General features: G+C 40.1%; 1 protein-coding gene across 1 annotated transcript; it reads right to left on the reverse strand.

Moving 5' to 3' along the window:
• Positions 1–1,449: 1,449 nt before the first annotated feature.
• On the reverse strand, positions 1,450–51,344 carry CDH20 (cadherin 20). Its single transcript, XM_045790208.2, has 11 exons — positions 50,948–51,344; positions 42,328–42,622; positions 41,682–41,801; positions 38,917–39,084; positions 34,629–34,816; positions 25,166–25,419; positions 18,287–18,423; positions 15,608–15,729; positions 11,562–11,679; positions 7,011–7,262; positions 1,450–3,026 (listed from the first exon to the last, which is right to left on the reverse strand). The coding sequence occupies exons 1-11, from the start codon at positions 51,191–51,193 to the stop codon at positions 2,521–2,523; spliced, it is 2,406 nt and encodes an 801-aa protein (XP_045646164.1). The 5' UTR covers positions 51,194–51,344; the 3' UTR covers positions 1,450–2,520.
• Between the last annotated feature and the right edge of the window lie 20,745 nt (positions 51,345–72,089).

Raw genomic sequence — 72,089 nt, forward strand, 5'->3', positions numbered from 1 at the left:
TTGGAGGAAGGGTCTCTTTCAGCGTAGTAGAGTGTGAGCTGAAATGGATATCTTTCTCTATGCTTCTCTCACACTTCCTGTATCACACCATTAAATATCCTCCCAGGGACCAGAAGCTCCAGGAGGTTGTTTAATCTCTTCATGCCCAGTATCATGGGTACTGAATTTGCAGGATGTGGGGCATGATAACCTCCTGTAGTTAGGATAACAGCTGTTCCTAGTTCTTAATACATGCAATATAAAGTGAGATAGTCACAAAATTATCCTCAGGGCTAGTGACAGAAAGGAAAAATGTTATAGGGGTTAATTTGCTCACATTCAAATAACTGGTATGTTGTAGAGGCTGGTTTGGACTCAAGTTCATGCTTTCTTCCTTTCTTTGCTAAGTTTATTTATTTTGATATCACACCTTACTCTCATACAGGATGTGTGAGAGTTGCCTTCCACGGGAAGAAAGGGTTAGTCTACTTAAGTTTGATGATAAGAATTTGATTGGCTATTAGTGTACCATGTAGTAGGCCATAAGACAGATCCTTCTGGCTCCTGGACCCTCATCAGCCTTCTCACACACTTCTGCCAAACTGTCCTTTATACTGGGGAAAAAAAAAAAAAAACCAAAAACCCAACACACCATTTTATGGATGGAATGGGCCCCAGTGCAAGTAGGTTGATAATCTAATCTTCCTGTGTGTGAGAGAGACTGGCCATACAACAGAGGTTCTCAAAGTGTGATCCCTGGACCAGTGGCATCAGCACCACCTAGAAACCTGTTAGAAATGCAAATTGCCCCAGATTAACTGAATTGGAAACTCCAGGGGCAGTTGGGCCCAACAAGCTATTATTTAACAAATGTTCCAGGAGATTCTGACACCCATTAAAATTTGAGAATCATTTTTATAAACAAGACCCACAGAAAACTATTTTGTTCACAACCAATTGTGAGGCAAGGAAAGATGAGTAAGATATGGCCCCAGTCTTCTGTGAACTCATCCAGTGTTGGTGAGCTGTACAGATTTGGTATATACATATTTGTACACATGTTTGTATATATTTGATTTGCCAATAGAACAGAGATAAAAGTAGCATAGTGGCCTGTCTTCTTGGTGGCTACGTGGAAAACCCTCTCACAAAATGAAAAATATGGGGGCAATTCACCCTTATATCATTGATATTATCAAACCATCCTTTACTCTTTTCAGAGATGGGGGTATGAGGGCGTTCATGGAAAGCTTAACAGTTGGAACCATAACGTTCATGTGTTCAGTGACTGAAAAAGAAAGCACAGCATCGTGCTTCTCTGCTGCTGCCTTTGCCTTACGAATCAGCTCCAGACCCAGCAACCTGAGGCCAGGTTAAGATCACAAGGCCATCTTTGTGCTCTGCAATTAAACAAATGTGCAATAGACTTTCCCTTCTATTTAACTTTTATTAAAAGAAGTGCTAGGGTACTGAGATGCAGTACATCATATTTATTACCAAAATTATTAACAAATATACAAAACTTATACATGTAATTTTCTTACATCCATTTATTCTCTATAATACCGATTTTTGTTCAAGTAGGTTATCTACAGTATGTAAACATCCCTTGGATTGACCTCACACAGATTAGGAAAGCCCTCTAACCCATGCTTTTATCAGATACTTCTTTTTATTTGGCTTTCATTTGTAGCATCTAATCTTCACATTTGGCACATGGAAGAGACATCTACAGTGCAAAAGAGGCAGATTTTCTGGTTTCGATCTGAACAATTTTGCAGGGGCACAGTTAAAGAGCCGAGAGAACAGAGCACTCTAACTTGATGGAGTTGGATTCGTTGTAATGCCAACAACTCTTGGTTCAGCCATTAAACTTGAGCACAAAGTCAATGCCTCTTCCTTCTCCCATCCCCCACCCACCCGTCATGCAAGGCCGAGTCGCCTTAACCTTGTCTCAAAAGGGTTAAAAGAAATCCCATCCGTCCCAAGACAAGTAGGTTAATTTCACCGAGTAACAATTTTTCAGTGTTCTTTTGTGTGGGTTGATTTGTGCGGTTTGATGAGCCAGCAAAACTCTTAAGTGGAGAATAAAGTAAGATTAAAAAAAAAAAAAGGGAGGAAAAAAGAAAAAAAGAATATGAGAGTCAAACTTCCCTTCAGTTGCCACCTATGTATGTTAAGACCAGAAAGTCTTCGGTGGTGGCAAAGTGACAAAGTGACAAAGGCCTTGGCGAATGGGAGAGAAAAGCCAAGCTCACCATAACTTAACCTTGGACTCCAAGCCCTTGAATACAGTGTCACAAAAATTAAAAAGAAAAAAGGAAAGAAAGGTAATTGGAGTTTCTGCCCCCCTCTTCCTGCGTTTCCTTTTGATTACTTAACTTAATGTAACCAAGTAAAGCTGATCCAGAGAGAACTCTCTTCGCCGCTCACCCCCTACTCGCTCTCCAGCACAGTATTGCTCATGTGGTTGGCTGCACCTTCGGCGAGCGTCCGCCGAGACCGTCTTGGTTTGGACGCGCGCCTGCCTCCCGGCTTCCGTCACCACAGGGGCGCGGGCCCCTCCGACGCCCCGTAGAGCTCCGCCAGCTTCCGGAAGCGGGGCCCCCAGTCCGTCAAGAAGTCGAAGCTTTGCTCCGAGTCCGACGTGGCCGACTGCAGGGAGCTCAGCGACCCGGCCACGGAGCCGTCCCCCTCGAACATGTACGTCTGGAGGGAGTCGAAGGGCGGGGCCCACAGGTCCATGTCGGCCTCGTAGAGCTTGGCCAGCACGTAGCTGTGGACCGTGCTGTTCACGGCGCACGTCTGAGGCACGTAGCGGGAGAGGCTCTCAATCTCGGGCAGCATGTCCTGCCGCGTCTTGGGGGCGCCTCCCCCCTGCGCCTCCCGGGGGTTCCACATGGCCGCGATGTCAAAGGCCTCGGTGTCCTCCTCGCCGCCGCCCTCGTCATCGTAGCGGACTATGTTCTCATGGATGTTCTCCTCGTCATCGATGATGTACGGCTGTTTCCGGTGCCTCCTCATGGACAGAATGAGCAGCACCAGCACTGCCGGGAACAAAGAGACAGGATCTTTACCCAAGAGACCTGGAGGTGTGTGCCATGATTTGAAGTAGCCATGATTAACCACAGGTATGGGAAGAGTTCTTTGAGTGCTGAGCTCAGAGACAGCATTTGGATATTTTAAACCACAGGGTCTACCTCGTTCTCACTCACTCTGCGAGGTCAGATTGAAAATTTGTAGGCAAACGAAGCCCTATATTTTTTCCAGGTGGTTCAGTTAGAGGTTGCATATGAAGTTTCTTTGCATCAGCTTGCTGCTTTGAAATTGTGTGGGTGTGTGTGTACACTGAGCCACCCCAAAATTAAATCCCATTAAGCAGAAAGCACTAGGGCGTGCTGTGGAGTCTATGCTAAGGATCAGACAATGTCCTCTGGCCATATAAGGATGAGTATATATTTCTGATAACGTGGAAATCTTACTATGTAGGTGGAATCCTGCTTTTTTACATAGTATCTTAGTAGGATTCTACTCTGTAAATGTAATCACATATTAATACATATGCATAGAGACATATAGATTAAGTATGAATCAAAGTCTTAGTCTTTTTATGCCTCTTTCAAAAAAGAAGAGAGCATAAGTGATCACTCTTTTCCAATAAACTCCGATTCCTCAGAAAGCCTTCTGTTAGCTGGTTGTGACTCTGGATCCAGTGATGTTCATGGAAGGGAGGGAATGAGCAGTGACATTTTATATAATTCATCACGTTATCAAAGAAGCTCCACACTGTTAGATGTGCCCTTGCAGGTTTGGATAAAATTTTATCCCAACAAATGTATTTTTTTTCCAGGATGTGTTCACTGGGGTTTAAAGGAGAGATAGAGATAATTCCATTGAACTGTTTATCTCCTGTGACTGAAAATGTTTTCCAGGAAGTGTGTTGAGGTTTTAGCTGTAGAACTGCTATTGATTTTTTTTTTTTTTTTCTGATGTGCTTTGTTACAGCTGGTGAATGGTAACAACTTGACAACACTGCAAAATAAAACTGCAGTTTACCAAGGGGGAGAAAAATGGAGTTCAGTCATATGCCTAGTAAAATTATGAACTGACTTAAAAAATTCACCGTAATGATTTAAAAAAATTGGATATAGAGTGTGCTTTTTGTAAATTGCAGTTGATGATGTTAATACCTAATAATTCCCCAAATAGCTTCGGTGACAAAATGCATGCACAGGAAACAGTTATATACTCTTTAGTATATTTTCTCTGTGTGCCAAAATATGACTCATGGACTCTACCCAATTGTGAGATTTCAGAGAAGTGGACTAATAGGGCTTTAAGGAAGTGGGGGCTTAAACTGGGTGTGGGAGGCTGGGGTGTGATCTGGGTGGATGCAGGCTGGATAAATGGGATTCTAAATGAACATGCTGTGTTTGTGGGGCTGAGTAACAGTTACTAAACTCAAATATTTTTTAGACACTATGGAAAGCAACAGAGAAACAACATTGAATATGACATGATTTTCGGATTTATAAACTTGTAATCTAAGGAGATTATAGACCCTGATGATTAATACAAATCAGGCAGTGATAAGGGCTATCGTAGGGTTATAAGTGTTGCAAAGAGAATACAGAAGCAGGGCTGGGCAGTTCTTCCTAGGGGACTGAAAAACCTTCACACAGATGATATTGGAATGGTAGGGGTGGTATTTAAGAAAATGCTAGGAAGCAAAATTAGAAAAGTCTTTGGATACCGGCCAGAAAGACTTCTGATGATAGAGAATTAGGCAGTTTATAGAATTGGTCCATCTTACATTTATCTTATAAATATCTTACATATATCTTATTTTTTTGATACTCTGATTTAAAGAACAGGTATTGGATAATGCCCTGAAAATCAGATTCTGGGAAACATGGTGCTATTCAACTGAAAGGCTTCCCTGACAGAAGAGAATCAGTTCTAGGGATGTTTATTCTTTAGCTATTATAGGCACAGTGCGTAGGGCCTATGAGATTTTCCAGGAACTAGATATATACTAGAGACATGGAAAAAAACCTTTAAAGTCGAGATTAGTATGTTTATTTAATTGTCCACAAAATGTAGCATTTTGTTGGCAAATCCATTACAATTCAATCTTACTCAGTTTTATGAATTATATTTTATTTAGGATGTGCATTCTTAGAAATAAGAGTGCTTAAAATTATGAACATTTTATATAAAGTTGCATATAAAGCTCTGCTCAGTTTAGCTCCTGAAAACTATTCCGTACAATTCAAAAGCTAAGACATGATGGGTTTGGGAGGCACAGTATAAATCGCCCCTTGCACACCATTTCTGGCTTGAGAGCCTCTCTGTGCCAGTCTTTTTAAATCAATCTTTCTGTAATGATGGCTTTTTCTACTCTTTGTGGGCAAGGATGAACTTATAATGCAGACATTTTCCAAAGACAGAAGTAGGAACAGTCAGGTTGGAAATTTCTCCTAGGAGCAAGTTTCTTCAAAGGCATCTTGTACCTTATTCTGTTCTGCACTCAAGGACTCCCAATGCCATCTTATGGACACTCAGGGAATTGCAGGAGGGTGTTTGTCAATGCAGACCGGGACCAGAAACTGTAACAATTCTCTGATCCAGGGATCTGAGGATTTAGAAAAGTTACTTATTTATATTACTTCCCTTTTCATATAGCACTGAACTAAAACAACCAAATCAAATCATATGTGGTATTTGTAAATGTTTTTTGAGAAGCATATTCCACAGACCTACCTAGAAATTCAATCAAGTGCTGACATTTTGCAGTCGGGACCTTCTGTCTTTGGTCTGACTCAGTCTCTTGGTGCAGAGGTAAACCTGGGGTCAAGGGGTTACATGGATATCTGCATGCCTATTCTAATTTGAATCCCCAGGGCTCTATTCTTTTCCCTCATAGAATGGTAGGATTTCTCTCATATTGAGTGATATTTACTAAGTCTGCTTTTTTCTAAACAAAATATGTGTGCAATGAATTAATTCAATCAGAAGAGTTGGGATATATGTACAGATATTTTTGTGGTTTTCAGAGTTAGTTGAGGTGTTTTATTGTTTGTTTTTGAGTGTTGAGTTCAAAAACAATTGCTCAGATGGCCTTATGTGCAAGGGAGATGGGTGGCTGTCTTGCTGTATGATTTGAGCAGAGAAATAAAGGATCCTCTCCCTCACTAGTGCGCTCTCACTAGCCTGTCGTCGCATCTTTTATGTTACCGTCAGTGGCACATCAGCCCTGTGTAGTCACTGTTCCTCGTTAGATGGTCACAGTGCTTCGGACGGGTGCTAACGCCCCCAATAGCTTATTCTCCCAGTTAGCCATGGGGTTCACTCTGTCACTTCTCTCAGGTCTTTGCTCAAAGGTCTCCTTATCAGGGAGGCCTTCCCTGACCACCTTGTTTAAAATGGCATCTACCCTTGTCTCCCGTCCCTTCAGGATACCCTGTCCTTCTCTGTAACACCTACCACCTCCAGAATTTGGGGGATGAACATTTAGGACAAGAGCCTTACCACTCGAATACAGGGATGGACAGTGTAGGGTCTGCTGCATTTCAGTTCTGGCTCTGCCTCTGACATTTGGCCTTGGGCCTGTCACTCTCTCTTTGTGATTTAGCTACTACTTATCCGAAATGAAGGTGTTAGAAGAGGTGTATATCGTATCCTGCCCAAAATTGTCATGTTGATTCTGTGGTGTCAAAATGAACTCGCTTAGCTCTGAAGTAAGCTTTGTGAAGGCTGGAATGTGTCTGCTTTATTAATCCCAGCACCTAGAATGGTACCCCAGCCCATAGTAGATGCTTGACAAATATATTTGCTTTGGTCTGGTCAAAGAGGCCATGAGTTCCTTGAAGGAAGGGACTATCTTCAGTTTCTTTATTCTTTCCCAGCCTTACTCTGGCACCTTTTTAATAAGCGTGGCATAGAAAACCGGTTCTGAGCACCTGTGTTAGAATGGTAGCTAAGTAAGTACTTGCAGGACCCCACAGAAGAGAAGGGAGCCACTTGCTCACCTAAGAGGACAAAGATGCAGGCCAGGATGGCGATGAGGGCACCCCGGCTCAAACTGACAGGGAGCATGTAGGCCTCGGGGCTGCAGGACAGGACGTGGCCGTCGTCGTCACAGCTGCACACCTGGATGGTCAGCGTGCCCGTGCTGCTCAGCACCGGCTGCCCGCTGTCTGCTATCAGGATAGGCAGGTAGAAGACACTCTGCTCCTGTTGCCGGAAGCCAGACCTCCTGGTGAGAATCCGGGCAGTGTTATCTGAAGAAAACAGGGATTCCAGGGTTGAAAAAAGGGAGAGGAAAAGTGGGAGGGAAGAAGGAACTGGAAGAACCAACAAGTGCATTAATTTCTTGGATTGAGGAAAGCAAGAGGGCCGGGGTGGGATGTGGGAAGGCTGGAGAGGGAGCGTCAAACAGTCCTTGGAGGCGGTTAGCTATGGCCACCTCTGGTTTGTCGGGATCAGCATTTGAATTCAGAAACCATGGATTTGTGTACGCTTCCAGGCAAAATCCTGAGGCCTAAGACAGAAACGCTTTTTGAGAGTCTGTCTTACCCTTTGTGACATGAAGTGCCCAGGGCGAACCGTTAGACTTCAGATCTAACTGAAATGTTCCGATGAAAGCTTGATAGGAATGAACAATCACTGGCCACTTGTGGGCCCTGTTTGTTCCCACTCAGCAGCTGTCCAAGGCCCTGGGGCTGCTTTGTGCCTCCAGAAAAAGAATGCTGAGGAGCCCGCTTGACTGTGGCAGGTTGCTTATTTTTGCCACTTTGACTGGAATTCATGTCTTTCGCTATTTTCTTTTAATGCCTCTGAAATGCAGTCACCAGCTCCTCCTGTGCTTTCTGAAGAACCTGCTCATTTAGCAGAAGCTTATTTGAAATCCCCTAATCACGTGATACACCCTGTTATTTCCCCCTACTTGTGGTCTAAGGTGACACAGTTAATAAGAACTTGGTGAAAAGTCATTCCTGATCAGCAATACTAGTTTTTTTTCCCCTCTAGTTTTAAAGGGGAGTAGCAGAATTATTTGATGTGTTTCCACAAAGGTGGGGTGTATGTGTGTATTTATATTTATATTTGCCTAATGTAGTGTTCTGGGATCTTTTATTTTTTTAATCTGTGTTTTCAAGTTTCTTTGAGTGGGTTTGAATTATAAGTCATATATTTTTTGCAAAGTTCAGATCATTTTCAGGAGAGGAAAAAAGTTGAGAGATGTGATAGGACATGGAAGCAGTGACTCTCAAAGCTAGCATCAACATGGAAGGTCCTTCGAATGTGTTTTACATTTCACAAGGAAGAGTCTAGAACTTCACAAAAACTTCTGACAGCCTAACCAAAGTAAACATTGTTAATTTTCAATATTTCTGGTTCTCCTTTCTTTTCTTGGGCATAATAAAGGATTATACTTTTCTACCTTCTTAAATTTTGGCATGTCTATTATGATTTGCTTTTGATAATGAAAAATAAGCAAAAGCGATTTGTGTCACTTCCAGGCAGAAGCATGTAATAATAGCTGGTATGTGTTTCTCTGTGTTCTGTTGCCTTGGTGTGATACCATACAAGAACGTTTAAGATGGAGAGCCACGCAACTTGGGACACTGAGCTACATGGACAGCTGTCCTTGTTGCTCAGACCCACAATTGGTTTTATGTGAGCAAGGAATGAATTTTAGTTGTGTTAAGCCACTGGAATTTTGGAGTTATTTGTTCCGCAGCATAGGGTAGCCTATTCTGATGAATACATTATCCCTTCATTAGCTTTTCCACTTCCTTCTTGCCCTGCCTTTTCACAATAGCAGTGATTAATTTTCACATTTGATGAGATAGCGATAATCTGACGCTTTTACAGGGGGTGAGTTAAGGCCTAGAGAAATGATATAATTTGTTGAAAGTTACTAACTTAGTAGCAGAGCTGAGGTTTGAGCTCTGATCTCTCTGACTCCAAGTATACATTTCTTACATTTTGCTGTGTAACTGCTTATTTGGTGTAGTGATTTTAACTCTTGAAAATTACCCAGCCAATGGAAATCCTTTCTTGCTTTGGTACAGGCCCTTTTCCTCTTTTATTTGCTTCTCCGTGGAGGAAGATAGCAACCGGTTGCCAACCTGAGGATTATATTAATATTTCTACCTACTGTACAACCCATCTGTTTTTCTGTTTTTCCAGATTTAGTAGCTAAGTACTATTAATTCTGTTTGACAGTGTTAATTGTTTTTCCAGAAACCATGTTTTTCTCAAACAGAAATCTGTTTTATTTTTATTTTTCAGTTTAATCAAGGCCGTGTTGTAAGACTTTTAGAATGCTTGACCAGAGTTGAGTTTCATAAAAGTATTACATCATCATTTAATCAAGTACTGTACATGATGTTTCTTGATCTTAGAATTATTTAAGGTTAAAGAAAAAGAAAAAAGACCAGAGCACTGCCTTGCTGGATTTAGTCTTAGAAGGGTTCTGGCCACTTGCAGAGTAGCCACTTGCAGAGTTTTTGTTGAATATGATGAGTCGGGCTTTAGTAACCCATTTGGAAACAATATTAGTTTCCAAGGTGACGCAAAGTCTTTTTCCTTTTTTCTTTCTTTCCTTTTTCCTTTTTTTCCCCCATCTTCCGGTCCCAGCCTTAATGCTTACTCACTTTCTGATTGTGGGCCATTTGCTTTCTTTCCTTATCTATCAAATGAGACAGTGAGAATCAGAGGGATTAGTGACTTCCTTGTAACCTTAGAGGGTTATTGTAAATATTAAATAAAGCAAAGTATGGGAAAATGTATTTGAAACTGCAGAATGCTATATACACACAATCTTTTTAATAATGTTTTGGGGATAAAAAAGAAAAAGTAAGAAAGGCTCTCCTTGAGATAGTGCCTTGTTTTGTTCATAAAAGGATATCATGTTTTGGGCACGGAAGTTGGGGTCCTGACAGTAGATCACCAAATCAGATGTTGGTCAATTTTTTAATGAGCCTCAGTAGAAAATACTCATGGGATAAATTGACACGAGGAGATTAAGAGTTCATTCTTTCTATTTAAAATGTGCTGACTTTTGTTTTGGAAAACCTTCCAAGAAATGAGTCATTTCTTTTTATAGTCATCGTGTTCCAGTGGCCCATCTTTTTAAAGCGTTGGCTCTATGAATTGGTGTCCAAACTCATTTAATAAATTTGCAACATTTTGCTGCATATTGTTTCTGTGTTGATTCTGACAAATATCAGAGTGAAGGAATAGAATGACGCTTCACTGAAAAGTTGAAGAAACAGTATAATGTATTATCACCCCCCCACCCCGTTTCCGCTGTAAAACCAGCCCTGAGGGGGCTGAAACCACTTTTTGTAGGAAGGATTTCCCTATGAAGCAGATGAATGAATAGTTCAAAATTTGACCCAATAAAAAGATCTGGATGTTTAATTGTAGTACTTCTGTTGTTATGATTTAGATTATATATTACCCTCCCTTCTAGAATTATCATAGTGATTTTACGATAACATGTAGGTTAAAGGAAAGACTTGGAGGAATGTTTTCCATTTAAAAGAAAACAGGTTTAATAGTCTCAAGTGTTAATGGCAGAATATCACATGGGGTGGAATTAATACTTTAAAGTTTCAAATAATTGATGTTTGAGACTAAGACCAGGCAGGCCTAATCATGACTTTTTGTTACCCTTTGTTTAGATTGTTACACAGTGGCAATTAGTATTTTAGAATTGGAATAAGAATGAGGCTAGTAAAGCCCGGAGAAGTGATGACCTCTTTCCCCAAGGTCAGACAGCAAGTAGCAGAGTTAGTAACAGAAGGGGTTCCCTTGACAGATTTAAATGATTTTTTCTGATCTTTCTTTGAAAATCATTTGACAAGAGAACAGAAGTCTTTCCTTTCCCCATCTGTGCCCAGTGAAGAGTGTGCTAGGTCTGTACATTTCTTAGCCGATCAGAATGCTTACTGCAAAAAGAGAGGTCTAGAATTCCATTCCAGCTAAGTTGTAGTGGGGAGTGGTTTCTGGAATAGGGAACCCCACCTGGCTCTGTCTTTTTAAAGTCATTCTAAAGTGATAAAGTTATTTCAGTGCCAGAGCTACACTCTGTGATCCTGTGTTTGTCCTTTGTCATTTTAGCCTTTCTTTCCCTTTTATTCTGGGAGCTTTTCACTGTTGTCCCCTTTGATGCTTGCTCAGAAATGTTCCCTCAGGTTTTTCTCTTTATCTAGTTCAATTTCTATCGTTTTTCTCAGATTCTTCCGACAGTTATAGAGCATACAGACATGGCTGTTACCTGGGGGAATGAAGGAGGGCTTTTGCCTGCGTGCCTGGCACACTGTCTCACGCAGAGCCAACTCTAAAACATTTGTGAACTGATTAACTGAAAGTTTCAGAATCAGCAGAGGACATTCTTTGTCTTTCATCTGTTAAAACAAAGCTTTTAAAGACATTACAAATTAGCATTAATGTCTTCACTGCTACTAAAGGGCAGGTGACCTTTGACGGCTGTTTGCATGGTATAGTAACCGAAAGTATCCAGCCCAGTCTATAGAAAAGCATTGACAGTCGCCTATCCACCTGATTACCTTGGTTGTCCCTAACAGTGAAGTTGGGGTTGTTAGCAGCCTCCGGAGCCAAGCTGTAGTAGAAGTGCTGACCATTGTGTGGGTCATCTTGGTCCACTGCACTCACTGTCTGGATCAGCTGTGGGAGTGACATGAAATCATGTGAATCAGAGTTGAAAGAAAAATCTGCAGGGTCTGGTGGGATCCTAAACCCTGAAATCCAATAGTGGATTGTTTTCCCTGATGAGCAGGACATCCTGAAACTTAGTGGAAAGTACCGTGCCATCACACAACTCAGGACTGAATTTTGGTTTTTATTGTTGGGCCTGAATACATTCACAGGCACATGGTGAATGCTATTTGAATACCTCAGGCGTTAAGCCTGAGAACATAACAAGTTCTCACACCAAAACTAGTCATTTTTAAGCAATCTAACTAGAAGATTGGCTAAAAAAACCTGTGAGTTGCCACAAGGTCCTGCTGGTCTCCCAGTTTTTCATTCTCCCACCTCACCTACTTAACCTTAACATTTGGGTTAATATTTCAGGGTCAATTTGCTATCTTTGAGAAGCCTCTATTTAAAAATGACTAATACCTAGAAGAGAAATAGACACATCAACATCTACTGCATCAGGTTAATGAACTCAGATGGGAGGGGTTGGGTCACAGGGCTGTTGCTTTTTGTTGGCTGGAAGGGGAGCTAGGAAAGGTGTAGAGCCCAAGACCTACAGTGGGATGTATGGAACAGACTAGAGTCAGAAGCAGAGCTTGGGGTTGAAGAGAACAAAAGAAGGGATGGCTTTCTCTTGAGCTCTTTGGCCCAAACTTTGCCTTTTCCACAGTGCTTTTCAAAGTAGTAGTTTGCCATGAGAGTTATGAAGGCCATGATAAAAAAAAAAAAAAAACAACCACAAAACTGCTCCTCACTCAGCAGGGAGCCCGATGCAGGGCTCAATCCCTGGACTCTATGATCATGACCAGAGCCGAAGGCAGACACTTAACTGACCGAGCCACCCAGGCACCCTGACAAAACATATTTCTTGATGAATGTTATAAATAGGTGATTATGTATGAGGCAAACATAGTTGTGGAAGTCATTTCAGAATATCTGACCTGTGAAATTATATACGTAGTGGTGAGATGGGGGCTTGAGGCATAGGACTGGTTGGTTACAGGGCTTTTAAAGAATAAGTGAGTGAAGACACTGCCTTGCTGGGTTAGTTTCTGGGGTCTGAGTTTTTTTGATGGCAAATTTGGTTGCAACAGTTGGGAACACAATGGGCTACTCTCCTGCTCTCCACTCTCCTGGCAGGTCAGACTTCATTCTCAGTCCCACTTGCCGTGCAATATTCTGCTCAGCCAGTTTCATTCTGCTTTTAGCCATCGCCAAGTATGCCATCTGATTTCTTTATGGGCCTCCTTGGCTGCTTGCTAGGAGGAAAGCACATACCCCGACTTGGCAGACACACAGCTGACAACAGTACCTGACACGTCTAACGCAAGGAGACCTGATGCGTTATAAACCACACATGCCTACTGAGCTGTGTGCTTTTGAAAATCTTTAAAACATATCCCAGAGCCAAAATCAAGGGGTAGGATTTTTAGTATTGTGGGCTAAAGATGATAAATGTGACAGACTTGTGGCTCATGACCTGAACTTCAAGTCACAAATAAACTGTGCTTCAAAGGGCTGCCTGATAGGCCATTACAAGGTATATTTAAAGGGGTGCCTGGGGGGCTCAGTCCGTTAAGCATCTGACTCAATCTTGGAGTCTTGGGATTGCTCCCCATGTTGGGCTCTGCTGGAAGTGCAGAGTCTTCATATCCCTTCCCCTCCCCCAAAGCTCCCCCCCCCCCCAGTGCCTGCTCATGCTCTGTTTCTCTCAAATGAATGAATACAATCTAAAAAAAAAAAAGGTGTATTTAGAAATGTAGAAATGGGAGATGTGTGTGTGTGTGCTCCAAAAACAAGAGAGGTAGTTAGGGGTGCCTGGGTGGCTCAGTTGGTTGAGTGTCTGACTCCTGGTTCAGCTCAGGTCATGATCATGGGGTCGTGAGATTGAGCCCTGTGTTAGGCTCTGTGCTTAGTAGAGAGTTACCTTGAGATTCTCTCTCAGCTCACCCTCACCCTTTCCTCCCACTCACACACGCTGGCCACACTCTCTTTCTAAATAATAAATAAATAAATTCTTCAAAAAAAAACCCAAAACACCAAAGAAACCCCCAAGATAGGTAGTTAAAGTGTTGTTGGCCTGGCAGAATGCAACTTCTATTCTGAAGACCTTTAGGAAAGTAAGTGCTTCATTTTCTGGGAGAGGGGAGTTTAATTCATGTGCTGCTCATCACCTTCTTTATAATGTAGATTAATAATTAGCTTCATCATATATATTTGTCATAAGGTCTTATAAAACAAAGTTTTATGTCATAATTTATGTAATATATATGACATTGTTATAATATAAAACAAAAATTATTAAAATAAAGGTCCAAACCCCCTTACTCAAAGCTCAACTACCATAGCACAAAAACTATTGCTGTTTTTGCATCCTGCCCCCTACATGTCTTAGTTCACATGTAGGCATAATTTTATATAACTGCAAGCATGTACATGTAGTTTTTATACCTCCTTTCTTTCCTTATAATAACACAGATAATTTCTTACACCATAAAGTCAGCATTGTAACTTTTATTATCTGCATAATGTTTCAGATCTTCCTAGAAATTCAATAGATGTGGAAGTAGAATTATTCCAGGCTTAATGAAAAAAATTTTTAGGAGTGCTATAGACCATTGCACTGAGTTTCAAGAATCAATGGATGAGAGAATTTAGATGAGAATCATTATAGGACATCCCCCCCCCCCCCCGTGGCAGATGTGAATCATTTCTTCTTTTGACTGAGTTAGAAAGGTGAAGATGTGTTGACTTAATCTTTGGTGAGTATAGGATGTTAATATAAGTTTTGGTTGTATAACTAGTCTCTGTGCAGCAAGATGTCATGTTCTAGGTGAGTAAGAGAAATGAAAGCAAAATCTGCCTGAATTACCAAACCATGAATCCTTGCCTTATAGATATGCACTTCACAGACTCATAACTTTCATATTAAAACTATCCTGATCTATTTGCCTTACTACCAGAATCCACTTTGAGGGAAGAATATACTTTGAGGGAAGAAATTAGGACTGTTAGGGGATCTGTTGGGTCACAGGCAGAGAAGAAAGTATCTTACAAAAGCAGGAGCAGAAAACAGGACATGGCCTATGCTCTGAGGTATGAAAGGATGGGTACAGGGTGGGCAGCAGCCCAAAATATGCATGAATACATGGCCACTCCAAGCAGAGTTCTGGATGTTTCTTAGTTATACCACTTGGAATTTGATCAACCAAATTATTCATTTACATTTAAAAGCATACTTTAAAAAATATACAAATATGTCTTTGCAGATTATAGAACTGTGGTTGTTTCAAATTATTAGAAATTTGTTTCTTCAGATTCCTTCCTTCTTAAAATTGACCTGACATGAGCAGCATTATGAAAATTGTGTTTTAATTGAGGGAGGAGAGTGTAGGTATTCAAGGTAACAAAGCATTCTGAGAATAGGGCAGGCAGTTCCTAAATAAGTTACCTGTTGTCAGAAGTTAAGAAAGGGAGGTGGGAAGATACAAAAAATAAAGCTTCCCTACTGCAAGTATTTTCAGGTATTAGTGCTAAAGTGAGGAAAAAAGAAGAGTTTTCTGATCTTCACGGTCCCTCGCTCGTAGGACCCAGAGCACGTGTTACTGCAGTTGGTACTATGTTGTTCAGTTACAGGATGGGTAGATAACTTCAGGCCAGCCTGTGAATCAAGCTACCATCAAAGCATTGTTGAGATCATAAAATGTAATGGGGGCTCCATATGGTTGTCCTAACGAATAAACTGTTGCAACATGATGAATGGAAGTTGGGGACCCTTTTGTGAACTGTTAGTTTCTGGAGTCTAAATTTCTTTGGTGGCAAATTTGGTTATCTGTAGCAGTCATTTCTGTATGTTGGAGGTGAACCAATGTGCACGCCTCACAAATTGCTTTACCTGCCCTGCTTTGGCATTTTCACACACAAAAGCTTCATAGAATCGGGGGAATTCTGGAGCGTTGTCATTCACATCTAAGACTTTGATTGTGATGGAAACACTTCCAACCTGGGAAGGATTGTCTAAAGAGAACACAGAGAAAACCAAAGGTGAGGGTTAGGTAGTACCAGACAGCTCTTTGCTGGAATAGGTATTTTTCTTGTTGGACTGTTTTTTTAAAGGAATGGATAAAGAACTTGGAAATGGCAAGAGAAGCATAGGATGCATGTGCTGCCTAATACGAGTGAGGTCAGAACACAAGGCGTGTGGGCACACCGAGGTGTGTGAGAGAGTGTGCGATGTCGGGAGGATGAGGAGAAGAGTATAACTCTGAGGGCGGACAGGTATCACAAAATGCAGCTTAAAAAGAGGGTTTGAATCTCTCACTTGGCTCAGGCTTCAGGTTCTGAAATTAAAGACAGGTCAGTTCTGTATTCTGGGCTTGAAAACAGCCCATTGCTAACTGGATGCATACTGCGTGGCATTGCTTGGCTTTATTCCTGTAGAATAATCAGTTCTCTGAATTATATTTCAGAAGGTTTCAAGTTCTTCACGGGGACACAGATAACACTGCACATTTATTTCTGCTTAGGGACTAAGGGGATATTATAGGATCAAACACACACCAAATCTGTGTCTTTGGCTGGGGCAGGAGAAGTTACACATAGTCACCCCTGGGGAAATGTGTCTTTTGGTCTGTCTTTTGCTTGGCATTGCCACACAAGAACAATTTCACAGCCCCAGGAATGCCCCTCCTGTCCTTTTTTATTTTGATCACATCCCAAGAAGATAAAATAGAAATTATAAGACACAGATTATTCTTAGTATGTAATTTTATAAAATCTCAGAATGCCTTATTCTTCTGATTTATATTTTCTTTTCTTTCCCAAAAATATCTGTGCTCTCCTATGTTATCCTCTTAAATATTTCTATTGCCTGGTTACCAAAAGTGCTGAAATATTTAATTTTTTTTCCATTATAACTGTGGTACTAGTTTATAGAAGGAATAATGAAAATCCCCCCAAAATGTCAGGATTCATATGATCTCCAATCCTACTACCAGAGATATCCATTATATAATATATGTAATACTACGTGTGTCCAAAAATATGGAGACACACACACACACACACACATGCACACGCACGCACACACACACACTGCAATAAAGCAAAATTTAAAAGTTGGATTTAGAACTTTTAGGGCAGTATTATCCTGTGTCATTGAAAAATACTTTGAAAACATGTATATTAATAACTGCTTGATAGTCTCATTTTATTGTACGGTTGTACCACAGTTTACTTAGGCAGACCCCTATTATAGGGACTTTTAGGTAATTTCCATTTTTTTCCCTATGTTAAAATAACAGTGCAGTAGACATTTGGTACATAGATCTTTGTTGATATCTATGATTATTTCCTCAGGATAGTTATTAGAAGTAGAACTCTTGAGAAAGAGAGTATGAATAGTTTGGAGAATCTTAATACAAAAGCTTAATTGCCCAATTGCCCCCCTTCCCCCCGAATGGTTGGACATAGTTTTGCCAGTACATTAGGGTCTGCATTTCCCTGAACCTTTACCATCACTAAGTGTTAGGGAAAAAAAATTGAATGTAGTAGTAAATAATCTAATTTTTGTAAAGTTTATAATATGTTAATCTAGTTTTTAGTAGTTTTTCATTCTTTTTTAAGTTTATGTCCCTAAATCTGCTTTTTAGTGTAAGATGTCTCAAATTCTTGTATCCATGTTTGTGTGTATGTATGTGTGTGGTAAGGGTGATATGTTATAAATGCTTTCTTTCATCCAGTAATAATATCTTACACTGAAGGGGTTCAGGACAGTCCCCTCCCCCCCATCATGTGCCATTTTTGGCATGTGGATTATTTTGAGCTGAAGGTACTTGAGGCCCTGAGGGTTCAAGAGAAACTTTTGTCATTCCCTTAACCCACACAGAAGTATCTAAATTGTTTTTTTTTTTTTCCGTCAGAATAAGGGTTATTAATAGATAAATTTTATCTGAGTGACCTATCTGTATGGTAGGGCAAACCTCTGATTACCAAACATCTGCTGTTATCATCCTATGAAATTCATTTCTTTCCTTTGAAATCCCAAACTCCTACCCCCTTCTTCCTAGTTCAGAATGACATACATACCTCATTTTGCCTGTCTTTGGAATTTTTATGTCTGTGTGCATTGCCCATATGTATGCATGTTAAATTTGATTTTCTTTGGTTAATCTTTCTCATTGTCAATTTGATTCTTAGTCCAGCTAGAAGGACCCTTGAAGGGGACAGGAATACTTGGCTCCCCGACAATGCTATTTGTACATTCCCAATCTTTATTAAAGATTGAAAATCTCTTAGATTTCTCAGGAATTGTCCCTCTTTTCATATAGAAGTCTAGCTCCTTGATTTAAGGATGCTATTTTTTGTACTGCTTTTGCATAGTGTTTTTTTTTTTTAATCTCTAGCACAGGACTAGGTATATAGGAGATAGTATTTGAAGTGAATGCATTCACTCACTTGCATAAACTAATTTCTGTTTCTTCCCATAAAAAATATAACAAGCTCTAGAAGCTTCCACATTCTACAATGCTTATATTTTGTCATGTTATGGAGACCAGTTTATTGTGTTTCTTACTCATTTCCATAGCAAGGACAGTGATATTATGCCAGGAAAACTCCTCTCGATCAAGGGGTCTTGCAGTCATTAGGGCACCTGTTGTAATGTCAACATAGAAGAATCTTCCAGGATCACTGCTTCTGTCAATGGAATATCTGCAAAAACACAGATTAAATACACTGTTTTATTTGAATAAATATACTACAGCATATTACAGTGCGTACTATATGAAACAAGGCTCAAATAGTTTTGAGTTATGGACACTTGGAAGACTGCATTTGCTGTTTTATCATGTCCAGAAACAGTCCCCCACCAAAAACCCCTAAAAAACATAAATAAGCAACGTCAAACTATTACTGCTTGAATTTCCTCATTCATAAAATGAAATAAAAGAGGGACTGCCAGAGCCTTAGGGCAGGTTTAAGCCAATTAAAGATCAATTTCAGCTATTTAAAGCTTAATACTGCCCTAGGGCTTTTGGGTCATTCTGAATATCAACCCCTACTTGTCTTAGTTCAAAACAACTTTTATTCATGTAAGTTTTGAAATGCTAGATTGGAACTGGAAAAGGTATAGTTCAGTGGTTCCAATCCCTATAATTAGTATCACCTATTGAGAAGGAAAGATTTCCATCAGGTCCTTTGTAAACATGCTAATGACTGACCTGCTGGCAAACACAGTAATAATGGTATTGACTAGCTAGAGAGTCCTTACCTGTGGAATATTTTTAGCAGGATGAAGCAGGTTTGACTAGGTTGCTTAATGTAAATAAACCTGGAATTTTTGAATTTATGAGTCACAGCTTGCTGGAAAATATCATGTGAGCTGTGTAATTAATGGGGTATAAAAAGCAGATGTTCCATAACCAAAACGCTCCTTTTTTGTTCAGACAGTGCACTTTATTGCTTATATCTTTCATGTTCAGTATGGACCAACGTGCATCCACACAGGTAAAGAAGGGTATTTACCTGATGGTTTCAGACCCCTCCAAGGACAGACTGCTTGCCTTGTATTTTGCTGTTGTCTCTATCCTTTGAGTCATTATTTATTTTGGGTACTGGGTAAGAGCCACAATTCCTGTTGAACCTGATTTGGCAATCTGACCCTCTGTGTTCTCTCACCTAGTCCCCATTTTGGGAGATTCAGTAAGTGTGGAGGGAGGTTCAGGCATCTGTATATTTAAAATCCTCCATGATTGAGAACTGCTTTTTATGTTTATTTTTTTTAAAGATTTTATTTATTTGTCAGAGAGAGAGCATGCACACAAGTAGGCAGAGTGGCAGGCAAAGGGAAAAGCAGGCAGAGGGAGAAGAAGGCTTCTCACTGAGCAAGGAGCCTGATGTGGGACTTGATCCCAGGACCCTGGGATCATCACCTGAGCCAAAGGCAAATGCTTAACCAGCTGAGCCACCCAGGCACCCCTTGAGAACCACTCTTGAGAATCTGTGTAGTCCTTGGTAACAGCCAGTAATTATAATAGCTGCCCCTTAAAGAATACCAGATATTTTATAGCTTCTTTTTAAATTTTTATAAAATTTCTAGAAGGTAGGTATTACCTCAGCAGAAAAGAAAACTAAGAGAAGTCACTTTCATACAGTTAAACAGCTAATAATTTGCGGAGGTAACATATATATTTATATATGTACATATAAAACTACTGTAATATATTGGGTTCAAAATTCTATTTAAAGTTGCCAGCAATTGCAGTCTGTATCTTAAAGTTGTTGGAACTAGGAAACTGCCATTTTGATGGAAGTAAGAAGTTTCTTTAGTGCATTATTTTTCAAATTGCAGGTTAGTGAAATCAATATGGTAGGTTATGACTAGTTGAGAGAAAATGAAATGGAACATATGCATGCCAGACGGTCACATGTAGTAAGGGTAAATATTGACGGTACAACTTTTGTTTCAGATATGTACATATCTGAACACAGTGTATGCATGTGTTTGTATTACTTGGTAAAATGTTTGTTCCAGATATGTAGTATTTTTTTTCTGTAGGGATTCCGGTTGGCTGTTCAGAGAAGAATTAAAGGGAAGGTGACCACTAAGGGTTGGAGAAGTAGAATCATTTCAGTTACAATTCTTCAAGAGTTGGGAAATTTAAGGAAGTACATTAATGCCTCTCTCTGCTTGTGACCCTATTTAACGAACATTTACTGTAGCCAGGTACTGCTCTATACACCTTACATATATTGGCTCATCTAATCCTTATGGTATCCCTAGGAGGGTAGGTACTGTTATCTTGGTTTTACAGGTGAGGAAACTGAGGCCTGGATTGGTTAAGTCACTTTCCCAAGATTGGAATCAAGCCTAGCCAGTTTGGTTTCAGGTTCCTGCTCCTACCTGCCACTCCATGCTGCCTTATGGCACACGGAACACATGCAATTGTTTAAGGAAACAAAGCCTTCTCTCTTCTTGAAATAGACTAAGCCATGATGGCAAACCATTGACTTCTTAGTAAAGAACAAACACATGCCTACAAAGTTCATTTAAAAGTAATTGGAGCATTTTTTTTTCCTAGGTATAATTAGTGATTTAAAGTTCACTGGCTATTTAAAGAGTTGAATTTGTCTTGGAAAAAAATAACGGTCTTTTCTTTCAGGCAGCTATTCAGCCCATGGAGCCATGACCCTGAAGGCAGCTCTCCAAGCTGTAGGCATAGTGCTGAGGGGAGAGGCAGCCCCCAGCCTCTATAATGAACCAGCTTTCTACACTTAGACCTACAATGCCAGAGCAAATGTCGCAGATGGTATGGGAGATGGGATGATAGAAATAACTAACCGACAGAACCCATGGCAGTACTGCCTGGTGCCACAGCTAGAGGAAACTCTGCAGGCTGGCCTCAGAGAAGCCTTCTGCAGCAAGTGGAACCCCCTTCTGATTTCCCAAATCGGAAGTTAAGGAATTGAGGCAGTAGTGGCATTCACTACTCTGAATGGGACACAGGGCCAATTTTCAGGAGGCAGGAGAACAAATTAAAGGTGTAGATACAGATGGAAAATGAGGAAATTGGGACACACTAGTGAATTATGTAGGTGGTTTACCTTTCTCTAACCATAATATTCTCACCTATTATGGGCAGAATAGGCATAATATGCACATACGAAACTGCCTTCAGTGAACAATAGCTAGTGTTTGTTGGGCTCCCTGCTCACTTGCTTGCCTGAGGAGATGCTCTGAATTTGGGAGCTATTTGAAGGTAGGGCATCATGGGCAGGCTTGCTAAATCCACACACATACACTCTAGGAAGGCACAGGAGAGCAGGCTGTTTCCATACCAGCAGAAGCCTGTTTCAGTTGCCAAATGGTTTAGTTTCCTGCTTGCCAAAAGTGCGTTGGGCATTTATTAAAAATTTAGGGGATCCTTTGAGGCGCCTGGGTGGCACAGCGGTTAAGCGTCTGCCTTCGGCTCAGAGCGTGATCCCGGAGTTCTGGGATCGAGCCCCACGTCAGGCTCTTCCTCTATGAGCCTGCTTCTTCCTCTCCCACTCCCCCTGCTTGTGTTCCCTCTCTCGCTGGCTGTCTCTCTCTCTGTCGAAGAAATAAATAAAATCTTTAAAAAAAAAAAAAAATTTAGGGGATCCTAAATTGTTTAGGAGATACGCAACATCGTATTTTTCATGTATATATAACTAAATCTGGATATTTTGTTTTGGGATTTACTAGTAAATCACGACCAGCTTATATGTCTGAGCATGCCATAAAGTTTCTAGAAAGGAGATTATGAAAGTCCTAATAATCTTTTAAAAAAGTTAAATGGCCTTTTATCCATAACATTTTAACTTCAGGTGATATATTGATTTTGGGGCAATTTAATATGTGTTTTCTTTTTAGGAATATAAATCTCATTTATTTCTAATAAAAATGCAGAAGATGAATTAGATAGCCAAGCAGCATCTGATTTGCAAATTATTTTAAAAGAAAATAACTTTTATAGGAAAAATAAGGATAAAATGACCAATTTGGGGAAAGATAACATAGGACAGTAATTTCCAAATGGGTTTATTAAATGATAGCCAGGGATTTGCCTTTTATGTGCTTCTCCCTCTGAGAATTCAGGACTCCTGATGTTATACTTGAGTCTAGGGACAATCTCTATTCCTGTCAGACAGTACAAAGAGTCAGGAACCCTCTACCTTGGCAATATGAATTCTCCTTTGCTACCAAAAGGCAGAGGGAGAATTATCCCCAGTTCTTTTTTTTTTTTTTAAAGATTTTATTTATTTGACAGAGAGAGACAGCCAGCGAGAGAGGGAACACAAGCAGGGGGAGTGGGAGAGGAAGAAGCAGGCTCCTAGCGGAGGATCCCGATGCGGGGCTCAATCCCAGGACTCTGGGATCATGCCCTGAGCTGAAGGCAGAGGACGTCGCTTAACAACTGAGCCACCCAGGTGCCCTTATCCCCAGTTCTGATAAGTGGAATTCTTTGCCCCCTCTGTCTGAATGCTTATCTTGTTATCTCCAGGCCTGTGGCTGTTACCATGTTCTTGCCAATTTCTCTCTCAGGACCTAAAGTTCTGCCCCGGGATAAGCCCAGGGGACCTTGCTCTCTGCCTTTGGCCTATTCACTTGTGGATTCCTCCTGACTGGGATCTATTGGAATAGAAAGGCTCTCCATTATGTACCTCCCTGATTCTGGCCAACTGATGATTTTCAAAGGCCAGTCATCTGAAGCAGCATTTTTCTGTTAGCCAGACAGGATTCCTTAATTTTATATATCTCATTTTGCTCCATGGCAGGAGTGGATGTAGGCTTGTTGGTGTTTTGCTTTCATTTCTGCATCTGTCGTGAGATAATTGATGACTTTAGTTTTGTATACCGCACATGCATTCTAGGGGCATGTGCGTGTGTGTGTTTTCTGACTGCAGTCTCTTTTGCTTGTCACGTAGCAGTGTGAGTTCTAACAACTATATTTCCAGTGCTTACCATGCGGAAGTCCAGATTCAGAATTGGGAGAGAAGATGTGGAAGTATCCACTGGATATCTGATTGACTGTTTTAGAAATGGGCTCTAGGGGCACGTGGGTGGCTCAGTTGTTAAGCATCTGCCTTCTGCTCAGGTCATGGTCCCAGGGTCCTGGGGTGGAGCCCCTTATCAGGCTCTCTGCTCAGTGGGGAGCCTCGTTCTCTCTCCCCCACTCCCCTGCTTGTGTTCCTTCTCTCACTGACTGTCTCTCTCTCTCTGTCTCTCAAATAAATAAAATCTTAAAAAAAAGGAAAGAAATGGGCTCTAATTTTTTCAAGCTTATACCCGTTTTATTTCTGTCCCTCCATAAAATTGTCCCCACAGTATCTTTTCCAACATGAACAGATTAACTAATTGATCAGAAGGTATATGTATTTTTTCTTGAGCTCCGAAAATATGAATTTGTAGAATCTGTTTCATTTGTGTTATGGTTCTTTTGGGGATACTATGGTTTTGCCAACTTCCCTCCTATTATACATTTAAAAAGCTTAAGTTGAAATATCACTTCTTTAAAGTTGGTATAATTCATACCAGAAAGATTAGTTGACTTTTAAAAATCAAATATCAGAATTCAAACATAATCATTTTAGCCATTTTAATGCCTGCAAATGTGAAATGTTTACTAGTTAGTTAGATGAAACAGATTTCCCCCGGTATCATTATTCTCAGGAGAGAAACATCCTTGTTAAACTGAAAAAGCACATTTTCATTAAATACAAAATAACACTATGTGAGGGAAGTACCAGTTGATAGAAAAGGCATTTAATAAATTGGGGTGCATTTAAAATGTGTTAGCTGCACTAAAGCCCCAGATCCATTTTGCCATGTGGCTTTCACCAATTAATGTGACAGATGGCATCAAACAGCCTTGGAATCCTGATCTTTTGTGACAAGCTTCAGAGGCTTGGCAGTTGCTCTGGAAGGTTGAGGTGTCAACCTGTCTACCAGCTGTTTACACTTTGGTTCCAAAGTTGATGGGAGGAAATGGTCATGGCTGTAAGAGCAGTTCTCTTCCCTGCCTTGATGGGGAAGCATCTTTATTGGAATCTTTAAGTTCAAAACACACTTTGGAGAGACTGATATTTAGGCTTGAAATAGAAAGTCCTGTCTGGCCATTCTACATGGCACTGAAGCCATTGACAGCAGGAGTAGTTTCTGTTCTTTTGTAGTATATGGAAATATATATAGTAGAAAAATAAAAGGTTCATAAAAATTGAAAGAATGTGCATTAATCACTTTTGTATTCATCACTAAGATTTGACAGATTTTTCTTTTTTTTTAAGTAGACTTCATGCCCAGCATGGAGCCCAACCTGGTCTTTAACTCACAACCCTGAGATCAAGACCTGAGCTGAGACCAAGAGTCAGATGCTTAACTGACTGAGCCATCCAGGCGCCCCAGGATTTGACAGTTTTTAACTTTTTGGTATCTATGTGTCAGTCTATGCTTTATCTGAATTGGTAGTTCTTAACTGGGGATGATTTTGATTCCCCCATCCCTTCCTCCTCCTGGGACATTTGGCAGTATGTGGGACATTTTAAGTTGTTATAATTCAGTGGGTGCTACTGCCATTTAGTGGGTTGAGGCCAGAAATGCTGTTAAACATTGTACAATGCACAGGACAGCCTGTCACGACAAAGAATCAATCCCAAAATGTCGATAGGGCTGTGATCGAAAACTAAGGTCGGGGTGTGTGTGTGCGTGCGTGCGTGTGTGTGTGTGTTTTTTGCTAAACCAATTGACAGTGAGTTGCAGACATAATGATACTTTACTTCTAAATAACTTGAAAAGGCCATGTTATTTAAACAAGAAGAACGAAAGAGGAGAGTCTTCAGAGATGGAAGAAGCAAAGGGAAAAAGTGCTAGAAAATTAGATACCAAGGAAGGGAAGATTCTAAGGTATAAGAAAGGTGAAATCTGTGGAAAAACCTGATTGAGTTGTTGGTCACGTCTGGGTCCTTGGCAGAAATGATCTGTATGGTTGTTCCAATTGCCACATCCTCAGGAACCTCCACGAAATAAAAACCTGGCTCAAATATGGGGGGCTCATCCACATCTTCCACAGTGATGTGCACTGTTGTTGTGTCTTGAAACGGGCCTAGGCTCAGAAAACGCATCTCTAGGTGAGGATTGGCTCCTTCCACTTTTAAGGTGTAACTTTTCTTGCTTTCAAAACTCAGGGGCTGAAAAGTAATGACAGGAGAATTGATTAGCCATGAGCATATATGTCAAGGTTCTAAAGGATCGCCAATATTGATGGCTAGGGGTAAACTCCCAACTTCATTAACATGGTAGAAAAGAGGCAAAGGGAAAAACAAGGGGGAATTTTTCATTTGTTCCTTCTTTCTTGGTCTTAAGGTCATTTTCAACAAATGGGGTAAAGAAGGTAAGGAAGACCTGGACACTTCAGAGAGGGTGAAGGCAGCCAGTGTACTGATCAGGAAATCCACTGTTACTTTGGGCCTGCCTACTCTTCAATCAACGTAGTCCCCTTATCTTTAAAGTTGCTTGTGTATCTGAAAAAATTTCATGAAAACTATGAGTTTGAGTTCAGTGTCAGAATATCCATATTACTGAGGCCTAGTCTTTTCCATTTTCTTCTTTAAAAAAAAATTTTTTTTTTTTTTAGATTTTGTTTATTCACTTGAGAGAGAGAGAGAGAGAGCGAGAGAGAGAGAGAACCAGGGGGAAAGGCAGAAGCAGACTCCCTGCTGAGCTGGAAGCCCGACATGAGGATCCCAGGGCCTGGAGATCATGACCTGAGCTGAAGGCAGATGCTTAACGGTCTGAACCACCCAGGCACCCCTAAAAAAAATTCTTCAGTACAAAGGCAATAGTGATTTTTTTTCAAGAAACTACGATAAGCACCTTACAAGGGTTCGCACAGTACTGTGTCAGATCAGTGTTTGTGTATTAAGTTTACCACAGATGCTGTCCTTTAAAAATCTCTGTTAAAGGCCTAATCCAATGCCTCATTTTACAGTTGAAGAGACTGAGACAGAAGGCTCAGAATACTGGGTGAAGCAGACATGGTTACATAGTGTCAAAGTAGAAATGCTCCTCTAGATTTTTAAATTCCTCATTCAGAGGTCATCTACAAACTTTTAACCTTTTCTAGTAAAATTCCATGTCATGCATATAATTTTTTGGTTGTTCCTTTTTTTTTTTTTAAATCTGTTCCTACCTTAAGAATGTTTTATGCCAAAATAAATACAACATTTTAGGGTAGAAAGTGAACTTGAATGATATCTCTTAAGAATGATCCATTTATTTTTTTTTTAAGCTGACAAAATGTCTAAATGCTTTGAGCAACAATTACCTCAAAACATAATCAATAATAAAAATCATGGAAAGTTAGTCCTTTAAGATAATTACAGTGGATAGTGAAGCAGTTACTAAAGCTTAAAAGTCACATAAGCACTTGGGAGTGACTTAAATTTTTCTAACTAAATATTCACTGGTGCTTTTTTTCATAAAATATGCTGAATGTTAGCACATTTTATGTTAGAAAGAGCCATGTGTCCATTTAATTAACTGCTTTGCTTTTGAGAAATAGCAGGAGAAGTTGCTTTAACTAAATTAGGTATTTTCGGATTCAAAAGTTTTTTTGTGTTGTTGCTGTTTGGTTACTACTTGTTTGGCATTAGTTGCACCCTGCATTGCATTCCTTATTTCGTGGAGTTAGCCATTCCCATTTAAACTACTCAGCCATTTGACCAGCTTGCCTGTCTCCCTAGTTTTTAGTCAAAAGGTAAGGTTTTAGGGGCGCCTACCTGGCTCAGATGGTAAAGCACGTGACTCTTAATGTCGAGATTGTGAGTTTGAGCCCCACATCGGGTGTAGAGATTACTTACAAAAAATAAATTAAGAAAATAATTTAAAAAAAGGCAAGGTTTTTATTAACAGGGAAATCTGCCATTCAGATTATGATACACTTGAAGGAATAGTTTTACCAATTTATTTTATTTATACTTTCTCTCTAAATCTAGACATTCATTGTTTCCTGGTAAATTACATTACATTTTCTTAAAATTCTTTCCTTAAATATGGGTAACCCAAAGTGGGCACTGTTGTTTGTGTTAGGTTTGAGCTGGGTAAAGTTTGTTTTCCTCTTAATTTTAAGTCATTTTTCTAATTTGATGTAAATTTTATATTTTTTTAAATTAAGGTATAATTTACATTAAAATTCATCTTTTTTAGTATAAAGTTTTGCAGATTTGACAAGTTACATGGTCATGTTTCCACCATGATAAGATACAGAACAGTTCTATCACTGCCATTACCCCTTGCCCTGTGCCCCTTTGTGGTCATCCCTTCCCCACTGGCAACCACTGATCTATGCTCTGTCCCCTATGATAAAAATGTCATATAAATGGAACCATTCAGTATATGCTTTTTTGAATCTGGTTTCTTTTACTTGGCATGATGGATTTGAAATTCATCCATGTTGTTTTGTGAATGAATAGTTTGTCCCTTTTTATTGCCAAGTAGTATTTATTGTATGGGTGTACCACAGTTTATTTATCCATTCCCTACTAGAGATACATTTGGGTTGTTTCCAGTTTCTAACGGTTATGAATAAAGCTGCCATGAACATTTGCATACAGGTTTTTCTGTCAACATAGATTTTTATTTAACTTGGGTAAAAACCTAGGAATGGGATTGCAGGATTGTATGGTTAAGTATATTTTTAACTCTATAAGAAACTTCCAAACCAATTTTTAAAGTGGCAGTACCACTTTGCATTCCCACCAGGAATGTATGAAAGTTCTAGTTGCTCAATATCCTTGTCATTATTTGGTTTCATCAACTTTTCTGATTTTAGCCATCCTAGTGGGTATGAAGTAGTATCTCATTGTGGTTTTGTTTTGCATTTCTCTAATGCCTATGTTTAGCGTTTCTGTGTATCTTCTTGAAGAGTTCTTTATGTAGTCTATATTCAAGTCCTTTATCAGACATGTGTTTGCAAATATTTATTCCCAATCTATGATTTCTTTTAACAGTGCTTTTGAAGAGAAGAAACTCTGAATTTAATGAAAATTCTTATTTATCACTTTCTTGGGATTTTGGTGTCATATCTAAGAAATCTTTGCCTGGTCACAAAGATTTTCTTCCATGTTTCCTTCTAGAAATTTTATAGTTTTAGTTTATTACATTTAGAGAAGTATATGATCCATTTTGAACTAATTTTTGTGAGGTATGAAGTGGTTTTTTTCACATATGAATATCCAGTTGTTCCAACACTATCTTTTGAAAAGACTAAAGTGAATTTTTAATTATTAAAATTTTTTAAAAAATAAGTTACCTAGTGATGATCACATTAAGATTATTGTCTCCCTCACTTAAATAATTTTATTATTTAAAATTGAAAGAACACATTGTCCTAAATACGCTAAGCTTTAAGTTGCTCACAATTGAAATGAGTTTAACTTTTCTCTCATGAAAAGTTTTTGTACTTATTTTTTAAAATCAAAGAATTGTTTATTTCCATAGTCATAATAGCAAATCCAAGAATAGTAATCTCAAAACCTAAATTCCAAATTCAAGAAATTTCTTTTTTTTTAATTTTATTTTATTTATTTTTTATTTTTTATTTTTATTATATTATGTTAGTCACCATACAGTACATCCCCAGTTTCCGATGTAAGGCTCGATGATTCATTAGTTGTGTATAACACCCAGTGCACCATGCAATACGTGCCCTCCTTACTACCCATCACCGGTCTATCCCATTCCCCCACCCCCCTCCCCTCTGAGGTCCTCAGTTTGTTTCTCATAGTCCATAGTCTCTCATGTTTCATTCCCCCTTCTGATTACCCCCCCTTTCTTTATCCCTTTCTTCCCCTACTGATCATCCTAGTTCTTATGTTCCATAGGTGAGAGAAATCATATGATAGTTGTCTTTCTCTGCTTGACTTATTTCACTTAGCATTATCTCCTCCAGTGTCGTCCATGTTGTAGCAAATGTTGAGAACTCGTTCTTTCTGATAGCTGAGTAATATTCCATTGTATATATGGACCACAACTTCTTAATCCAGTCATCTGTTGAAGGGCATCTCGGCTCCTTCCACAATTTAGCTATTGTGGACAGTGCTGCTATGAACATTGGGGTGCGTATGGCCCTTCTCTTCACTACGTCTGTATCTTTGGGGTAAACACCCAGTAGTGCAATGGCTGAATCATAGGGTAGCTCAATTTTTAACTTTTTAAGGGACCTCCACACTGTTTTCCAGAGTGGCTGTACCATCTTGCATTCCCACCAACAGTGTAGGAGGGATCCCCTTTCTCCACATCCTCTCCAACAATTGTTTCTTGCCTCAAATTCAAGAAATTTCTTAGAGTTGGGGCGCCTGGGTGGTACAGCGGTTAAGCGTCTGCCTTCTGCTCAGGGCGTGATCCCGGCGTTCTGGGATCGAGCCCTGCATCAGGCTCCTCTGCTATGAGCCTGCTTCTTCCTCTCCCACTCCCCCTGCTTGTGTTCCCTCTCTCACTGGCTGTCTCTGTCTCTGTCAAATAAATAAATAAAATCTTAAAAAAAAAAAAAAAAGAAATTTCTTAGAGTTAGAGTACATTATAATGAAGAGGCATTATATTCTTAAAAATAGAGTCACAAAAATTGTGGCGCAAAATAGTAATGCAACGTTTTAAAGCAGAATTAATTATACCTTGCTCTGTTCCCATAGCGCTTTGTCATACTTACATTATGGTTCTTTTTATTCTGTTTTACAAATGTTTCTTTGTTGTTCCCTTTCACAAACTCAAGGGCAAAGGCTGTGAATTAGATTGTTATTTCCTAGTGCCTAGCAAGGGTCTAAAACCCAAAAGGCAGCAAAAAAAATGTTACATTGAGTAGCACAAAAAAGTTTTTCAGTGCAAGTATTAACAAGTATTGGTTTGGTGATAATATATACAGATTTTATGTTACAGTATTTCAGTGATTTTAAGGTGTGTATCATTTTATATTTTGGTATTTTGGAAATAGGGTTGCTTCTCCAATTGATGGCATCTTACAATTGCTTTACGCCCAACGGGAGATAGGATGCATGCATTTCAGTTGAGTTCTGCACATTGTGGGTACTATATGTGTTGAACTTCATTGCCTTCTAAAATGTCTTCAAAAAGATTGTACTGTGATTTGACATTGAAACAAAAATTGTTATGTGGGCAGAATGGCATGGAAACAACAGCAGGGAGTAAATCTGGTATTAGTGAAGCACATATGTCTGTGTCAACAAGAGCTTTTTCAAAAACTATAAACTAAGGAAGAAGAAGGCATTGTATCATTTAAATTGCAAGAGGTTTTTTTTTTAAGTAGTATATAAAATTAAATTTTTACATTTCATGGGCATCTTAGATTTGATGAAATATAGAAGTTTTGCTCTTTCTGGACTAGCTAAGAGGAAAATGGAGTCAAAACAATTACTTGTATGCTGGGAGATGGAAGACATGCTGAAGACTGGGCTATGGCATAACAGCATGCTCATCTAGAATAAAGAGCAATCTGCAAAATATGTATTTCAGGTTATCTTTCAAGCGTTTGACTTAAGAGACTGAAAATCAATTGATTGATTACTTAAAAGCCAAAAAGACTCAAGGTACTGGGTAGTAATCGGTATGGTTTTATGAAGACCCAATTCTATCAATTCAACTTAATTTTTCTTTTTGAAAAAGTATGTGCTTTTTAGACAAATAATAGGGCTTAGGGAAATAAATCAGAAACAAAACTTCTGTTTCAATTTTATATGACATAATTGATGACAAAGTAGAAGATGGGTGTGGATCAGGCATCCGAGTGAATGTTTTTCCAAAAGTATAGACCGAGCAGTCAGTAGCCTCTAAAGTATTTATTATATTTGACTTGTCCATCTACCCAACTTATTGACCTCTTTTTTAATTCCATTTTCTGTCACCTCTTAAGTTCAGAAGAGAAATCCAAATGACCTTGACAAATCTGATGTCTGTTTTGATTACACATGGATGTAGTTTTAATAATGACAATGAAAGACTTATGTTTGTGTCTTTTGTGTCTTATGAGGTTTAATCTTTTCTCCACATAAGGGAGCTGGAGAAACAACATTGTAAGCTGGAGTTACAAAATTGTAATAGTTAATACTTAAAAAAAATAAATGGCTTGTAATAAGGTCTAAGCGTATTCTAATAATTTGACATAAATTAATATTATTTAGAATTATCTTACGTATGAAGATAGAAAATAACATTTAAAATATATTGAGAATCCCAAAAGCTTTTTTTCTGACTACTTGTTTTAAAGAAAGTTTTTGTGTTAAAGAAACAATAATTATCTGAAGGTTTGAGCATTTACCTTGTTTAAGCAATGTATTATTAACTATTTAGTTGAGGCATACCACGTAATAGGGGAATGTTTTTAATCCTATGTCATATGCCAAATTGGTATTATTATTTCTAGTCATCTTTTATATTTCTGATGTGTTATTAACTCTCAAGGGATGAGAGTAAAATAAGAAAACTGTAATATTTAAATTATATTCAGATTTCTTTGATGATTGTGAAGTTAATATCAGCACTTTACACTGTTTTAGGGTCATTGTGTGCTGCTTGTAAAGATTTCTGGTTGGTGGAATGCTGAATATATCTATTCTGTTGCCGTATTGGTATACTGCTTAAGTGAATACAGCACAAATATGTGAACTCTTCCCTTCTAAAGCAATGTTAATTCAACTCTGTGGAACAGCATATAGTAAAGTTGTTATTAAACACATTAACTTGTGCCCCATTCTAAGTTATGACTGTTGCTTTCATTAAAGTCATCAATGATCTCCATGTTCCTAAAGTCTGTGGTCAGTTTTCAGTGTTCTTACATGAATTTCAGTAGCATTTGTCTTTCCCTTCTCCCGGAGATGTTTTTTCATGCCTTTCAGAACACCACAATCCCTTGATTTTCTTCCAGTTTCCCTGACCTCTCCTTCTTATTCTCCTTGCTTATCTTTGCTCTTCTCTCTGACACCTTCATATTGGGGTGCTATGGGGCTCATGTCACTATCTTCTCCATTTGTGCTCAGGCCCTTGGAATGTCATTTTCTTGTATTTGCTTTAATTACCATCTATATGCTTATGACTCCCAAATTTATATTTCCAGCTCAGAACTCTTCTCCAAACTCCACACTCCTATAACCAGCAGCTACTACACATCTCCACTTGGGTAACATGTCCAGAACTTAATCCCAGTATTTGCCACCGCCTGCCACCTTCTCTACCTGCAGACTACCCCATCTCAGTTAGAGGCAGCTCTGTTCTTGTTGCTTAGTTGACTTCTCTCTTTCTTTCATGTCCTCATCCAATCTGTTAGGAAATCCTCTTGACTCTACTTTTAAAATATATCTAGATTCTGATTGCTTCTCACTATCTCCATTCTTACTACCCTAGGCCAAGCCGCCATCATCTACCTAGATTACTGCAGCAGTCTCTAAGCTGGTGTGCCTGTTCCCATCCTTGCTCCCCTTTTATGGTCTTTTCTCAACACAGCCAACAGAGTAATTATTTCATAATGCAAGTCCAGTTATATCATATGTTTTATTTTCTATTTATTTTTTATTTTTTTATTTTTATTTTTTTTTAAAGATTTTATTTATTTATTCAACAGAGATAGAGACAGCCAGCGAGAGAGGGAACACAAGCAGGGGGAGTGGGAGAGGAAGAAGCAGGCTCATAGCGGAAGAGCCTGATGTGGGGCTCGATCCCATAATGCCGGGATCACGCCCTGAGCCGAAGGCAGACGCTTAACCCCTGTGCCACCCAGGCGCCCCTCTATTTATTTTTTAAAGATTTATTTGTTTTATGGAGAGAGAGAGTGCAAGAGCATGAATGGGGGGAGGGGCGGAGGGAGAGGGAGAGAAGCAGACTCTCTGTTGAGTGTGGAGCCGGGTGTGTGGCTCCTTGAGATCATGACCTGAGCCAAAATCAAGAGTTGGACGCTTAACCGACTGAACCACCCAGGTGCCCCATATCGTACATGTTTTAAAGCCTTCCAGTTGCTCCCTGCTATACTCAGAGGAAAAAGTACCTACAGCAGCCTACAAGGTCCTATGCAGTTTGGCTCCTTTGTTAATTTTCTGACTTTTCTCATCTACTGGTCTTCCCCTCCACTTAGCCTCATCAAAGCCTTTGCTGCTTTTGAAACACATTAGGTAAAGACCAGTCTGTGGACCGTGCGTGGCACTGGTTGTCCCTTTGCCTGGAACACTTTTCTGCAGTATCTCCGTGCCCATTCCCTTGTCTTCAGGGCTGCATGTGCAGTTCTCACTGGAAGTCATTTGTAGGTCACCTCCCAGGGTTGTGCATTGTCAGCCTGCCCAGCTCTGTGCTGTGACTCTACCCACTTTAAATCTTTTTGTAAATGTCACTTCTTTGTGAAGCCAATTCCAAGCACCCAGTTTAAAATTTGAAGTCATGTTGGCTTTTCTGATATCACTTTTGTTGTGTTTTACCCCTCCCCACCTTAGCACTTACCACTTTCTAGTATATTACTTTGTTGATTTACTTGCTATTTTGATTGTCTTCTTTCCTTTACTAGAATGTAAGTTCCATGAAGGCAGATATTTTTGGTTATTTTATTTACTCTCTACATTAAATGCCTAGAACAATACCTGGTATATAGGGAGATGCTCAACAAATATTTGTTGAATAATTTAAGATACCTTGGATTTTTAGATGTATTTAAAATAGAGGAGAAAGAAGATTAAATCAGTGAGTTTTTAAATTTATCACATATATATTTACTAGGATATTAAAACTTCAATTTTTTAAGGTTTTATCTTCCACCCCAGTATATCCAAATGTGCTTTATGCCACAGAAAAAATTGATAGCTTACATTCAGAAAACATGGTAATTTATGAAGCAAAGGAGTTTCAAGTGATAATACAACTCAGCAGCTATGTTTGATAAAGCTTTTCCAAGTCTAATTAGCATCTATGGATCTTCTAGTAGCAATTAAAAAATCTCTGCACATTATTTATTGATCCATAAATAATATTATAGCTTGCTTTATTGTTATTCGTGGTACACTATAGTAAAAAATGAATGCTATTCAACTGCAAATATTGATCGAGTCATTAACATCATTAGTGAATTAAGCTACAATAGTTTTTTAAGTGGTTAAGTAGTGAGCTAGGAGAAAGGACATATTTATAATATATTTTTATCATGACGTGGTACCCTCTCTGTAAAGTGATGACACAGCCAGTGTTTACATGTAAGCAAAAGGAGTAAGAGTTTTTTTTTTTTTAAGAAATGGAAAGAATGTTTATCAAAGGATTTGAAGCAATATGTATTAATAGTACAACAGCCCTTACTAACATCTCATATATATTCAAAGCCTCTGTTAACATGATTTGGAAAGAGGAGATGGATTACCTTCTTCACAGTTATGATTCCAACTTGGAAATTGGGATCTGTGTTAATGTCAAAGGCATCTGCACCATCTCCATCCACAATGGTGTATTTCATCTCTGCATTGATTCCTTCATCCAAGTCCTTGGCAAACACTCTACCCACAGTGGAGCTAACTGGAGCCGATTCCAGCACACTCATCTGATAATGTTCTGTGAAGAAAGATCACAACATGCATTCTTGTCATCTGTTGCTGTAAAAAATGCCTAGGCAGTATCAAATCATACCAGGCATGCCGGAAAAGACGTCTTTCTCCTGGTTCAAGAATTAAAACTTGAGTTTTACAGAAGAAAAACTGAGATCCAAAGAGGCTGAGCAGACAGTATGAGGTCTTAGCCTATACTGGATGTTTGATAAGGAGGGGCCAAAATAGCTTGACCTAATCCTAAGAATAGGACAGAATAAAAACAAAAATATTTCTTATCTGGAAGGAGTTACCTTGCTTTCCAGTCTTTCAGTCCTTCCTAATGAACTATTTCCCCAACTTTTAATTCCTTCTGAGAAAGAAAAAAACATTGTGATTGCAAAGTACATATTTATTCTGTTCAAATTTTAAATGCCCATATTTTTCTTAGTAGCCAAGCCAGTGCATGGAGTTTCCATTTCTTTGGCCACCTGCCCAAGTTTAATGGTGATCAGTGATCTGTAAAGGAGGAATATTGCAGAGAGCAAGCTCCCACCAGCTCCATGTGTTGTCCATCAGTGTGTCCTTGCACTTGGTTCTGCCCAGTGGAAATCTCTGTTGTTTCTTCTCTTATTCCAGAATAGAATACCCCAAAAGTTCTCACAAATATAAGAATCTCAGAGTTAGTAACGTTCTCTTTCTCAGCTTCACAATTTATTTAGTTCCTTTTCATCTCCACAGAGGCTCAGAGTCTTCGCTCACTTACCTTCTCTGGGGCTCAACTTTTTGACGTTCTTCATTATTTTGTCAATCAAAACGTGACTGACTAAATAACAAAGAAAATCACACGATCACATTTTCAATATGTTCATGGTATCTTTTATTCTAGTATGTATTGTAAGCTACAGGGAAGCCTAGGATGTGAGGGCTTGAGTTTCATGAAGATTTGGGGAGGTTGACAGCACCCAACCAACTCACAGCACCCTCCCTTGCACAGGTGAAGAAGTAATGCCTGTCCTTTGCACGTACGAGCCAGGAAACTGCTAATGTCTGTACTAAGCTGGCAGGCACTTGGATTTCATGATCTCTTTCCATTCTCTTCCAAAGTTGTTGATGGATTAGACTTTGCTATTGCAGAACTTTTGGGAAAAATAAACAAGTATCTTTCCCACACCAGGAAAACTGTATTCTGTGTTTAAAAAAGCATATACAAAAAATTTCTACATGTGATGCATTATATTAGAAATAAATAGCCTGAGATCTTGATATTCCATTAAATTTGGTTCAGTTAAAGGTAACTAAGTTTGTCCAATATAAAATAGTAGGAGTGTCATTTTGCCAACATCCCATGATCAGTTATGGTAATATTTATAAAAAGGAAGGAAAATTGAATTTTTAAAATGAGCAGTCAGAAGATTAATAAGGCAGAGTGTTTATCCAAGGTAGGTTTATGGAATAGTGAGATCATTTAAACTTTGTTTTAGCAAACAGATGAGGAGATATTTAATGGTGAGATAAAGACAATGTTTTAAAAGTCCAAAAATAATTATGATTTTAGAGGAAGGAGAGATGATGCGCAAAGAATGCTTGCAGGCAGATTACTTTTATACATTTACATTTTGTCTTCTGTGCAACACAGTCCTTGCTTCTGCTCTATGCTAGATTTCCTATTACTTTGAAAAAGTGGCAACTCGAAATGTTTGCTTAGGAGTGGGTGTTAAGATGTTGGTTTGTAGGGCAGGATTGTGTTGTGTTATGCTGTTGTGAAGTTGTCATGTTTGGGGTGATATGACTTTCCTGCAGTTTGTCTAAATCCACGTACTTAAACAAGCTATGTAATAACTTGCTGCTTTTGCCCTTTCTGTCTTCATCAGAGATACTGTCGAGTGTCAATTTTAAAAAGCCAAATAGGGTAGTTCAAGGATGTTCAAGAATTTGTAGTCTACAGTGTGTGCAGTGTGAGCCATTCATGAAGTAATAAAGATGGAACCCACAGAAAGTAAGAAACCAATCCACATGGCATTTCACTAATGGTTCCATGATGCACTGCTGCACTCTAGGACTGATCAGCTTAGTAGCCTGCTTCGTTGCACCATTTGTGAAATGCTAACCTAGTATTCTGCCTTTTTGTTTCATGAAATATCATGGGGTCTTTGTGTATACCAGTTTTATGAGAATATTTGAATTTCCTTCCTGTCTGTGTAGATAAAAGAGATGACTCACTTGGTCTGGCTGACTCAAAATATAGCTGTTCAGCTGATAGTCTGGTTTGACCCTGTGTTTGTTTCTTTTCTTTTTCTTTCTTTCTTTCTTTCTTTCTTTCTTTCTTTCTTTCTTTCTTTCTCTCTCTCTCTCTCTCTCTCTCTCTCTCTCTCTTTCCTTCTTTCTTTCTTTCTTTCTTTCTTTCTTTCTTTCTTTCTTTCTTTCTTTCTTTCTTTCTTTTCTTTCTTTCTTTCTTTCTTTCTTTCTTTCGTTCTTTCTCCTTTTTTAATCTGATTCTCCTGGTCAGGTCTTTCACCTGAAATTGTGTCTGTTAGTCTCGTTTCTCCAACTGCTTTCTTTAGGCATCTGATTCTCACATTCACTTCTTCATTCCTGGGCTCCATTCCACAGGTATAGATAGCTCTATATTTCCACCTTCTTTAAGGACATTCAATCAGATTGTCCTGCTGTCCCTTCATATTCAAATCTGAATTTGTCTTCCTTTTTCCCTGCCACTAGTTCCATTATGCATCCTCTATTTCTTTCAGTACTACAGTTCTCTCTGTCACCCAGACTTAAAACATCATAGTCATCTTTGACTCCACCCTCTGCTGTGGTTCCTTCAGCCAAGAAATCAGGAGGCAGAAATCCATGTTTTCTTATTTGTCCCACTGCACTCTTTCTACTGTTTCCTTAAGTGCTTATCAGTTCAAATCTCAACCATTCTAAAAGCCTCCTTGATGGATACCCCAGCTTCTGGTCTCCACTCCTGCCGGCTCATCCTGTACATGGCTGTCAGATTAGCCTTCCTTTAAGTCTCTGTCTTGCTCAGAAACTTTTCAGTGACTTCCTTTAGAAATCTAACACATTCAGAATATAGAAATATTTAGACATATAACACATTTAACACTAAAGAGCAGGTCTCCATTTTTAGGGGGTCTTTGAACATAAAGTCACATTTGCTGCTTTATTTCCAGGTCTTTATACTGTAGATGCATATTTTTCCTTATATGCAGGTTCTATTCGAATGAGCTCTAGGAGAGCAGAGATTTTGTTTGTTTTGTACACTGCTCTATATGCCATATCCAGATATTGCCCGAAACAAATATTTTTTGAATGAATGAGTGGCTTCCCCCTTCTGGAATGTTTTTCTTGTTTCCTATTTAAATCTTTTATATTTTTTAGTCCCCTGTTAAAGTGTCATCCTTTGATGAAGCCTTCATTCATCTTAGTTTATTTTGGAAGTTTCATTCTGCCCTACTCAAGTGGTACAGCAAATGCTACTTCTTGGTTAACTTTTGATTAGTGTAGAATATGTACTCCCCAGCTGGATTTGAAGCTTCACAGGGGCAGGGACTGGGTTTCAAGCATCTTGTATCCCTCATTCCCAGTGCCATTAGAAAGCAGGTGGTTGGTACTCCTGTGAATTGACTGGTTAAGGTAGTCGGATGGACCACTATGTATTTACCTTCAGGTTGGCTTATTTTCTCTGTGTGCGTTCTCAACAGGACAGTATGGTCTCCTAGGGAACAAATACCAGTTTGGGGGAGGGGGGGATAGGAACAGAAATCTTAGATGCTACAATGGTCTGTGGCTCTCTAAAGTTGAGCCCTACCCAACAAAATCTTATTCCTTAGTATTTAATTTTATGGGGGGGGTGCGGGATGTGGAGATCAAGGGAAAAAAAGAAAGTCTACAAGAACTCCAGAGAGAGGTGATTATGAAAGAAGTGAGAAACACTGGCTCAGTGCTATGGGATGTTGGGACTTGGGAAATGGTGATATGAGAATTGCATGATAAATGTAGGAAGGGAACCCATGGATAACTGAACTTAAATAGGAACTCAGGCCGGACTTTTTCTTCCTCCTCTGTAATAGGTACATCCCTCTGGCCTAAGATCTATACTCTCATTGGTTAGGTACTCACTTTGGGGAAAGCGGGGTGGGTTATCATTGACATCGGAGAGGGTGATGTTGACTGTTGTGGTCCCAGCTAATCCTCCAAGCTGCCCTCCCATGTCCTTGGCTTGGATAATCACTTCATAGTATTCTTTGGCTTCTCGGTCCATGTTCATGAGTGCTGTCCTAATTACACCTGCAGGATAGAAAAGACTATTTTTAAAAACAAACCCACAAATCCAGTGTTTAAGATTGGCTTCTAGGTTTCTCCCTTGTTCATGGTTAATATCTAGAGTTGAGATGCAAATCATCTGTATCTTAAACTTGAGGTCAATTCTAGCTTCAAAACAGTGCTGTGCTTAAACAAATGGCGAGTGAACACTATTCTGGCAGGAAGAGCTGAGGGCCGATTTCCTTTGGCGACGTTAGCGAGTGAGAACAGCAGGTGGCAGCAGTGGTTCTTGAACAGAGTTAGGAACTAGCAGTCTGGGCCGATTTCAAGGGTTTCTGTTGTGCCAAAGAAAACTGGGGCTTCGGTCCCGGAAACAAAGCCTTGTATGTCTGCAAATGTGATTTTAGATAATTCTCTTTCGGCCCGCTCTTTCTTTAGCCTCTAGAGCCCTTGTAGTGTGAATGAGTTTTCTTGAGGCAGCTTACTCCTAGTCTGCTTTTCCCTGCCTCCCCAATACCTGTAAGCAGGGCTGGAATTCTGATTCCATTTTCCTGTTGTTATATATTCATTGAGTTTTGTTAGTTGTGCTTACCTCTGTGCTTCACTGATTTCCATGAGCTGGGACATGAAAGAGGCTCTGTTGAATGGCATAAGGGATAAACTCCCCCAGACAGGAAGTAGCAGCATCACAGTGTGATGATACAGTTTAATTTAAGAAGAGGGGTCTAAAACAAAATCCAGTGAAATGCGTTGTTTTGATCCTGCCAAGGATGTGCTGTAATGTTTTGTCTCCCTTTTAGCCCTGCTACGTAGAAAAGTTGACTTCTCTACAACTCTAGGCAAAGATTAAAGGCTTGTTTACTGCAAGTTTACAGCATGACCCTTGGCTAAATAGACTTTTTGCATGCAAAGAGAAGAGATTGGGAACCACAAACCTGTCTCCAGTTTACTCTTATAGTGTATATATTGCATTATAGTAACAACATTCTAAAGTGAAATATGCAGCATTCTCCTTTTTTAAATGCCCTATGGGCACAGCAATAACTATCTTTTCATGTATTTTTGACCTTAACACTAAAGATGCCCCCTGGGAGCTGTCAAAATAATGTAAGTTTCCTCTTAGGATATAAAGGACACATTACCCTCTTCCTGTCTGTATTTTTCTTCCCTGTGGGCATCCCCCTCCACTTTCTGTCCCCCCCCCCCCCCCCGTCGAATTGTTAAAGTTACTGTTTTATAGAAGTCCCTCACTGCAACCTTTTTTCTTTCCTCCTACTAATTTACACTCCCTCACTTTCTGCTTTTATGATATAATTTTCTGAATGCCTGGCTCCCCTTAGGACTTTCGGAAAAAAAATTCTATCAGGTTGCTATTAGAAATATATTTTTTTCTTTCAAATGGAGAGGTGACTTTGAGTGTTAACCACTTACTTTACCTCTGACTGTAAGTGTTTTTGCTCAAGTTCCTTGTTAGTTACTCTTAGGTCTTCAGTTTTCCTGTGCATAAAATGGGAATAACAGTACTCCCATGTATTTCACAGGTTCACAAGAATAATGGGAGGCTCAAATAGGGTAATGTCTGTGAAAGTATTTTATTTTATTTTTTTTAAGATTTTATTTATTTATTTGACAGAGAGACAAGAGAGAGGGAACACAAGCAGGGGGAGTGGGAAAGGGAGAAGCAGGCTTCCCGCTGAGCAGGGAGCCTGATGCGGGGCTCAATCCCAGAACACTGGGATCATGACCTGAGCCGAAGGCAGACGCTTAACAACTGAGCTACCCAGGCCCCCTATGAAAGTATTTTAGAAGGAAGAAAGCTTGGCACAAGTGCAGGATAATAACAATAAATTCTGTAGTCAAAGCTCTCAGGTAAAACTCTTTGAAAGAAACAAACACAGCCAAACTTCTGTCAATTTGTCCTTTTTTGCCACATTCCTTCTTAGCCATCCAGTTCCTTAAGCTGTCCTCTCTGCGAGAGCTTCCCATTCAGCACCTCCCTTTTTGGGGGCCACATACCATGCTCTGCGCTTTCCCCCCTCAATAAAATCTGTGTGTCCTGGCATCCATTTATTCCGGCCGTGTTCTCTACTTAGTACAGGGTGGTTCAGTGGGAAGAACATTAGATCAAAAGTCAGGGGACATATCTACAAATAGAGCACTTTGTTAGGTCTCAATTCCCAATTTCCTTATTTGTTAAGTGACTGGTAATGGACTGGATGTTTCCCCTACGACTCTTCATAGTTTCCAAATCAATGATCCTAATTCTCTAGCGAGCCCAGGTTGATGTGTCAATCCTCTCAGGTCTTCTTGGAGTGATAAAAGACAATCCCTGGGAATAAATGCAACTGTAGGAGTTATTGAAGGCTAGTGAGGCTGTCCCTTTGTGTAGGCAGGCCTTTTGGCCTCTCCAGTCAGAGTCTGTACACTGTCTAGACATAGTGCTGCTCTTACCCACCAGGGCAGTGCTAGTTTGCTGTCTTAATCCTAAAGCTTGGAACAATCTTCTTTTGATAATACAGTCCCTTGAGAGTCCTTGAAAAGGAGAGTTGGGTTTGTCATAAATAGCAGTTATGAATTAGTAGGGAATAAAGCAACCACCGCTGACGCCGTGCATCAAATACCTGTTTTGGAGTCCACGGAAAAATATGGCTGGCCCTGGAGAATGCTGTACACCACCCGGGCACTGTTGCCGTAGGTTGGATCATCAGCATCTGTGGCTGTCACCTGGATAACAGAGGTCCCTGAGGAAGAGAGATGGTGGAAACCTGTTCAAGTTGAATTGCTAAAGGCTGGAAGCAATGCTGAATAGACAGTCAACGCATTTGCAATTGTTATGTTTGCTTCCTTGGGAGAACCCTTTTTGAGGTCAAGCTTCCATAGCTCCTAATTTGTGCCTCTCTAGTGAGACAGGAGTTATTTGTGTTTTAAATTCTTAGTAACCAGTAAGAACAACACAGCCTTTGCGTTCTTCATTGCTCTTTTGATAATACCAAAATACTTCTCCCTTATGAATCAAACATTTATCTATCTATGTTCTATCTTTTAAGAATCAGAACTGCATAACAATGCTAGGCTTATTATTACTATTATTTTTTATTATGGCTGAGTTCACTAAGTAGTTTCCTGCCTAGGGACTTGGTTGTCATTTTTGGTCCAGTTTTATAATTTGTGAGCTCTTCTGCACATTCTCTCTTTCTTTGTGTATAGAGAGGAGGATCTTCTGTAGAAGAACTGCTGTCTGTGAGAATCAGTGACTCTCCACCTTACCCACTGGTGACATTTCTGGCACAGTGGCGACATAAGGTCCATCCAGGAACTTGGGCTCATTGTCATTGATGTCTTGGATTTTGATGATGAACTCTGACTCTGGCTCCATTGGTCTGCCTGTCCGCCTGTCTAGGGCTTGAGCCCTTAAAGTGTACTGGGCCCTTTCCTCTCGATCAAGCCTCTGAATGGCATGAATGTCTCCCGTGGTGTCATCGATGGTAAACACGACACCTGCACCTTCTCCTGAGAGGATGTATTTGATGGATCCATCTCCCCTGTCCATGTCAGAATGAAGCTAGGGAAAAAAACAAAACAAAACAAAGCCCGAAATCTCATTATGGATATGAACAGGTGTTGGAAATAAATTGGTTTTCAGTTTGGTCCAAACTTATGACCTTCTTTCAAACAGGAAGAGTTTTTTTTCACTCTAATGTTTAAAATGTTGGTCTACAAAGAATTAATATACATCAAACATGATTGTATCAAAGACCACATATAGATTGATGAATAAGTAAAGTTTTTCCACATCATAGTCAGTATCCTGAACTTACTACTGTATTGTTAGGTTCCTTTCCCCGAGAAGTATGGAAAACAGGAGTTCTGGGAAGTTAGGCCCCCAACATGAGAATAGGAGCAAGTCTAATCTAGCATTTCCGCTTAAGAAAAAAAAAATGGACAAACCTAACATTTTAAAATAAGTATTTGACATAAATTAAATCTTGGAGTTTCAAAAACCTTGTGATAATTCAAGTTGCATGAAAAAACTGATGGACTAATTAATAAATAGGCTATGGCCACTCTTCTGGAAATTGTAAATGACCTCCAGGGACTCCTGCAACTCTCTGATTCTGTGGTCCCAATTCAGTAATTTCAATCAGTAGGACTATGTATGCGTGCCTGTGTTTCGGGTGTCAGAATGGATTTAACGGCTGGTTGTTGGTATTTGCATCAGTGTATCTCTCTTTGGTGGGACCAGTTCCTGGGCTTGTAATTGAATCACTGAAATCTATATGTCGATGATTGAGTTAGGGACATGCTTTTATCTGGCTAGTGGGGGCAGACGTATCTGGCCTAAAACACGATGTCAGTTATAAGTTGAGGGGCGTTGACAAAGTATTGAATGTTTATTACCCTCAAGTTTCTAATATTATAAAATGTGGAGAACACCATTAATTCTTTTGAAGGGTTGTTGGGATCATTAGAAATTAATGTATGTAAAGCACCTAGCACATAATAGGTCTTTCCCATAATAGGAACGCTATAAATGGGGCCGATTATGATGATGATAATAATGATAGTGATATGCATAGAGAAAACAGTATTAACATGCCCAGCTCTTCTCTGCTCCCTTCCAGCCTTCAGGAGTAGCAGAGACGCACAAGCAACCTGTTGGCTGTTTTATTATGCATAGTGTAACGGGGAAAGCTGCAGAAGGCTGCCTGAAGCATTGTTAGGAAATTGGTACTCTGAGGATTAAATGGCACAGACACCAAGAGGACACCTGAAATTGTATTCACAGCATCCTCAGACAAGGATGGGTTTGGAGGTTGTGTCTGCCTTTGAGTTGATCTCAGATTGACTCATGGCCAAATCACGCAGGCAGCGATTTTGCCGCCTAGAGGAATTCAGCTGTGTCTTACCTAGGAAGGGGAAATAAGAGCATAACATTGACTGAAAAAAAATAGCTAGTGGATTTTTTTTTCTACTTAAAGAAGTCTATTTAGACTATGAAATTTTTACATTTCCTCTTTCCACATACATAATTATTATTTTTTGCAATCCAAATCTTCTACTTATGCAGTTAAAAATACCAGAGGTGCCCAGCTCTTATTGTGTAGAATAGAAAGCCATTTTATTGGGACCTGGTCATAAAGACATGAAAATCCATTCCATCTGGAACTGTGTTTCCAGGAAAAGGAATGGGATTAGGAGGAAGAGGATAAGAATCTCAGGATTTTTTTTTTTTTTTAAGATTTATTGATTTATTTGAGAGAGGTAGAGTGTGCACAGGGAGGAGGGAGAGAATCTCAAGCTGACTCCTCGCTGAGCTTGGAGCCAGCAGGACTTGATGTCACTAACCATGAGATCACAACCTGAGCCAAAACCAAGAATCAGACGCTCAACGGACTGAGCCACCTAGGTGCCCTAGGCTTTTTTAATTAAAAGAAAAATGCTGTGTATTTCAAGACATGTAATCTTAAGGCATGTGGCATAGAACTTTTACTTATAATGAAATAGGTTCATTTAGGGCATGGCAGATTATTTAGGGGGAAGAAAACAGAATAGAAGTTGACATAAAGTACCCAGGACTATTTTGAGGTATTCTATTTATTATCTAAAACGCTTTGTCCTGTTGTTCTTTTTTTTTTTTTTTTTTTTAAAGATTTTATTTATTTGACAGAGATAGAGACAGCCAGCGAGAGAGGGAACACAAGCAGGGGGAGTGGGAGAGGAAGAAGCAGGCTCATAGCGGAGGAGCCTGATGTGGGGCTCGATCCCATAACGCCGGGATCACGCCCTGAGCCGAAGGCAGACGCTTAACCGCTGTGCCACCCAGGCGCCCCTGTCCTGTTGTTCTTAAAAAGACTAAGCGTACTTACTGTTATCACAGGCCAAACTTAGGTGAGTATTCTGCCTATGGAAGGTGCTTAATAAATAACAGAAGGCTAAAATCGTTGCTGCTGCAGAGGTCCTGGCTCCTCAGGAGCCATCCAGCTGGCTGATGCCAGTGGAACCTGGGCTGAACATCAGATTTGTTATCTTTGTTTTTGTCTGTATTAGGAGAAGAATGTGAGGAATTCTCTGGGTGGTAAGTTCCTTGAAGGCAGGAACCATGTCGCTTTCATCTTCCTGTGGATTCTCACATGTAGCAAATGCTCAGTAAAATTGTATGGAGTGAGTGATTTAGGGTATAGGATTAGGGTTAAAAGCTTTTTGTAAAATGTTACCTTTGTTTTAAAAGAGCTGGCACGCATCTTTCAGATAGCTTCTGTGTGTGTGTTTGTGAGCCCATGTGCAAGAAGGAGAGAAGGGAGGGAGGAGGGGGCGAGAGGACATCCACAGAGAAGCATGATACGCCTTTTATGAACAGGAACAAATGGGGACCAGGTATGAAAGGGACCAGAATCTGCTTACACAGAATTGTTTTCTGAGGAATATAATTGTATCATTTCAGGATCCAGTCAGGGAACAAAACCTAAGCCAGTTATTTTAGCAGAGCAAATTTAATACGGAGAATTGGAAAGGCAAAAAGGGAACACTGAAGTTTTGGAGGGTTAGAAAGTCCAGGGAACAGCTAGTGTCCCTCTGGCTGGCGGCAGAGGGCAGCACATGAGGCTCCTGGAATCTAGATGTTTGGAGGAGGCTGGGCCTGAGGCCTCTGAAGAGGGAGTGCTGTCGCCTGGGGCTGGGGCTTCAGGAGCTTGGAGGAGGCGCCCCCAGCACCCACTTCTCTCAGACTTCATACTAAGATTTCTGAGAAGAGGCTGCCGTCCAGTTGTGCTGATTTCTCTGAGGGGATGTGATGAGGCTGGTGCTGGGAGTGTGGGGAGGATCCAGGAACTGGAACCACCTGTTGGCTAGGTAACAGGAACAAGTCCCTTCTCCCTCCTCCTGCCTCTGGTTCTCCCTCTAGTACATTCTACTGTCGGAACCCAATGGGGAGCTGGTCCAAAAAGGAGAAACTGTGGCTCACAGAGTCCCAGTCCTGACTGACATCACCACGGGGAGTGTGGGAAGGTGAATACAGAGCTGAGAGACTAGCTTAATAACCAGCATGGTAATGTGCATTTAATATTAGGGTTCACCAGCCGTAGAATACACATTTGGTCATGACAATTGCAAACGCGAGGCATTGCTAGCTTTCCCTTAAGTCACTCAGCAAATTGGCAGTGTAATAAAAATGTGTTTTATAACTTATCTGTATTTCATTCAACTAACACTGACTACCAGCTCTTCAGAGGAAGGTAAGGAGCTTCTGGAATGGGGTTGGCAGCACATGGTTATGTACTACTTGGGAAAACATTCTTCCTCCCAAAATCTAGACAGAATAAGATAGGTGGATATCCTGCTAATGCTAATAATGCTTTAGTTTATAAGATCTTCAGCCAAAGGAGTAGTGAAGGGTGGGAAGTCCAGGTAGATTATGAAAAATCTTAGTTGATTTAATATTTTAAAAACAAGGGTGATTTTCACTCTTCTTGTCATCTTTCATAGTGCCTTGTACAATTCCAGGAGCACGGTAGTGCTTGTACTTTGCTGCTAGACAGCTTCCATGTAGCTGTTAACCTCAGCATGCCTTGGAACCACAGCTTCGTGCCCAAGCACAAGCTCTCTGCATCCCACTCTTTGCATATGTCAATATAATCTAACTTTAACTCGACACTGCCTTGTCCCTGGAAAGCCCAGTGTGGATTTTATAAGGCCATACCAATTACAGCTGATAATTGTTACCATACTCCTCTGAAATAAGCAAATACTCAGGCAGGCTCTCTAAATAGACATCTTTCAGAGCTCAAGGTGACAAGCTAAATGCCCCTGGGAGAGAGGGAATGAAAGGTGGATGAATTCTCTTTCAAAATAAAGTAAGGGAGGAAGGTGCCTGGGTAAGTGACTATATAATGTGGAGTAACACCCCACTTCACTGGCTGCTTAGTGTTGGCTGGATACGATGGCTGTAGAGATGCCCGGGGTGTTCTGTGTCCTGGGTTGGGATAATTAGGAAAGGGTGGACACTAATCATGAGTACTAGAGAACAGGTGCTAGACAGCTAACTAAGTTCCCAACATCAGGAAGCAGTTGGGCTTGTTGGATTCCTGGTGCTCTAACACCTTTGATTCTTCATTGTATTTCTCAGGGCAATGAAAAGGGAAGCCTGTGGCTGTAATGTCAGATTTTCTGTTACCTTCTTTGTAACTTCGGGCAATAAGCATAACCTCTCTGAGCTGTGTTCCATAGGCTAATTATCTAAAAGTGGGAATCACACTTAACCTTACAGCACTGTTATGATGATTACATGATCTGCTCTATATGACTGTGACTGACACATAGTCCTGTGGTAGCCCCGTAAAACATTAGATACCTTCGCCTTTCTGTAGTGTTGTATGTCCAGCCCTGTGCTGGGTACTTGGTGTTGGGGAAGCGTAGGGAAGGCTAAGGATGGCATCTCAGCTTCTACCCTTGGGAGAAGGGAAGAGGGCTCTAAATTGTACAAGCACACAAAGCAATTACTGAATACAAATAAGTGTATTTTCTTAAACTTATTTCGGCAGTAGCCATGTGTGTCTAGTTGGAAGAAATATTTTACAAAAAATGAGTGGTTAGAAGTCTTTGGAACTCTGAATAGATAGAAGATGTGTTCATGATGGACATGGCTTTTAAGCTAAGGCCCTGAGCTGGTGGAATGTGATTGAACAGAGAGGTGGTAACATTGTGTCCTGGGCAGGGCAGTAGCATGGGTACACATCTGTGGTAGGGACAGATGTGGTATGTGTATCAGGGCCAGTAAGGACACCAGTGTGGCTGGGATCAGGAGTAGATTTGTGAAATCGTAGGAGAGGGCTGGATAAGGGAGGAAGACTCATTTTCTGCAAGTCCTTGAACTATATGCTAAGAGCTCTGGTAAGCATTGGAGCTACAGTGCTTTCTTAATCAGAGGAGTGACATGATGGAAAGGGCGCTTCAAGGAGATGAGTGTCCTGAGTCCTGGGGGAGGACTGGGAAGATTCTTTTTACAGGGAGATGGGTAGTCACTGCTTAGTTAATCTAATCATGAAGAGCAGAGGGACCACGGTATTGGCAGAGCCTGGAGAGGATGAGGTGAATCTGAGAGAAACTGGCAAGGAGATATTGATGGGATGTGGTGACTGGTTGTACATGAGGGAGGGAGAGAAGGAAAGGAAGAAGTCAAAGAGAAGTCACAGATTTTGAGGCTAGGAGATTTGCTGCTGCATCAGGTTACATGCGTTACTGAGCTGCCGAGTTCCTATAGTGAAATCCCTATCTATCACTATTACTGCTACTGCCACTATCACTACTACTATTACAGAGTAATGATCATTAAGATCTTTCTCTGGACCAAGTCCTGTGCTAAGCACTTTACATGTGTTAGCTTATTTAATCCTTACACCATGAGGTATTAAATATCTTTTTGAGCACCTTGTATGTGACAGGTGCTGTGTTAGGCCTTGGGGATAAAATGGAAGCACTGTCCTTGCCCTCACTGAGCTTATAGTCTAGTCCAAGGCTTCAGACAATACTCATGTAAATAAAAAAATGAATCACATATTGTAGGTTGTGATTAGAGCTCTGAAAAAAATCATGGCCGTGAGAGACTCTTAACAGAGGGCCCAACCTTAGAGAATGGTCAAGGAAGACCTAGATTCAAAATGAACCCTAAAGAGTGAGGAGAAGCCAACCATGAGAGAAGCCAGAGGAAGAATATTTTATTATGGGGGAACAATCAGGCAAAGCATGGCAAGTTGTAGGAAGTACCAGAAGGCTATGTCCCTGGAACACGAGAGGAAGGGAAAGAAAGAGTGGCATGTGATGTGGTGGGAGGCCAGGAGGCAGGCTGGGTCAGAGAAGATTGTCCTTGGGAGCTGTGGGGTGGAGTCTGGGTGATTCAAAGTACAGTGGGAGGACATTGAAGGGTATAAGCAGAGTGACATGGTCTACTCTCATGTGTGGAGAATGGATTGGAAGAAAGTGTGCGTAGAAGTGCAGAAACTGGTGGAGAGTCCAGGTGTTTGCACAGGTGAGAGATATCAGTGGAAGTGGAGGTGGGAGAAATGAAGGATTTGGGAGGTATTTTGGCAAAGGACTGACAATTTGCAGGTGGAGAGAATGTGAGGGGCAAGAGAAAGGGAAGAATGACCACCTTGTCTCTGATTTTAGAAACTGAGTGATGGCAGTGCTAAATAACATAGGGAAGACGGGGGGCAGACTTGGTTTGGGAGGAAAACCAAGAATTCCTTACTGGATATGCTACATTTGGGAGGGCTTTGAGTCATAAATGTGGAGCTGTTAAATATGCGATAGGGTTTATGAGTCTGAAGCCCAGACAAGTGGCCTGAGCCAGAGATGGAGGCTTTGGATTCATTGGTTTAGAGGTGGTGTTTATTTATTTATTTATTTTTTAAAAGATTTTATTTATTTATTCGACAGAGATAGAGACAGCCAGTGAGAGAGGGAACACAAGCAGGGGGAGTGGGAGAGGAAGAAGCAGGCTCATAGCGGAGGAGCCTGATGTGAGGCTCGATCCCACAATGCCGGGATCACGCCCTGAGCCGAAGGCAGACGCTTAACCGCTGTGCCACCCAGGCGCCCCTAGAGGTGGTGTTTAAAACCACGGGGATGGCAAATCCATCCAGAGAATGAATGTGGGTAGAGAAGAGGCCTGGGGCAAAGTTGACAAGCTGGACCACTAAAAGATGGGGTCAGGTGGAGGGAGAGGACCAGCAAAGGGGCTGAGAAGGAAGGAGGGTAAAACGGGTTTGTGAAGGTCACGAGGCAGAAGAAAGTGAGTCAAAGGGGGACTGGTCACCAGCGTCTGAGGCCATGTTGGGCGGTTCCATAAAATGAAATTAGATTTGGTAGTAGGGAGGTCCTTGGGAGCACTAAAAACACGACTTTAATGCAGTGGGCAGAAGTCAGATCTGAATTCAGAAGTGGTTAGGAGTTGAGAAAAGAGCTTATGCAGACAACTCTTTGAGAAGTTATAGTTTTCTTGTTATCCCCACTTGATGTTTGAGGAAACAGGCTAACGGGGCTTGATGTCCTGTCCAGAGTCGTTCTGGAAGCAATTGGCAAAGCTGGGTTTTGAACCCACATGTGTTTGACTCTGAAACCCACATTCTTAACCTCTGTGCTAAACAAGTGTTTAAGTTATCATTTGAATGAATTATTTATTTTCTAATTAGGTCCTTGTTTCCCGTTTTCTCTCACTTGGTTGCTTTCACAAAATGGTCTCTGATTAACATCCAAATAAAGTAAACACCCAAGAAAGCCTGGATTAAAAATGAAATGATGATAGATAAGTCATGGGAATTCGAGTGTAAAGTTTATAAATATATTCATTGATTGTCTCCAACTATTCTAAAGCACATGCTAGGATCTTCTGAAATGAAGAATGTTTCAATCTTTTTTCTCCCCCCCATTAAATTTAGGCCCCAGGCAATACCTGTGGAAGTGCTTTGGGAAAAACAAAATAAAACAAAACCCAAAAACCCAAAACAAAACAAAGGGAAAAACCCCTCTACTTCCCCCTTTTCATTTTCCAGTTTCTTTCTTCCCCATCCTGTTATTCCCCAAAGCTGCTGCCGCTGCCTCTTTTGGGACTCTAATGGCTCTTGCAGGGTCCCAGGCTCTTCCTCCAAAATCCAATTCTTTGTTTTCTCCCACTTAGAACAGAGGCTTGAACAAGGAGAGAAATCTTTCCTTTTCTGACTGGTATCTGACAAAGCCAAAATTAGATTTCAATTAGCTGTCAAGAAACATACCACTAGTTAAAGTTGTTCTCAGGACTCAGACACAGGCTAGGTGACCTCTCATATTCAGTTCATATTTGTATTCCCTTTCAATATTCGATACCCTGATAATTTGTCTGTGTGGCCATTCTTACCTTGCCGACATACAAAGGGTCAGTTCCAGTGTACTCTTCCAGAACAAAAAACTGGTTCCAAACCCAGCTCCTCTTTATCCGCGAGTGTGACTGTGGCTTGTCTGACAGCAGCGCTTCTAATTTGCCTGGTGGTGTTGGTGTGCCCGAGAGAACAGTGGTCGTAAGGTCCATCAGTCCCCAGAAGTACAAGGACATGCCAAGTCCCAGCCAGCTCTTTGCATTGCTCATTCTACCAGAAGTCCACATGGGATTGCCAGGTTTTCAGAAAGTAAAGTACAGGATGGTGAAGCCACTGGAACTTGAGTATTTTCCAAGTAAAAAAATACTAATGCAGTTTACTGGACACTTAGGCTTCTCAAAGGAGATCTCAATTCAAGTCAATCTGCTTGAAGTTGACTTCCTGTCAAGTTAAGGAGAACACACTGTGATGATGTCAGATCCTCTCCTGCGGGCTTATAGCAAGTTTTCAAGAAATGTCAGTAAATATTCAGTTATCCACTCAACGAATTAAAGAGTCATAACATGTTACTGCTTTAGAAATGTTTGAGTAACAAATAATATTTTATTTTATTAATATTTTAATAAAAAGAAGACAACTTATCTTGCTATAATCAATCCCAAACTTTTGGATATGGATTTCAGCGGGAATAAAACTGGTGAATAAATTTCTTCTCATTGGTAACATAGCTGGAGGGTTATGCTGTATTATTGATTGGCTTGAATTAATAGTGTGCTCTTTGAAATATTTATGACCAGACAGCCTCCTAAACTCTTAAAAACAGCATTCATTTCCAAAATTTACAGCTAATAACTAATATTTTCATTAGCCCAACTGCTTTTCTTGGCTCATTAAAAAGCCAAAAGCAAATCTAACTATCTTTTTTTGCCACCCACAATTATCTTATCTACCCCATGTTATTGATAATGTTAGGAATCTCGGACTTCATTTATAAGCAGCCACAGATCACTTCTGACTTTAATCATTCTCTGGGCTCCTGGTGGAATTTGAGTTTCACACTCTACTGCTTTGGCTCTGAAGCACTGAGAGGGGCTGCTAATGTGACCTTTCTAGGGTTTGAATGGTCAGTTAATCATTTTATCACTCACAACAGACTTTAAAGTGCTCTTAGTCACATGCTACTGTGGGCATGTTAAGAGAGGCTAGCCAACACATTTTTTTCCTGATCTGAAAGACTCATTTAGACAAAGGGATGTTGACTTCTACCCTGGGGACACCTTTTCATCAGTCAAACTTCTTTTGTTGCTATGAAGGCAGATTAGCTGGTGACCTCACTCCTGGGCTATGACCTCATCCACCTTTCCTTCCTTTACTTTGGCTGGGCGAAATGAAATGGCATAGCACTCCCACCGCTCTGTCAAAACAACCAAAATGACTTCTGTGGGCTTAATATTTTCACTCTTAATGTGGAGAACTGTCATTGTCTCAGAACAGATGTATGTGTTTGGGGATTTCAGACCCATGCAACTAAATAACACTCTGTTTCTACAAGTGGTTTAAAATGAATGCATTGATGGCATCTCAATTACCACCTTCTACCTGTCACCATCAGAACTCGTTTTAGCATCTTCTCAAATAGTCACTATTGAAGTGAACAAAAGAATTAAAAAAGATATAATCATTTCACACAATATGCCATTTCATTTTTGTGTGAGAAATCACTTCAATGAGAACTGATAAAGAGGACAAGCTGGGGGAGACTAAAGAATTTCTGTAACCAAATGGGAGGCCGTGCCTCAAGTTCTAGCTCTTAAACTCAGATTGACTGTTAAGTGAAAGCAAGCCTTATTTAGGGTGATGTGTTTGTTAATAAAGAACAATGGTGTGCTGGAAGGTCAGTTACCAAGTATTAGCGGTTTTCCTCTTTGGACTGATAGACAGAAACCCAGCTCGTGTATCTCTGATCCTTGTCTAAGAAGAGATGTTCTGAAAGAAGGAGTCTTAACCCAGGGAGATGGATTAATGAAAGATATTGGTGAGAAACAGCTATGCTGTTTTAAGGACTTAGAAGATGGACTAAAGGGCATGACCCCAAAAGCTATCGCGAAAATACCGTGATGGATCGTCATAAGGGGAATATTCCATGTGTTGCAGGGCACAAACCTATCTGTAACTTCCCCAAAGAGCACTAGGCTGAGTGTGCCACAGTTTTTCCCTGTGGTTCTATTTTCATTACCTCTTACTTGTTCATTCTATAAACTTCTGTTCCTCTTGGTAAATAGGTAATGATAATTCTCCTGCCTACTTCACAGGACTACCTGAAGATCTCTCTGCTAGGATAATGTGGGCGAATGTGCTCTGTAAATGACTGAGGTGCCAGGCATTAGAGCAACCACGGAAGGAGAAGTTACCTGGGTTGGATGTTAAAAATGATGAAGCTGAGCCTGAACCATATTTCATGGGCACTTTTTGAACCAACATCCTGAAAGGGCTTAACATATACATATTATTTCACAGATTTCTACATCTGCGATAAGTACTATGGGGTATTAGATTCTGGCCTAGCCTAATTCTGTAATAACAACAATTATTTTTTTCTGTATAAGGGAACTTAATGAAGGACTAGCTGTTAGAAAACTCTGTAGAATAGAGAAAAATTATTTTTTTTAGATTGCATTTATCAAAGCTAGAACTCAATATATATATACACTTTATTTGATATATTTCCTTTTCATGTCTGTGTTTCACATGTATACATTTTGCCTAAGAGTTATGTTTTTTTAAGATTTTATTTATTTGAGAGAGAGAGAACATGAGCGGGGTGAGGGGCAAAAGGAGAAGCGGACTCCCCGATATGGGGCTCAATCCTGGGACTCCGGGATCATGATCTGAGCTGAAGGCAGACGCTTAATCGACCGAGCCACCCAGGCATTATTTTTGACTATTTTGTATTTTCTCTGGTGGGTTTTAGGATCTTGCTTTTGGATTCTAAGTGCCCAGGTGCAGGCATGTTTGTGCATGGGGATGTGCAGATGTCCCCTTTCCTGCTTGTATTGGCTAAATTTTCTGGATGGAATGAGATTTGAGGAAATTTTGAGGGATTTTAAATACTGTCGCTTATATTCTCTCATCTCTTACAAACTAGACTTGCATTCTTGCCAATTAAAAGCCGGTCTTTACCTCGGTGTGATCTGAAGAGCTCAAGAAAAAAAAGGTGTTCTTTAGAATCTTTGTGATGAATATTTTGTAGGCGGTGCAGCTGCCTGAGCTTTCATCTGTCTCTCCTGCCCACTTTGGCCTCCTACACACGAGTGCAAAGCCCTCACGTTCTTCCCTTTTGCTGAACACGTATGAGAGTGGCTTTTGGATGTTTAGGACTTGTGGAACCCTTGGTGACCCTGTGAAAGCTCGGGTGGCCCAGGTGCCCCTCTCATATTCCCCCGTACAGACATCAAATATCAGAGCCTGCAGCTCTGGTAAACTCTTTTGTGTTAAATAACTTGATAGCTACAGTTGATGGAGAGCACCTTATTCCTGCTTCCTCAGGGCAGAATGCATGAAAAATACTCCCTGCCTAACTTTTCAGAAAGTAAAATCTGGGTTATATAAAAGTTACATTATTCTTTTCACAATTAGAGCTGTTTATACAACTGAAGGGAAGTCAGTTCTACCAGCTATACTAACCAGTTTCAATTCTTACAAAAGATATGTTCATGTTTTTCCTACGGGATAGTAGTAGCGATGATGTGTTTGAAGGTGGGCAATTTCTGTTGCTCTAGTAAAGGAAGAGACTAATATATGTGTATTTGTATGTATAGATCTGCTTTGGAAGACCACATATGCCACACAAAGAATACATTAGTGGAAATTGACTTCTGTGTTAAATGAGTCTTTTAAAAGTTTTTCCCCCATCCTGCCTGAAGAAAGCAAACAGCTTGGTAATGAACACAGTAGGAAGAAATTAAAGTTGTAGATAAAGTGTGCTCTTGGTGAATTGTTTATTTCATTACTTAAATTCGTTGTGATATTTAAAATGTAGGGGGAAGGGAATGTTACCGCTTTCTCCTTGAAATGAACTGGGCTTTTATGGTCTCCCTCTGATTTCTTTCTTCATTATTCCAGTTTTCCTGAGCTTTTCATGGTTAATGGAAGTACTGCTCAATAAAGCTCAAATGACATCTCTGTAGAAGCAGAAAGTCAGTTGGCTCTGCTGCTGACTCCCTCTCTGGAAGGAGGGTGTTTTAATTTTCTGATGTGGCCTCATGCCTTTAAGAGGTAAATGTAGACAGTGGTGTTGTGGCTTTGGGTAGCTAAACTTAAGTTATTGCTTTTGCTTATAGAAAAAGCCTTAAAAATGTACTTAAAAAGAAAAAAGAAACCTTGTGAAGATCCTAGATATGGCAGTGAGATGTGACTGTGTACCGGTACATGCAGCAACATTAAATTAGAATGCATCTCAGGGTCACCATGCTATCCTGCCTCTCAATCAAGGGTCTCAATTGAGAAATATGAGCAAACATATTTTACTTAGGAGTCAGACTTCAGCATAGAATATAGAACCCATAGAGAAGAGAGCAGGTGGTTGTGGTATAAATTGGAGTGAAAAATTCATATGATGATGTATCTTGGAGTATGTACAGCTCACAAACAACAAGGTACCCATTGTGGAATCCTATAAAGAAAATATTTTCATTGCTCCTATGAACAGACTTGCAGCATTCCTGAATCTGGATGTGTATGTCTATACTCTTGACCAGAGTCTACCACTGGGATGTGTTTTGGAAAGGGTGTAAACTGTGGTTTTGCATGCTGGAAGATGAGACGCTTCTCTGACCTGAAGTCTTTTCCATTTGCTACAGATGTGCCATCTTCAGTTTCCTCCTGGGCAGTTGGTCACTAAGCAAGTAGACGCTTCATCCCTCTTTTGTGGCCACCAACGTACCAGCCTACGCAAAGCTACCCATCTATGGAGGTGACTGACCCTCGGCAGAGCCAGAAGAGGTTGTCCAGGTACTAGATTTCTGGGATTTGGGTTGTGCTCTCGCTTCCACTCCACTACTCCACACCTTACCTGCGCCATGACACTGTCCCCAACCCCAAAGTTAGCATTTCTGAAATGGATATGGCTTAGAGTCAGTGTGTACATTTAATATGGTCATATTTCCTTCCCCTACTCCTCAAAGAGGCTGTTTATAAATTGATGGTGTGTCTAGAATTGAGGAATTATGGTATTGCCTTTTTTTTTTTTTTTAACTGAGCAGGAGAAGAAAAACAAAGCATACTTGATTTCCATGGAGATTTCTTAGAGAAGGTGGTCATTACTCTTGCTTATTCTAATTTTACTTACCTATATTTCTGTGAATTCCCACTTCTCCAAATTCCTCAAAAACTGGAAATTCTGAGCCTAAAGGTTCAGCTGTTAAAGTGTTCACTCTGCTATTGTCATCTCTGAAATTCTCCTTTTCTCACCACTTATTCTTTCTTTTCTCCTTTTCTTTCCCGCAACCAAACTAGATCATGAGAGGGAGTGCATTAAAGAAGTTAAAAAATGGAAGCATGGGGCTGACGTAGCTGAGGGGGAGGCACAGGGTGGCTGAACCAAAGAGTTTAGGAACAGTATCTGGTTTTATATGAGTGTGTGTGTGTGTGTGTGTGTGTGTGTGTGTGTGCGCACATGCCCGTGCGCACGTGTGGGGGAGAAGAGTAGGACAAAAAAAAATGGGAGAAAGTATGAATTATGTAATTAGGAGCTGGTTTTGAAAAACCTGATCAGGCCCATAATAAAAACCACCTTGTGCATTTACATATATGCTGACCCTCTAGCTATAAACTCCCTAGCTCAGGTCACGAATAAAGATATTTCTACTTTAGAAATCCTTTCACTAGAGTTTGTGCCCAATTCCTCCTTGCTTTCAGTCCCATTATAATAATTTTTCCATTTGAGGATGCCGTGTCTTTCTTCCCATATCTTCCAAGAATGGCAAATAGATTCTTATGGATCCTTTCATGAATACTTAGTATCTAGTATATATTTTAATCCTAAAGGAGTCAGGAAGTTTTTGACCTACTTTATGCTTCCTCTAGGTTTCACTTTTAATTAAGCTAATGAAAGTACAGTTCAGTCCATGGGCAATTTCTTTGACTACAGTTAGACAAGAACCATCAATTTTGATTTTTCAGAGTTGTCTCACATGCTCACTAATTTCTAGTCTTATGTAGCATTTATAATTGCACTAGATTTGTGCTTGTTCATTTTAAAAAAGCATGTGTTTTAAATTAAGTAATTCTCTGGCTAAAGTTCTTCTTTGAAAGAAGTTGCAAATAATTGCTACTTACTGCTTTCTCTTTAACTTTGCCTTTGTACAGAACGTTAGGAAAGCAGGACAATTCTGTAGTCTTTCCTGGACCATAAAGGTTAATCCATAGGAAGAAGAGTTTTTGGCAAAAGTCAGTTTGCTGTCTAAAATTAAGACTTAACTTATTAATTTGATAAATATTTGAGCATCAAGTATGCTTGATCAATAGTGGTTTGTGAAGCCAAACGAAATGGATTTTCAGTTTTAGCCCTACCACTTCTTATCTGTGCAGTCTTGAGCAAGTGACTTAAACTCTAGTCTGTTTGTCATCTGCAAACTGGAGATAATTATAGACTCTCACAGGGTGATTGTCAGAATTAAGTGGGAAAGTATACATGAAGCTCTTAGCACGGTATTTGACAGATGGTTAAAGCCTTGTGTTTGAGAAACAGTAGGTGCTTAATAAATGTTAGTTCTTTTTCCCTCCTTCAAGGAGTTTACAGTTTAGTAGGGGAGATACTGCCGTTAATACTGGTAGTAGTAATAGTAGGAGTAGGCGCAGGCATTATGGCATCGCTAGTGGCAGTGATGACAGTGTTACAACAGCAGGAATCACAGAAGCAGTGACAGCAGAAGTATTAGTGTGGAGTGTTCCCTTTATGCCAGGCTGTGTTAAGTCCTGTACCTTTACTTTGTCATTTAGTTTGTAAGAATTCCATGAAAAGTTATACTTTTCCCATTTTACTCAGAGACAAACCAGTAGTGGTGTGCTGGGATGGTTCCTATAGAGCTCCCGCCAGCTCTCACGAGAGCTGATTTGCACGTCTGTTTGCAGCTCCTTAAACTGGCCATGGTGTGAGTGTTGACACCACAGCTCTTGGCAGCTGCCGTGGGGAGAGTGAGCGGGTGAACTTGGATTCTTCCTTGGGAGCATGCGTTTCGTATGTGACTGACTGTGACACGGATCTGTATGTGATAGGGGCCGCGAGACCCCTCCATACAGTGTTAGGCCAGGTCAGGAGAGGGGGAAATGATTTCGGTCAGGGAGGAAAAATTTAAGGTAGCCTATGAACTAGACCTTGAAGGATGGAGAGGAGGGCATTCCTGGTGAAAGCAAATGCAAGTGCCAGGGTGCAGAGGCAGGATGCAAAGGCCTGTCAGGAGAGTAGTATTTGAATTTGCTTGGAGAACGGGTCCTGTTCAAGAGAGTAATGAGAGATGGGCAGGGGAGACAGGTAAAAAACAGTAGCTAGGAGCTGTGGACGGGGCTGGACTGAAGTGTTTTGAATCTGTGGTTGTTTATCGTGAGCAGTTAAAGGTTTCTGAGCATGCAAACGAGCCAGGCCCATCACTGTTCAGTAGCCTCGCTGGAGAGTGGAGGAGAGCAGGTGGGAGAGTCGGTCTAGAGTCAGGGGAACCTGTAAGGAGAACTTCAACTGGGAATCCCAGGGTAGGAAAAGGACTGGGGAGGAGTCTGAACCCTTGAGGAGACAGAGTCTCAATCACTGGGAAACTGAATCGATGTGAAGGAACGTGGGTAAGGGGGGGGTTGCTAATGAAACAATGACAGGAAGTTTCTGTGCTTAGGTTACAGCTGGAAATTGGGAGGAGGCATTCGTTAGAGGCAAAGTAATAAATTTGGTTTTAGGCTTAGGGATAAAAAATGCATCCTTCTATGCCTGATTATTTAAAGAGGCAAGAACTTTCCTTCTCTTTTTAGTGCAATACTTCAAAGCAGCTTTGGACATAAAGAATGTGAGCTCCTTCCTCTCCCTGGGAGCAGTTCTGGCTGCTTCCAGAGCACACACTGCATGCAGGCCCCCCGCTCCTGACCCAGGGCTGGACCCACTCCAGGTGCCTTCCTGTGGCCGACTTGGTGAAGCTGATCTGGGGCTTCAACTCAGCTAGGGACCTTTTGACCTGTCAGCTCCCAGATATTGTTCCCTTTACACAATACCCACTCGAATGTTGGAGTCATGTGTATTTTATCTTTGATTTTTCTAATGTGTAAGGAATGTATACATAGAAGACAACTGGATACTCTGTTCAAGGACAAGAAAAACTCCTGGTAAAACAAAACAAAAATTGCACAGATATTTATTATTTCTTCTGTTAAAGGAAAAGAGAAACATCTCCTAATATCTGTTTTCAAAAAAACACCTCTCTTTTGGAAAATGATGCATAATTTGGACTCAGGACATGTTGGCTTAAGACTCTTTCTAGCTTTGCCCTTGGATGTGTGATGCTGAGTGTTTGCTTAACCTTGTTGAAGCTCAAATATCTTCTTTCAAGGGCTTAAAGGTTTAAACGTTGTTGAAAATTATCATGACTTAATACGGTAGCTCAAGTTCTGTTTTTTTTTTTTTTTTTTTTTTTTTACTTTCTCTATGTTTCCCGTTTCATCTCTCTTCTCAAAGTGCATGCATTTCCTGTTGGCTGTTCGTTATTTGGTATTGTAATTATTTAATTGTCTCTCTCTTCCCCATATTGTAAGCTCCTTGAAGACACAGATAGTGTCTTTTATCCCAATAGACTTGATACCTAGCACAGTATTTGACAAATCCCAGGTGTTTAGGAAGTATTAACTAGTGCCAATGTGTTTATTTTATTTTATTATTTTTAAAAGATTTTATTTATTTGAGAGGGGAGTGTATGTGAGAGAGAGAGATTATGAGCAGGGGGGAGGGGTAGGGGAAGAAGCAGACTCCCTGCTGAACAGGGAGTCTGATGCAGGACTTGATCCCAGGACCCTGGGATCATGACCTGAGCCGAAGGCAGAGGCTTAAGCTACTGAGCCACCCAGGCACCCCTTGAAATATCTATTTTAGATTTTAGCAGTTGACTTCCCAGTAGGATAGTTGAGGATTTAGTTCTCTTTAAACACATTCCCACCCCTTCTCCCCTCCCTAACCCTCTCAACACAGTTCTATTTCAATTTTCACTAAAAGAATAGTCAAAATTTGCTTTATTATAATGAACATTGTTTCCTATCAAGCAGAGTTGTACATTAAGATTCTAATTCCTGTTTTCTAGAACAGTTTTGTTTTTCTGGATTAACAACTGCCTAGTATTTTCTTTTCTCCTCCTCTTTATGTGTGTGTCAGTTACTTTTTTCAAATGTTCCAAAGATATGTCTCATGCTTATTGATAATTTTTCCAAACACTGCGAGAATTTCTCAAACCCTCTAATACCAGTTTCATTTTCCCCCCTGGGACCCTTCCTCCCCTGGCCTGGCTTCTGTGTCTAGGCCTAGTATATAACTGTTATCCTAGGGCTTCTCCTTGCTAGTCCCCTATGCTGGATCTCCTTTCTCTAGGATCCCATATTTTTTTCTTAGTTTCCTCTATCATTTTGCTGAAGTACATGAAATTTCTCAATCGTAATACTGAGTTCTAGAAGACAGTAGAGCAGTTTTCATCATAGACAAACTAGACAGAATAAAAACATTTTAAAAGGAAGTGTAAATATAGTCATATGGCGAAGACTGGACTAATAGAGAGTCTAGATTCAAGAAAGAGGGGACTGTCAAAGCAACAGGTAGAGGTTGACCTTGAAAAGAATTCTAGAAAAAAGATCTTCTCATATCAGCCCCTTTCCCCAAATTAAAGAGATAAAGTAAAAAGCTAAACAACCAGAGATAACTTCATGGTCATATACCTTTAACTAGACAACTAAAAAATAGCCCAGAATTTTAGACCACTGTAATTTTTCAAACCCCAATTCCCTCATAAAGTTTCCTAGCATCTCTACAAAGGATTCCTTAACTTCATATTATAACAAATGATGCCAAGGTCTAGAGTGCTTCTGACATATCAAGGTTTATTTTATTTGCTGTGCAAGAACAAAATTATCACGTGTAAAATCTCATTATTTTCTGGTCTTTTTGCCTTTATACTGTATGATTATGCATGCCTCTTAATATGTTGGTGGATATTAAGTATGAAAAAATATTAAATAAAATTAAAAGACTGAAGGCAGAAAGAATAATAATATCCAAATTGTTAAATACTTTTTTACAGCTTAAAAACAGATAGACAAGTACTTGAAGAAAGAACTTCTGGGGTTGCCTTTGGGTATTGGGTTTTGGGGTGGGGCAAAGAACTGCTTTTTCTTTTATTATAAGCTTTCCAGTACTGTCTTGTTTTGTTTTGTTTTTGACCAATGCAGATATTTCACTTTTAATAAAATAAAAACTGATTAAAAATTTAAAGGCATTTTAAAATAAAATAAATATTGAAGAACTGAATAGAAAAGAAAGCCTCCAAACAGGCCTAATGAATAGATTTTATATTTTTTAGGACTTTTAAAAAAACTTTTAAGTGTTTCTGAGATCAGAATGTATCTTATAACAATCAAAGTTATTAGTATTTACCTTATTAGCACTTATGTATTAGTACCTTTCTCCCCCAATCAAAACTTGCAACTATTATATTTCTCGTACCTTTTGATTGTGTTTTCATAGGATCAAGGAAGTAGAAATCCCTCAGTACAGGATTTTTCAGAACTCTGCTCTTTTTTTTTTTTTTAAAGATTTTATTTATTTATTTGACAGAGATAGAGACAGCCAGCGAGAGAGGGAACACAAGCAGGGGGAGTGGGAGAGGAAGAAGCAGGCTCATAGCGGAGGAGCCTGATGTGGGGCTTGATCCCATCACTCCGGGATCACGCCCTGAGCCGAAGGCAGACGCTTAACCTCTGTGCCACCCAGGCGCCCCAGAACTCTGCTCTTCTAAGCACTAAAGTTCTGAAGCTTTTTCAAGATGAAATTGCTAGGCTCTGCCTTCCTCTTATTTCTCCTTTTCTTTATTTCTATATCCTCTTTACTAAGCTCCATCTTAATCTATATTATATATTTGGCAAGGCAGACTTCTTCAGTAAGTTGGTTAACTGTGGTTGGAAAAACTATATCTTGTCCTTCACTATCCACCATCCACTCTTTATTTCATTGGAGAGTCAAATGGGAAAAATCAAACTATGCAGGTTAGTAGAACATATAAAAAAGGTAAAAAATACTAAGAGAAGATGTAGGTGAATATTGTTTTTACAGTACTGGGTTGAAGAAGCCTTCCCAAAGTATCACCCAAGGTAGTGAAGGATAATATTTAATAGGTAGAACTAAATAATTACTAGAGATTGTGAGATTTTTAGTATAAAAATCAAGTAACGTACATGAGAAAACAAAGACTTTCTACCCTATCATATTAAAGAGTCTTTATGCTCATTGTTAAAAATGATATCAAGTGACAATAAGAGAAATTCATAAAAAAGGAAATAAAAGGACCTACAATATATGATAAATATTTTACTTTTGCAATTAGCTGAAGAAAATGAGTTATTGCTAGCCTCTTAAATTGGAAAACATTACAAAATCTGCTAACCCATGTTGCTGAGAATGTGGGGAACTAGACATTTTCATATATTTCAGATAGAAGTGTAGGTTGACAAAAGCTTTCTTGAAAGCAATTTTGTAGTATGTGTCCTGTCTTTAAAATGAATATGTAATCGATCCTAAGGAAATAATTTTGATACATATTTTATTTGAATTTAAATCCATTTATATTTATTATGGTATTCTTATTATAGTAAAAAAACAAGATTCATCCAGATTTCCAACATAAATGATTTTAAAAAGTATGATATACCCATGCGAAGGAATATCATGCAGCTCTGTCTTTGAGGGAAGGTTGAGAATTGGTTTTATTTATTTATTTTTTTTTAAAGATTTTATTTATTTATTCGACAGAGATAGAGACAGCCAGCGAGAGAGGGAACACAAGCAGGGGGAGTGGGAGAGGAAGAAGCAGGCTCCCAGCAGAGGAGCCTGATGTGGGGCTCGATCCCATAACGCCAGGATCACGCCCTGAGCTGAAGGCAGGCGCTTAACCGCTGTGCCACCGAGGCGCCCCGAGAATTGGTTTTAAAGCTGTTCTCAAAAACAGCATTTATAGTCAACTTCTTAACACATTTTTGCCACATATGCTTCAATTGGAGAAACAGAGTTTAGGCACTTCACAGTTTTATCAGAAAGTGGGAAATCTACTCCAGAAATACCTCAAAATGAATTAATACTTTGAGTCAAGTTATGTTAGAATTAGCCGATCCTAGGCTGGTATTGTCCATTATTTATAGATCCCAGTTACCTTTATAGAAGGTAATTGTAGAAGGCATTGTCTTTAAGCCCGAGATTGAATATTCTCTATTCCTCCTTGATACCCTGTCTCTTGGCTATCCCCAACAGAGCATGCCCAGCTATGCATAGACAGCCATGTGCATATGACAAGGGTGCTTATTTGATCTGCAGGCTGTAGCAGCAGCCTCCCTGTAATTATATCATAGTGATACAATCACGGGGCAGAGATCGGTTCGATATCCTCATTTTTCTGGGCTATGTTTATTCCCTGATGGTTCTCTAGTAGTAGTTTCTAGCTCAGTAATGGAACCACCTTTCAAGCAAATGTGTGAGGTGGTCTTAATTTGAACTCTGAATGGACTCCCCTTGCTCTCCAAAAATCTTGTCCAGTTAGCTTCTAATAGAATCACTGAATATATACTTAAGTTTGTTTCTTAGGGACATTTACCATGTTAACAAAGGATGTATAAAAAAGGAGATTCCCAAGTGGCCCAAGTAAAACAAATTGGTTTAAAACTAGCAAAGTGGAGCCATGATGGGTTCCAGAAGTGACCAGTGGGGTCATGAGGAGTGAGAACTGTTCTCAATCTAGGATCTTCTAGTCATTTCAGGGTCATCACAGTCCAGTTGAGTGTTGGCATCAAGGTCACCAACTGGCTTTAGGGGCACAAATGTAGCCTCACACAATGAGGAAGGAAGAACTTATCCATTGATCCTCCATCATTTGACCTGATACTGGATCATTTGGCACTAATTCCTATTTTCTGGCTAGCTATTGCTATGAAACAAATAAGCTCAAAATGTAGTAGCTTAAAACAGCAATTATTTTATTAATTTTTGTGGTTTCTGTGGGTCAGGAATTTGGATGTGTGTTGGCTGGATGATTCTGGAATGGGGTTTCTCAGGCATTTGCAGTCAGATGGTGGCTGGATGAGACGGCAGGGGGTCTGGTGCCACAGGAGCCTGCTGGGGCATCTCTGTCCCCTCACACAGTCTCATTTAATACGTACACATGCGATTTCCACATGGACTAATTTGGGCTTCCTCTGCATGAGGAGCTTCCATGAGAGCATTTGGACTATGTATGTAGTCAGGGCTCCCAGCTGAGTATGTCCATTCTCAAAGCAGTTGATGCATTAGCTTTTATGACCCAACCTCAGAATCCTCTCAAGCTTCACTTCTGCTGTATTCTGTTGGTTATGAGCCGCTTCCAAGTCCACACATTCAGGGAAAGGGAATTAGACTTCACCTCTTGAAGGGGAGTGGCAAGGCTCCAGGAGAGCCTGTGGGATGGCCCATATTATTGTGACCATCGTTAGAAAATACACTTTGTCACACTTGGCTCATCAGCCAAGCCATCCAGGGCCACTGAGTTCAGTGTGGAAGAACTTTTGTAATCTCAAATAAGCAGTGACAAGTTTTTGTATTGATTTGGGGGGTAGGGGGGGGAATAGTCATTTGATTAAAAAAAAACATATATAGAGAGCAAGTTCTGTTTGAGTGGCCTACTTTCCATGTATGCTGTGATAGGGGTGGGTGTATGTAGAGGATGGGTGTATCTATATAAGCGATACCTGCACAACTTTTGATTACACCTGCTCAGGCATATAAATATGCTTTTGACTCTTTATTACTGAGCGACTGGAGAATTGTTCTCAATGGATCATTTTCAATGTTAGTACAATGACAAGTAGTATTTTTAAAGGAGTAAGGTCTGTATCAAGGGTTTAATATTCATATTTTAAGGGTATCTAAAGTCATGATCACTAAATATTGAGATTTTACCAAAGTGGAACAAAGTAAAGTGATGGCAGAAAAGAATGTGGCTTGGCTTTAAACATGTGTCTCTTTGAAGAAGTATTAGAATATAAGCAGAGCAATAATGAATAAAATAAAATCTAGTGATATCTGGAGATAAGAGCTCATTGAACAAATATAAGATTGGTGGGTCATAGTGGATATAATTTCCTCCCAGTTTGACTCCTAATTGTTTTCTCTGCTGGGTCTCTTGCTCTGCTTGCTCTAGCCATGGAACAAATGGTACTTCCAGCCATCAAAGTAGGAATCCAGAAGTTAAGGTAAGATTCCTTCTGTCTCCAACTCCCCCAGTAACTTCCACACCTTCACCACTGTAACTGGCTCCTAAGTGGTGTCCCTGCTCTCATCTGTTCTCTTGTCAGCTGGGGAGATCGTATCAGGTCGCTCACCTGCTAAAAGATCTCTTAACGGCCCCTCCTCATTTCTTAACTGATAAAATCGGAACTCCTTGACAAGGTACTCAAGGACCTACAGGATCTGGCTCCTGCCTACCATTCTAGCCTCATTTCTTGTCTCTTCTCTCACTCTTTTTGGTCCATTAAAATAAACTACAGACCCTATATTTTAACACCTTTATGCTTTTGTTCAAACAGGAATGCTTTTCCCAGGCCCTTTGCTTGGGACCCGTCTTCCAGAAAGCATTTGATAATTACGAGGCCTGTCTTCTGTGCCGCCATGCCACTCTGTCCATTACACCGGCCAGCCCACACGGTCTGCTTTCCCTTCTAGCCTGTGAATTCTCTGAGGTCAGCGACTGTCACCCCTGTGCCTTCAGAATTAGTACAGTGTCAGCACCAAGCAGGAATTTTACAAAACTTGGAATAGAATGAAATTAAACAAAAAGTGGACAATGATTCAGCAATATGACATTCTCATTTCAGTGAGAATTGTGGTACTTGTATAGCAGTGTTAACAGAGTAGGATCCTGAGGATCTGTGGGGTGGGACTGGGTTCATCACCAGAGCTTGCTTGGTTTCTGAGATCTGCAAATCCAAAGGGGGCTGCGAAGTGAGGGTGGAAGCTTGGATCAGGTTCAGAGGAGTCCTCAAGGCTCTAAAGATGAAACTTACAGTGTCCAAGGAAAGGACATTTTTAAAAAAAGATTTTAAAAAAAGATTTATTTATTTGAGTGAGAGAGAAAGATAGAGAAAGAGAGAGGGAGAGAGAGAGAGAGAGAGTGTACCAGTGAGAGGTAGAGGGAGAAGCAGACTACTTGCTGAGTAGGGAGCCTGATGTGGGGCTTTGATCCCAGGACCCTGAGATCATGACCTGAGCCGAAGACAGGCACTTAACTGACTGAGCCACCTAGGTGCCTCTTAAAGATTTTTTTTTTTTTTTAATTTGTAAGTAATCTCTACACTCAACGTGGGGCTTGAACTCACAACCCTGAGATCAAGAGTTGCATGCCCTGCCAGCTGAGCCAGCCAGGTGGCCCAGGAAGGGGTATGTTGAAGGCGAGAGGAGAAAAAGTCAAGGGGTAGCTTGATAATGGCATCCAAATTTTAAAAATTCATCTTCACTGAAGATGGGCATCTCCTAGGAATCAGGAGCAGGGACCATGGCCTTAATCAGTAGAGGAAGAGATTTAAACAAAGATTTCCTGACAGTGAAGCTTATAAATTGGGACAGCTTGCTTATGGAAATTAAGAGATCTGCCCCTTTTTGGGCAGGGGAAGACAGAGGCAGGAGACTACGGGGGTGGGGGGAAGCTTCAACAGACTCAAGTAGGTCTGTCAAGGTGGGAATGGAACCTGTAAATCAGTGATATTTTCAGATGCTGACTTTACATCATAGTACAACATTTACAACATTTCACTCATTTTTGCCTAGAAGAAGTGCTGAATTTATGAGCATACAGTGAAAAGAACCTTCTCTAAAGTGCAGTCAGTTGGTGATGATGCTTTATACTAGCTATTTCTCTTTTACTTGCTGTAAAGGATCTGTTAAAAAAAGGAAAAAACTTTTTTTTTTTAATAACTTGCTGATTGATCTCAGGTAACACTTGTGGCAAGATAAGATTGTTAGCTCAGCTGTCTGGAAGAATTGTGTGTCTCCGTTGCTTTTATGCTGGCACTTTCCCCTTTCTGTTATTTAAATACCGTGTACAGCGCCACAAAGATGTTCAAATGTTACTAGTGGAAACCGCATTAGCACTTAAAATTCCCGCATATTTCTTTTCTGTGTCGGTAAAGGAATTGGGTTTCTTTGGAACAGAAAATGCTCTTATGTATCTTTTGCAAAATTTGATTTATTATTTCTTTCTCTTATAGTCCTTTTCATTTTTTTCCCTATATAGTAAAGAATCATTAAAAGAAGCGCATATAAACTCTACAAGGTTTTGTTCTTGTACCGTAAGGCTAGGAATAGTTTAATGGGAACCAATCCACATGCTTTAATCCATATGAGGGAAAAAGATTTTGTAAATGTTTCTTTTCAAAGTACTAAAAGTAAATGAAGGTTAAAGGGGAGGCTAAAAAGAAAGCCTTATTAATGGGATATACATTCTGATAAATCAAACTGATTCTAATCTTAATAGTCAATTTAAATAATGGAATTGGTTAATAGTATCAAATTAGGATTAAAGAAAGGGATAAAAATCTATTTCCCCAAGTTGTTTCAAAACAAGGCATTCACTGGCTGATGCCATATGATATCAGTCTGATTATACTGTAGACAGTAAAGCATGCCCTACGATAAAATCCTGCTGGGAGATGTGTTTAATCAGATGCCTTTGATATTATTTGAGAGAAAGCTACTGTGGGCTCAAAAGAATCAAAGAAAAAAATCTTTAGCTCCCACAATCAGTCCTAATCCACTGTGGATGTTAGTGCTATGCACATACCCTATCCTAATCTACTCTCAAACATAAGGATGAGCTAACTGGTTGGGATTTCAGATTAGTCTTTTCAGAAGCCACAAACAGAAATTTGTTTTGCTTAATAACCATGTTCTACACTGACTGTTCATTCCTAAGCTTCTCACAAATCAAGTCAAGATAAAGATTTTCTGTTGGCAGGAATTTTAATGGACACTGGTGAATACAATTAACAGCCATCCAATAATAATTTAAAATTACTGTCTTAGCTAGCTTTGTTTGGCTCCCACAGGAACTAAATCAACACTTGCGCTTCCCAAGACAGTCTTTATATGTCACTGACCAATTTTAAACCAGATTTTGTGAAGCTATGTCATGGAAATAACAGACGACATGAAAAGTTTTATAACTTACTTTTCTCCTTCTTCCACGGAGTACACTATTTTTGCATTTTCCTGAGCTTGTCACTTTAGTTGTGGAGTTCACTTCATGCTGCCAGCTCCCACTGTATGTCAGAACAACTTAAAGTGGTCCTCCCTCTGCCAGTTTGCAATTGGTCTTTAAATTATAATCAGCTCTACAGGAGGCTGCTGGAGGTAGGGAATTTAGTCCAGTAACTTTGAAGGGAGAAGACTGCTCCTGGCTAAAGCTTTCTTTCCCCCTCTGCCAGTGCCATGGGGTCGGAAGGCGTCTCTGGGGGGAGTAAGGCCCAGCCAGCCACCAAGTTGCTGATGCAACCTAAAGCTACTTGGGGAGGGAAGGAGAACAAAAGGCATCACTTATGTTAGGTGATTAGCGGCAAATGATGAATGGGGGTGGGAGGGAGCCTGGCGTACACAGGGGAGGGGGGCTGGCAGTTGCCCTTGTCTAGAAGGGGGAAGGACAAAGAATGCTGTCCCTGAGCATTGGAGGCCCTGGGGGATTTCTTAACAGAATCAAATGGCAGAGGACTGTTAGCAGCCTTGTACAGTAAGAGCTCAAGTTCTTTGGACATGTTGGCCTCACAGACAGCTGAAAATATCTAGTGGCAAATACCTATCAGCTACTTACGTATTTCAGAAACTAAAGATGATGGGAAGGCGAACAAATTGCACGTCTTTTCCACTACCATTGCTCAGTGTTTCCAGTAAGTACATGCAGTGTTTCAGTTGAGCTCCTCTTTCAAATTATTGTTAATTAAATAATACTCCCTAAGAAATCTGTCATTATGGGCAGCCAGGAATGGGTTTGTTTAGTTTGCCTGAGGCTATTAATGCTCCAACAAACGGGGCTTAATTGCCAGACTAGGTAATTTCGTTGGGGGTTGTAGTTCACTTTTCCCAACAATTTTATGGTATATTTTTTATCTTAAACTTTTCCTTTTTTTGTTTCTCTATCTGGAGTTGCATAAGGCCAGAGGGATCTTTCTCTAATGATTCATCCATTGAATTAGCCATTCTCCGTAATGGAAAAAATGCATGTTATTCAATCTGTAATTTTTGCCCCTATTTCCATTATGACTAAAGAGAAGCAACTAATAACGGATTTTAAAATTAACTTAATTTTCCCCTGCTCATTTCATTACTTATCCTTTGAAATAAGTGACTTTTGCTGGGAGAAATGATTTCTGGGATGTCACAGACGCAACTCTGACATTCCTTCTTGTCAGCTGTTTTCCTAGTAGACAGGAGTGTTGGACGGGTGGAACAATTATCATTAGACATAGTTGAAAGGGGGAAAGATGAGGGCATTTGGCTCCAGAAAAGAACATGTGCTGTGGCCTAGAATTTGAAGTGACCTTATCGTCAAACATTTTCTTTCCGTTCATAAGCAGAGAATAAGGACAAATATGAAGAAAAAGTCACCTTTTCTTCAGTGTTATAAAAGCCTCCGTATGCCATTTCAAAAAGAAGTGCTATTTCAGCCTTTTCTTAAATGACCTCTTTTTCATCATAATATAATCTATTTTTTTTCACCTTTTGACCAGTACTTTAGTTTTCTAATAAAGCTACATACTTGTTTCAGAGGAATTATACTTTAGAATGCATCTTGGTGGTATTTCATCCAGCAGTTTCATTTGGTTGAATTAATGTGCAGGGGCGAGAGAGAGAGAGAGAGAGAGAGAGAGAGAGAGAGAGGGAGAGAGAGGGGGAATAGTAGAAGCGAGAGTCACTTAATCCAACCTCCAAGCATAACTTTCTTTAGTTTCATATTTCAGTATCATTAGAGTAACTTTATCTGTGATAAAAGCATAATTTAGCTGGATAGTACTAAAACATATATAGCCACATTTTATCACTGATTTACTGCCCTGTGGTCAAAATAGTTTTCTTTCTTCCTCTTTGCCAAGTTCACGTTTTGTTGTCTGGTGTCACTTGATAATCTTTCATTCTCCTTTTCTCCCCCTAGGTTCTTATCTCTCTCTTTTTCCCATTAAGATGTGAATGGGCAGGCATCTCAGCCAATATGTCTATACATGGCTGAATACACTTGGAGAAAAGCAGGGTCTCCTTTTGTCTGGACCCTGGATGGCTGCGTGTCATTCCGCACCAACGGGCAGGGCCTCCCTCACAGTAGGAACTTTGCAATAATTGCCAGAACAAATTGAGCTCAGGCTTCTCAGTTCCTTTCCTTTTTCAGTTGGAAAATGGAGGGAATGGGAGAACAAGGCCATTTTTGACCAATGACAATACAGCGTAGAAATAGATTGGATACAGCTAGTGCCCAGTCGTGTTGTAGACAACAGTCATGGGATATATTGTGTACAGGGATGATAAGATGTGACCCCCACAATCATCAAGCTAACTGAGCCTTGTTTTCCCCACACGCTCTGGGCATTCTGCTATGTAGTATCTGCACATACCACAGTAGGCAGGGGAGTGAGTGGAACTTACACGCACACAGTTGGCAGAGGTGAGCAAACACAGATGTGACTGGTTGGTCCTTGTGTTTTTTTGTACATTGTGTAGACCAACAGAGGCAATACTCAACTTGTTTTGCACTAGGGAGCAATAAGAAAAACAGTCTTTGGTCAGAAAGTTGAACATAGGGGAAGGAAATTCATTTAAAAGTCAATTATATATATTTTTTCTATACAATTTTTTAATTAGAATCTCTATAAACTATGATATGTGATATCTTTACTGTATCTAGATACACTGATATCTGATATATGATGTCTGCAGTGTATCTAGATCCTTCTCTGTGTTTGGTGTGTGTGTGCTACATGTTTTTATTCATTAATTCCACATACATTGATGTAGCTGGAAACCGTAATGTACATATGGAAATGTAAATGCAAACATGCAATAGCAGAGGTGATTTTCATTTTTTATATATATTTGTAAAAATATATGTATATTCATACTCCAGAGTTTGATTCTAAATATACAAGTACCACGTGTTCCCTTCCGGAAATCTTTCCACCTTAATGAGAGACTGCATTGGGGCTTGAGGGTATCCTGTGCACCCACGGCTCTGTACAGCGTCGTCACTACAGGTTGGTTGGGAGGCAGGGCCTTTGATAAACTGGGCAGCCAGCCTGGTATAGCAGAACTGCTAACGCAGCCAGGCCACCTGGCCATGTGACAGCCCAGCCTATATTTTAAAAAATATTGCTATTTAAATAAGCACGTGTGTGTGTGTGTGTGTGTGTGTGTGTGTGTGTGTGTGTATGTATATATGAGAGAGAGAGAGAGAGAATGAGAATCCCCATTCAATGGGGTTAAGCTTTGCTCAGCTGCTTCCAAAGCAACTGGAGGTAGACAAGACAAGGCGCCACAGTCAGCTGAATGGCTTTCCATCTGCCCTCTGCTTTGCTTGGAAATAACCAGCCAGACCAACGGTTTTTGCTTTGTTCGTTTTTTTTCACTGGTCTGAAGCAGAGGCTGACATGAAACAAACATGGCATTTCCTTTTGAAAATTGGATTCTGAAATTGGCCTCATCTTTCCAGAAGCAGAGTGCTATTGCAGTTTCTTCCCAGTTTTGTAAATGTCATAAACAGTTTGCATATAAAGCTCCAAATTTGGAGGCAGTTACCACATTTAGGTTTTTGTGATTTTTTTCAGGGAGGTGTTTGGTTTTTGGTGGGCATGAAGGGATATGCTGTAGCATGATGCGTGGAAGTGGTTTCCTCTGCACAG

This window comes from Ursus americanus, chromosome 19 (assembly GCF_024610735.1).
Source record: "Ursus americanus isolate L20-20 chromosome 19, mUrsAme1.1.p, whole genome shotgun sequence".
NCBI lineage: Eukaryota > Metazoa > Chordata > Mammalia > Carnivora > Ursidae > Ursus > Ursus americanus.

Bases quoted from the DNA above. Each gene is read 5' to 3' on its own strand.
- CDH20 (XM_045790208.2), bottom strand. From the start codon at position 51,193: ATGTGGACTTCTGGTAGAATGAGCAATGCAAAGAGCTGGCTGGGACTT. The intron at 41,802-42,327 runs GTAAGGTGGAGA...TCTCTTCCTCAG, and splicing joins GCCAGAAATGTCACCAGTGG to GGACCTCTGTTATCCAGGTG. The intron at 25,420-34,628 runs GTAATCCATCTC...ATTACTTTTCAG, and splicing joins GAATCATAACTGTGAAGAAG to CCCCTGAGTTTTGAAAGCAA.